This window comes from Coregonus lavaretus, assembly GCF_964263955.1.
Source record: "Coregonus lavaretus genome assembly, chromosome: 1".
Lineage (NCBI taxonomy): Eukaryota > Metazoa > Chordata > Actinopteri > Salmoniformes > Salmonidae > Coregonus > Coregonus lavaretus.
In genome coordinates, this window is record NC_139988.1 from 74,738,124 (window position 1) to 74,810,212 (window position 72,089).

At 45.3% G+C, this 72,089-nt stretch overlaps 1 pseudogene across 1 annotated transcript; it reads left to right on the forward strand.

Moving 5' to 3' along the window:
* Positions 1-28,393: 28,393 nt before the first annotated feature.
* LOC311149281 (NHL repeat-containing protein 3-like) lies at positions 28,394-29,297 on the forward strand (annotated as a pseudogene). Its single transcript has one exon. The product of its transcript is annotated as an NHL repeat-containing protein 3-like (transcript).
* The last annotated feature ends 42,792 nt before the right edge of the window (positions 29,298-72,089 follow it).

Here is a 72,089-nt window from a genome sequence, read left to right on the forward strand (position 1 = left end):
TTTTTTCTCTAGCAGCCCAGGGGGGAACATTTTCTTTTTTTGGGAATTGTCATCTACAAGGGGTGTATATTCTATTTTTATCAGCTAATTTAACTTTCAACATATTTTTTATGAAGTTGAACATGTGCTAATTATGACGGAATGTTAAACTTACGTGAAATCCAAAGTTTGTTTTTACTCACCATCACAATTTAAATTATATAAGTGCCAAAGTTTTGGCTTGGTGACTCCAAAAAATGATCTCCATTGATCAAGATGTAAAGAGTAATTTAAGAGGCCAAATTAGGAACCACTTTGGCCACCCTATAGACTAGAAGCCATAGCCATGCATTTCTGGAATATTGTCATTACATGCATTTGAGCAAAGATGCAAATGTATGTACATGTATTAGAAATACATGTTATGTATGCAAGCAGCTTCCCTTCCTTATTTTTTAAAAACATATTATAATTAGGTCTAGTAATGATTATTTCATGCAAACAACAACACCAGTTGCTGTTCAAAAAATAATAAATATAGTGACAATCTAATTTTAAACAGTAAAGCTTGAGTGTTGGGTTTTTCTCTCATGCCTCTCAATTAGAATGAAATGGAATTGAATCTTTGCATGCTATTTTCTCACTTTAAAAGTCAACTTTAAAAACTCATAACTTGGATTCTGATAAAAATATTGCAGTGATTTAAAGAGATCTGGTTTGGGGACAGTTTGTCGTTTTCAGAACTATGAAAGGTAGAACAATTTGAATCCATGGAAATGTGAATGGTTTTCCTAGGCAACCACACATATTGCTAGCTACCTCACTGGCCAGATGTAACCATGATATAACGTTACCGTTAGCTAGTTGGCTCATTTAGAATGAAGTCGATCTTTTGTACCAGTAGCCAGCTACAGTGGGGAAAAAAAGTATTTAGTCAGCCACCAATTGTGCAAGTTCTCCCACTTAAAAAGATGAGAGAGGCCTGTAATTTTCATCATAGGTACACGTCAACTATGACAGACAAATTGAGAAAAAAAAATCCCAAAATCACATTGTAGGATTTTTTATGAATTTATTTGCAAATTATGGTGGAAAATAAGTATTTGGTCACCTACAAACAAGCAAGATTTCTGGCTCTCACAGACCTGTAACTTCTTCTTTAAGAGGCTCCTCTGTCCTCCACTCGTTACCTGTATTAATGGCACCTGTTTGAACTTGTTATCAGTATAAAAGACACCTGTCCACAACCTCAAACAGTCACACTCCAAACTCCACTATGGCCAAGACCAAAGAGCTGTCAAAGGACACCAGAAACAAAATTGTAGACCTGCACCATTCTGGGAAGACTGAATCTGCAATAGGTAAGCAGCTTGGTTTGAAGAAATCAACTGTGGGAGCAATTATTAGGAAATGGAAGACATACAAGACCACTGATAATCTCCCTCGATCTGGGGCTCCACGCAAGATCTCACCCCGTGGGGTCAAAATGATCACAAGAACGGTGAGCAAAAATCTACCACACGGGGGGACCTAGTGAATGACCTGCAGAGAGCTGGGACCAAAGTCACAAAGCCTACCATCAGTAACACACTACGCCGCCAGGGACTCAAATCCTGCAGTGCCAGACGTGTCCCCCTGCTTAAGCCAGTACATGTCCAGGCCCGTCTGAAGTTTGCTAGAGTGCATTTGGATGATCCAGAAGAGGATTGGGAGAATGTCATATGGTCAGATGAAACCAAAATATAACTTTTTGGTAAAAACTCAACTCGTCGTGTTTGGAGGACAAAGAATGCTGAGTTGCATCCAAAGAACACCATACCTACTGTGAAGCATGGGGGTGGAAACATCATGCTTTGGGGCTGTTTTTCTGCAAAGGGACCAGGACGACTGATCCGTGTAAAGGAAAGAATGAATGGGGCCATGTATCGTGAGATTTTGAGTGAAAACCTCCTTCCATCAGCAAGGGCATTGAAGATGAAACGTGGCTGGGTCTTTCAGCATGACAATGATCCCAAACACACCGCCCGGGCAACGAAGGAGTGGCTTCGTAAGAAGCATTTCAAGGTCCTGGAGTGGCCTAGCCAGTCTCCAGATCTCAACCCCATAGAAAATCTTTGGAGGGAGTTGAAAGTCCGTGTTGCCCAGCGACAGCCCCAAAACATCACTGCTCTAGAGGAGATCTGCATGGAGGAATGGGCCAAAATACCAGCAACAGTGTGTGAAAACCTTGTGAAGACTTACAGAAAACGTTTGACCTGTGTCATTGCCAACAAAGGGTATATAACAAAGTATTGAGAAACTTTTGTTATTGACCAAATACTTATTTTCCACCATAATTTGCAAATAAATTCATAAAAAATCATACAATGTGATTTTCTGGATTTGTCTCTTCTAATTTTGTCTGTCATAGCTGATGTGTACCTATGCTGAAAATTACAGGCCTCTCTCATCTTTTTAAGTGGGAGAACTTTCACAATTGGTGGCTGACTAAATACTTTTTTCCCCCACTATAACTGATATCTGCTGGTATATTTATTAGCCTACGATCAAAGTGAACATCTCAAGCCAGTTGGCATTGACTGAACACATTTGACTGACTGCATAGACCCATACATGGCTCTGTACTAGGCTACACCATAGGTATGAAACAGCGACCACTTACGACTGTTCGGATTAGGTGCGTTGGGAGCATAGCCTAGTCTACAGGTCCAATATTTTCAATTCACCTCTCGTAGGCCTAGATCAGGTCGAACAGGACATAATAAATAGCCTACTCTCCATTCCTGCGCTCCTCTCTCCACTGCATCTTTCTTTCTCGTCCCCACCCTTCTCTCCCCATTTTTTCCGTAGCCTTCGTTCTCCTCTAGATCTTGCATATATGAGCTTACGGTACTATTAATATTATACCTAACCTAAAATCTGTATCAACCTACTCATTTGCTGTTATTAAAGTCTTAGTATGTAGTCTATAATATGTAGGACAGACAAATAGATTGTTGACATACAGTACCAGTCAAAAGATTGGACACACCTTCTCATTCAAGGGTTTTTCTTTATTTTTACTATTATCTACATTGTAGAATAATAGTGAAGACATCAAAACTGTGAAATAACACATATGGAATCATGTAGTAACCAAAAAAGTGTTAAACAAATCAACATATATTTTATATTTGATATTCTTTAAAGTAGCCACCCTTTGCCTTGATGACAGCTTTGCATACTCTTGGCATTCTCTCAACTAGCTTCATGAGGTAGTCACCTGGAATCCATTTCAATTAACAGGTGTGCCTTGTTAAAAGTTGATTTGTGGAATTTCTTTCCTTCTTAATGCGTTTTCTTAATCAGTTGTGTTGTGACAACGTAGGGGTGGTATACAGAAGATAGCCCAATTTGGTAAAAGACCAAAGTCCATATTATGGCAAGAACAGCTCAAATAAGCAAAGAGAAACGACAGTCCATCATTATTTTAAGACATGAAGGTCAGTCAATCCGGAAAATTTCAACAACTTTGAAAGTTTCTTCAAGTGCAGTTGCAAAAATCATCAAGAGCTATGATGAAACTGGCTCTCAAGAGGATCGCCACTGTGATGGGTGATTTGAAGGAGTCAGGCGCAGGAGGGTAAATCACAGAATACAGAGTTTATTTCGGAATACAGAGTTACGCAGGATAGCGTCAAACTGTCCAGTGCGCAAAACAGGCGCACTGGAACAAAAACAGGCACACAAGGAAAATATACCCTGTGTCACGTTCGTTTAGTACAGGATTGGACCAAGGTGCAGCGTGGAATGCATACATATTTATTTAATTAATTAATTAAACACCGACAAAACAACAAAAGCAACGTAACGTGAAGCTCACAATGGCTACACACAAACAAGCCAAACAAGAGACAAGATCCCACAACATAGGTAGGCAAAATGGCTACCTAAGTATGATCCCCAATCAGAGACAACGATCGACAGCTGCCTCTGATTGGGAACCACACCCGGCCAACATAGAAAATACACCACATAGATTTACACATAGCATTTAAAAACAACAGGCCTTTAAAAAGGTCAGGGCGTGACAGTACCCCCCCCCCCCACTCCGGCCACAAAACCTAGCTTAACAGGGGAGGGTCCGGGTGGGCATCTAGCCTCGGTGGCGGCTCCGGCTCCAGGCGTGACGTCCTCTCCCTTACTGCCTCCCCGTTGCACCCCTGGTCTGGTCTGGACCTCGGCGCGATGCTTCCCCTCTCAGTCCTCCCACGATGCACCAAGCCCTGTCTGGACCCTGGTGTGGGAGGCCCCGACCCAGGAGAGGAGCCGACGTCTGGGCCTGGACCGGCAATCCCCCCGCGATGCACCAAGCCCTGTCTGGACCCTGGTGTGGGAGGCCCCGACCCTGGAGAGGGGTTGACGTCTGGTTCTGGAGTGGAGCCACTGACTGGAGATGAACTGGACCCCGGTGGAGCGGACTGCTCTGGCTCTGGACTGGAGCAGCTGACCGGGGCTGGATTAGGCACTGGTAGAGCGGACTGCTCTGGCACTGGAGTGGAGCCGCTGACCGGAGCTGAACTGGACCCCGGTGGAGCGGACTGCTCTGGCACTGGAGTGGAGCAGGCACGGGGCGTACCGGGCTGGCGACACACACCACTGGTTTGGTGTGGGGAGCAGGTACAGGGCGTACCGGACTGGATACATGCACCACTGGTTTGGTGCGGGGAGCAGGTACGGGCCGTACCGGAATGAATACACGCACCACTGGTTTGGTGCGGGAAGCAGGTACGGGCCGTACCAGACTGGATACACGCACCACTGGTTTGGTGCGGGGAGCAGGTACGGGACGTACCGGACTGGCGACACGCACCACTGGTTTGGTGCAGGTACGGGCCATACTGGACTGGATACCCGCACCCCTGGTTTGGTGTGAGGAGCAGGTACGGGCCGTACCGGACTGGATACCACTGGTTTGGTGCGGGGAGCAGGTACGGGCTGTACCAGGCTGGAGACAAGCACCACTGGTTTGGTGCGGGGAGCAGGTACGGCACTGTGGAGGCGTACTGGAGGTCTGGAGTGTAAAGCTGACACAACCCGTCCTGGCTGGATTCCCACTTTCGCACGGCATGTGCGGGGCGCTGGCACAGGACGCACTGGTCTGTGAAGGCGCACTGGCAACACAGTGCATATCTCCGCATAACTTGGTTCCTCAATGACCACACGCTCCTTCTGTTGCCTGGCCAGCTCCTCTCTCCGTGCATCCACTAATTCCTCCTGCAGCGCCTCCTTTTGAAGGGAGCTCTCCTGCTCTATCCTCGCTATCAGCCCCCATAATGTGGTGGCCTCCTCTCTCAAACTGCTGATCCGCAGGTCTTTCGAGGACCTCTAAAATAGCGGCCTCCTCCTCTACAGTCAGCCCTTTCATGGCCTCTTGCTGCTTCGTCGACCACCCCGTGTGCCCCCCCAAAAAATGTTCTTGGGGTTGCCTCTCGGGTCTCCTTCGTCGTTTCACATCCTTCGTCGTCGCCGTCTTTTCTCCCTTCCCACGTCCATGATCATTTTCCTTCCAGTAACTCCTCCCATGTCCAGGCTTTTTGCTTTTCCTGGCCAAGCTGCTTGATCCGTTGGTGGTGGGATCTTCTGTCACGTTCGTTGAGAACAGGATTGGACCAAGGTGCAGCGTGGAATGCATACATATTTATTTAATTAATTAAACACCGACAAAACAACAAAAGCAGCGTAACGTGAAGCTCACAATGGCTACACACAAACAAGCCAAACAAGAGACAAGATCCCACAACATAGGTAGGCAAAATGGCTACCTAAGTATGATCCCCAATCAGAGACAACGATCGACAGTTGCCTCTGATTGGGAACCACACCCGGCCAACATAGAAATACACCACATAGATTTACACATAGAAATTCACACCCTGACCAAACCAACGAGAAACAACAGGCATTTAAAAGGTCAGGGCGTGACACCCTGGCAATACAAAATACACGTAGCTCAACCTCACATTAAACAATCACCCACAAGGACAAGGGGGCAGAAGGAACACTTATACACATACTAATGAGAGTTAACTGCACCTCAGATTGCAGCCCAAATAAAAGCTTCACAGTTGAAGTAACAAACACATCTCAACATCAACTATTCAGAGGAGACTACGTGAATGAGGCCTTCAAGGTCAAATTGCTGCAATAATAATAAGAAGAGACTTGCTTGGGCCAAAAAACACAAGCAATGGACATTAGACCAGTGGAAATATGTCCTTTGGTCTGATGAGTCCAAATTTGAGATTTTTGGTTCCAACCGCCGTGTCTTTGTGAGATGCAGAGTAGGTGAACGGATGATCTCCGCATGTGTGGTTCCCACCGTGAAGCATGGAGGAGGAGGTGTGATGGTGTGGGGGTGCTTTGCTGGTGACACTGTCTGTGATTTATTTAGAATTCAAGGCACACTTAACCAGCATGGCTACCACAGCATTCTGCAGCGATACGCCATCCCATCTGGTTTGCGCTTAGTGGGACTGTCATTTGTTTTTCAACAGGACAAGGACCCAACACACCTCCGATCTGTGTAAGGGCTATTTGACCAAGAAGGAGAGTGATAGAGTGCTGCATCACATGACCTGGCCTCCACAATCATCTGACCTCAACCCAATTGAGATGGTTTGGGATGAGTTGGACCGCAGAGTGAAGGAAAAGCAGCCAACAAGTGCTCAGCATATGTGGGAACTTCTTCAAGACTGTTGGAAAAGCATTCCAGGTGAAGCTGGTTGAGAGAATGCCAAGAGTGTGCAAAGCTGTCATCAAGGCAAACTTAGAAGAATATAAAATACATCTTGATTTTTTAAACACTTTTTTGGTTACTACATGATTCCATATGTGTTATTTCATAGTTTTGATGTCTCCACTATTATTCTACAATGTAGAAAATAGTACAAATAAAGAAAAAACCTTGAATGATTAGGTGTGTCCAAACTTTTGACTGGTACTGTATGTGAATAAGTGTTAATGTCAGGTGCACAAGTGCAGTTAAATTGCAAGCTCTAAACCCAACAACAGAGTAACCAATATCAATGTAGTACTAAAAATAACATAAGGTAGATCAAAAACACACGAGAAATACAAATAGGAAGAACACGAGAAGTAAGCTACATATACAAGGTCCGTTCCAAAACCATATTTACAATGTGCAGGTATAATGGAGTGATAGAGGTAGATATGTATAGTGGTAAGGTGACTAGGCATCAGGATAATTTTCTAATTTATTCTATTTTATTCCATTATTTTGTTGTTACAAAATAGATTTGTGTTGACTGGGATTAGGACATGGGAGTGTAAGAGCATCTGCTAGGCTAAATTAACAAACTAGGCATGCATAGCTCACCGCATGATGTTTCTAAAAGTGAATTCAAAGGCACTGTATAGCCTAATAAGGCATTTTTCATATCATTATTATTTAATTCTAAGTCATATTTTTTTTAATTTCATTTTATAGTCTAAATGCGAAATGTATAGGCATGTTGTTAAAGTGCTGTTGTTGATGTGTTGTTGAAATGCTGAGTGCTCCTGCCAGCCTGTACCATGTCACAAATACTTCACATTTCTTAAATGTCAGGATATATACTTCAAATAATAATAATTTAGCGTAAATAATACATTTTCGTTCCTTCTTAGGCTACCTGGCGAAAGGTGAAATGTTGAACGTCAATTGATAGTGAAGGATCACACATTGCTTCCCAAGCAAAGTAAATGTTTTATCTCCTCAGCTATAGAAGGTTGTAGCGTAGCCTCTGAATGTCATAGAAACAAACAAAATATACCCCATATACAGTTGAAGTTGGAAGTTTACATACACCTTAGCCAAATACATTTAAACTCAGTTTTTCGCAATTGCTGAAATGTAATCCTAGTAAAAATTCCCTGTCTTAGGTCAGTTAGGATCACCACTTTATTTTAAGAATGTGAAATGTCAGAATAATAGTAGAGACAATGATTTATTTCAGCTTTTATTTCTTTCATCACATTGCCAGTGGGTCAGAAGTTTACATACACTCAATTAGTATTTGGTAGCATTGCCTTTAAAATTGTTTAACTTGGGTCAAACGTTTCGGTAGCCTTCCACAAGCTTCCCACAATAAGTTGGGTGAATTTTGGCCCATTCCTCCTGAAAGAGCTGGTGTAACTGAGTCAGGTTTGTAGGTGTCCTTGCTCGCACACACTTTTTCAGTTCTGCCCACAAATATTCTATAGGATTGAGGTCAGGGCTTTGTGATGGCCACTCCAATACCTTGACTTTGTTGTCCTTAAGCTATTTTGCCACAACTTTGGAAGTATGCTTGGGGTCATTGTCCATTTGGAAGACCCACTTGCGACCAAGCTTTAACTTCCTGACTGATGTCTTGAGATGTTGCTTCAATATATCCACATAATTTTCCTTCCTCATGATGCCATCTATTTTGTGAAGTGCACCAGACCCTCCTGCAGCAAAGCACCCCCACAGCATGATGCTGCCACCCCCATGCTTCACGGATGGGATGGTGTTCTTCGGCTTGCAAGCAACCCCCTTTTTCCTCCAAACATAACAATGGTCATTATGGGCAAACAGTTCTATTTTTGTTTCATCAGACCAGAGGACATTTCTCCAAAAAGTACGATCTTTGTCCCCATGTGCAGTTGCAAACCGTAGTCTGGCTTTTTTATGGCGGTTTTGGAGCAGTGGCTTCTTCCTTGCTGAGCGGCTTTTCAGGTTATGTCGATATAGGACTCATTTTACTGTGGATATAGATACTTTTGTACCTGTTTCCTCCAGCATCTTCACAAGGTCCTTTGCTGTTGTTCTGGGATTGATTTGCACTTTTCGCACCAAAGTACGTTCATCTCTAGGAGACAGAACGCAACTCCTTCCTGAGCGGTATGACTGCTGCGTGGTCCTGTGGTGTTTATACTTGCGTACTATTGTTTGTACAGATGAACGTGGTACCTTCAGGCGTTTGGAAATTGCTCCCAAGGATGAACCAGACTTGTGGAGGTCTACCATTTTTTTTCTGAGGTCTTGGCTGATTTCTTTAGATTTTCCCATGATGTCAAGCAAAGGCACTGAGTTTGAAGGTAGGCCTTGAAATACATCCACAGGTACACCTCCAATTGACTCAAATTATGTCAATTAGCCTATCAGAAGCTTCTAAAGCCATGACATCATTTTCTGGAATTTTCCAAGCTGTTTAAAGGCACCGTCAACTTAGTGTATGTAAACTTCTGACCCACTGGAATTGTGATACAGTTAATTATAAGTGAAATAATCTGTCTGTAAACAATTGTTGGAAAAATTACTTGTGTCATGCACAAAGTACATGTCCTAACCGACTTGCCAAAACTTTAGTTTGTTAACAAGAAATTTGTGGAGTGGTTGAAAAACGAGTTTTAATGACTCCAACCTAAGTGTATGTAAACTTCCGACTTCAACTGTACATCTGAGTCAGGTCATTCCTCTGCAGTTTACAGCTTGTTTCTAGCATAAAGAATTGCGGACTAAAGCATTGTTATATTAGGTACATTACATTTTCTCTCAAAATCTTAAGCAACAAGGGGTATGCTTTTAGCCATTTTCTTTAACAAAAGCCACAATACCCTCGCATACCTCCTCAGTTCGAGCCCAGGTTTTAACTTAACACACCTAGCACTTCACTGACACTGAGATATTTAAGGAGTGCATGGTGACTAAAGGAATTGGCTAACAAAATCTATGGATAGTAGACTATAATTTTGTCTGTCAGGTAGGCCTACCTCTTATTTCTTGAATAAGAAGAAATATGCTCCAAAACAAAGCCCTCTTTTTGTTAGTAGCCTAAAGTCCAATTAAAATGAAGACTGTTTAAATGAATTAGGCCTTCTCGAATTAGCCTACTTTCAGCACACATGCACTGTCCATCTCAGCGGCTGCCGCTTCATAGTAATGTAAGTTATGTAAATTACTATTAATATGGCTCATTGTGAGGTCAATAACTCTGATAAATAGCTTCATTATGGGCAACAAAACATATTGTTTTTATTCAAATAAATTATAGCAGTAGCAAGCTTACCTCCGGTCCTCCTTCTCATCTTCGCGCTCTCCCTCTCAAACTGAACAGGACACCAGTAGGCCTAGTCGGCGCACACAGACATAGCATTTCTGGGACAAATAAACAAATATTTTCGGAAGAAGCCTTTGACTCGCCTCCTGAAGTGCCATCTTATGCAGCACAGCCATTGGTTAGGCAGCACAAAAGGGTTTACATCAGCAACGGCAGGGCGGGCCAGGGCTCATGCTTGGGATAACCTATCCATTGCAGTGTGCAATGCAGTGTAGCCTAGTTTTATATACACCATCCCAGCAGAGCAAAAGCTTGGGAAGGAAGCACATTTTCTTAGAAATATACTACCCGTTGCTGACAGGTGTATAAAATCGAGCACACAGCCATCCAATCTCCATAGACAAACACTGGCAGTAGAATGGCCCGTACTTAAGAGCTCAGTGACTTTCAACGTGGAACCGTCATAGGATGCCACCTTTCCAACAAGTCAGTTCGTCAAATTTCTGCCCTGCTAGAGCTGCTCTGGTCAACTGTAAGTGCTGTTATTGTGAAGTGGAAACGTCTAGGAGCAACAAAAGCTCAGCCGCGCAGTGGTAGGCCACACAAGCGCACAGAACAGGACCAGCGAGTGCTGAAGCACGTAGCACGTAAAAATTGTCTGTCCTCGGTTGCAACACTCACTACCGAGTTCCAAACTGCCTCTGGAAGCAATGTCAGCACAATAACTGTTCGTTGGGAGCTTCATGAAATGGGTTTCCATGGCCGAGCAGCTGCACACAAGCCTAAGATCACCATGCACAATGCCAAGTGTCGGCTGGAGTGGTCTAAAGCTGGCCGTCATTGGACTCTGGAGAAGTGGAAACGCGTTCTCTAGAGTGATGAATCATGCTTCACCATCTGGCAGACTTGAATCCCATTGAAAATCTGTGGAAAGACTTGAATATTCCTGGTTACCGCCACTCCCCATCTAATTTAAAAGAGCTTGAGAAAATCTGCAAGGAAGAATGGGAGAAAGTCCCCTATCCAGATGTGCAAAGTTGATACAGACATAGACCAAGACAACTGACTCAGGGGTGTGAATACTTATGTAAATTAGATATTTCTGTATTTAATTTTCAATAAATTAGCAAACATTTCTAAAAACATGTTTTCACTTTGTTATTATGGGGTATTGTGTGTAGATGGGTGGGAAAAATATATATATTTAATAAATGATTAATTCAGATTGTAACAACAAATGTGGAATAAGTCAAGGGTATGAATACTTTCTGAAGGAAATGTACATTTCAGTACATAGACAGAAAAAGTAGGTCACATGGGGAGATGCTTTGTGCCGTGAGGTGTTGATTTATTAGTTTTTTTTAAACCAGGTTTGCTGTTCACTTGCACTATATGAGATGGAAGGGAGTTCCATGCAATCATGGCTCTGTATAATACTGTACGTTTCCTTGAATTTGTTCTGGACCTGGGGACTGTGAAAAGACCCCTGGTGGCATGTCTGGTGGGGTAAGTGTGTGTGTCAGTGCTGTGTGTAAGTTGACTATTTAAACAATTTGGAATTTACATGACATTAAAGGGGAATAATGGCGAATTTAGAAAATGTGTCTATGTTCCTAAACCCCTCTGACTCATTGTTGGACTGTCTGTCAAAGTGCGCACCTCTCTCACTCAGGGAGAGCGAGGTAGAGCTAGAGCGAGAGCTACATTACAGGGTTACACAGCCCCCCACTCACAGCAGCACCATAACTTTTTGGAATAACGCAAATCTACAAAAAATGTAAAAAAGATCAATGTTCTGTCAAAGCGAAAATACTACATTTGGGAAGACCAATAGATTTTGAGATATGGCATATACATTCTATGTGAAAATGTGCGTTTCGGGTTCACAATCTTACCTTTTCTGAGATCTCTTCCAAGCAAGCAGGAAAGGAGCCGACCTAATCCCGCCTCCCACTTTTACCTTGCAACCCCATTGGATATAATTTCACCTGCTAATCAACATTGTCCATCTTCCGTCTCTGATTTGAGGCTACATCCCTCATTGCATGGTGTGATCAGATCATTACGGCAAAATATATCTACTAAAATGAGAGGGAAAGACTAGTGAGTGTGCAACATAACGTCCACTTCATAGGATGACACATATGGGCTAAAAGGCAAATTTATGTAATAAATGTTTCATAAGACTGTAACTTTCCTACAGTAGCCAGCTGACAGCGAACATATCATTGTAAATTAATTTCTGTTGCTGATACAGTATAATAGATAGCCTAGGTACTGATGCATGCATCTATCGAAATGTGATTTATGCTCACTGTACATTTATTATTAGCCTACATTTACATTTTCATATCGGTAGAATAATGACAGTCATTTACACAATGATGCAGGGGATTTCGTTTGCAAGCCAGGGCCAAATTGCCTTCCTCGACTGAGCAAGAAAATGTGATTAATGTAGGCTAATTTTACGAAATGCAAAAGTATTTTTATAGCCTATGTTTGCATCAAATACCCTTGCATCAAATACCCTGCTCCTTGTAAGTCGTATATTGATTATATATAGCATACGTGATGAATGATGATCACTACAATCAACAGTTGCAGTGTTGCTCATTGGATTACCCCACATCATGGAATAGGCAATGTGAACTTTAATAAAGACAAAAGGCGGACACATGGAATTATTCGATTTGGATGGATGGTTGACATGACAGAAAGGTAGGCGAATATTTTCTTATCTAAAATGTGGGTGAAACTTTGCTTCAGTATATACAGTAGGGAGAACAAGTATTTGATACACTGCCGATTTTGCAAGTTTTCCTATTTACAAAGCATGTAGAGGTCTGTCATTTTTTATCATAGGTACACTTGAACTGTGAGAGACGGAATCTAAAACAAAAATCCAGAAAATCACATTGTATGATTTTTAAGTAATTAATTTGCATTTTATTGCATGACATAAGTATTTGATACATCAGAAAAGCAGAACTTAATATTTGGTACAGAAACCTTTGTTTGCAATTACAGATATCATACGTTTCCTGTAGGTCTTGACCAGGTTTGCACACACTGCAGCAGGGATTTCGGCCCACTCCTCCATACAGACCTTCTCCAGATCCTTCGGGTTTCGGGGCTGTCGCTGGGCAATACAGACTTTCAGCTCCCTCCAAAAATGTTCTATTGGGTTCAGGTCTGGAGACTGGCTAGGCCACTCCAGGACCTTGAGATGCTTCTTATGGAGCCACTCCTTAGTTGCCCTGGCTGTGTGTTTCGGGTCGTTGTCATGCTGGAAGACCCAGCCACGACCCATCTTCAATGCTCTTACTGAGGGAAGGAGGTTGTTGGCCAAGATCTCGCGATATATGGCCCCATCCATCCTCCCCTCAATACGGTGCAGTCGTCCTGTCCCCTTTGCAGAAAAGCATCCCCAAAGAATGATGTTTCCACCTCCATGCTTCACGGTTGGGATGGTGTTCTTGGGGTTGCACTCATCCTTCTTCTTCCTCCAAACACGGCGAGTGGAATTTATACCAAAAAGCTCTATTTTTGTCTCATCAGACCACATGACCTTCTCCCATTCCTCCTCTGGATCATCCAGATGGTCATTGGCAAACTTCAGACGGGCCTGGACATGCGCTAGCTTGAGCAGGGGGACATTGCGTGCGCTGCAGGATTTTAATCCATGACGGCGTAGTGTGTTACTAATGGTTTTCTTTGTGGTCCCAGCTCTCTTCAGGTCATTGACCAGGTCCTGCTGTGTAGTTCTGGGCTGATCCCTCACCTTCCTCATGATCATTGATGCCCCACGAGGTGAGATCTTGCATGGAGCCCCAGACCGAGGGTGATTGACCGTCATCTTGAACTTCTTCCATTTTCTAATAATTGCGCCAACAGTTGTTGCCTTCTCACCAAGCTGCTTGCCTATTGTTCTGTAGTCCATCCCAGCCTTGTGCAGGTCTACAATTTTATTCCTGATGTCCTTACACAGCTCTCTGGTCTTGGCCATTGTGGAGAGGTTGGAGTCTGTTTGATTGAGTGTGTGGACAGGTGTCTTTTATACAGGTAACGAGTTCAAACAGGTGCAGTTAATACAGGTAATGAGTGGAGAACAGGAGGGCTTCTTAAAGAAAAACTAACAGGTCTGTGAGAGCCGAAATTCTTACTGGTTGGTAGGTGATCAAATACTTATGTCATGCAATAAAATGCAAATGTATTACTTAAAAATCATACAATGTGATTTTCTGGATTTTTGTTTTAGATTCCGTCTCTCACAGTTGAAGTGTACCTATGATAAAAAAGTACAGACCTCTACATGCTTTGTAAGTAGGAAAACCTGAAAAATCGGCAGTGTATCAAATACTTGTTCTCCCCACTGTATTTCTCGAGCTTGTTATGTGTGTTGTTTCGCGCACGTGACTCGAGCCTGGATGGACTCTCGCCTGGTAAAAATCTTATAGCCTATTGCGCAATATATTCCAGAATTCAAACAAAATACACCAGCAACATCATTTAGGAGATAAAAGTTGTGAGCACAGTGTTTCTGATCAGATTGACAATTATCTTCTAATGTATTTGTGTGGCTACAATGCCATCTTTAGAGCACAGCATTTTCTGCTTGGTTTCCAGGGCATTGACAGAGAGAAATGAAATAGGCTTCTACCGAGGTCTGATGATGCTTCTGACAATATAGTAAAAGGCGTGTTGTGTTGGGTGACATGCTAAAGTCTGATGTAGGCTATTTTGAAAACTGCCAGTGTGTTGTGTTTATGAGGAGCCCCCTCGTGCGTGTTGTTGCATGAGCTGGCTGCTGTTTCCTAAAATGTATATACCATATCTCACAATCGATTGGACAAATGTAGTATTTTCGCTGTGACAGAATGTTTATATTTTTCATAGATTTGCATTATTTCACAAAGTTCTATCTAGCGCTGCAGTGAGTGGGGGGCTGTATAACCCTGTGACGTAGCTATCACTCTAGCTCTACCACGCTCTCCCTGAGTGAGAGAGGTGCACACTGACAGACAGTCCAACAACGTGTCAGAGTAGTTTAGGAACATAGACACATTATTTAAATAGAATGTTTCTCATAAAAACAAGAAGCGATGCAGTCAGTCAGTGTATCAAATATAATACTTTAGAACACAGTTTTACAGCATTAGTGCAAATGTGATCAATACATGTGGATGATATAGTTCCTGTAGTTTTGTAAACACGCTGGTAGGTTGATTAATAACCTGAACCAGATTATAGACACTGGTGAGGGATGGATCGAAATTTACAGAACGGTTGCCGCCCCTCATCTGCAATATTAAGTGTGCCTATAGGCTATTTAGTGTGGTCTCAATCAAATTATCCATAGCCTATAGGCTATAGGCTTCGAAGTGCATGCTCGGAGAAGCACAGACCAAAGTTACATTTCTAAGATAGCTGCTGGGATGGTGTAAATACAACTAGGCTGCATTACATACTGCAATTGATATTCCAGCCCTGAGCCCTGGCCTGCTCTGCTCTTGCTGATCAAAAATGTTTTTGTGTGCTGCGTAACCAATGGCTGTGCTGTGTAGGTCTATGGTGGCAGTTCAGGTGGAGAGTCAGACTTCTTCTGGAAATAATTTTAAACTGAACAAAAATATAAACGCAACATGCAACATTTTAGAAGATTTTACTGAGTTACAGCTCATATAAGGAAATCAGTCAATTGAAATAAATAAATTAGGCCCTAATCTATGGATTTCACATGACTGGGAATACAGATATGCATCTGTTGGTCACAGATACCTTTAAAAAAAAGGTTGGAGCATGGATCAGAAAACCAGTCAGTATCTGTTGTGACCACCATTTGCCTCATGCAGCACGACACATCTCCTTCACATAGAGTTGATCAGGCTGTTGATTGTGGCCTGTGGAATGTTGTCCCACTCCTCTTCAATATTGGCGGGAACTGGAAGACGCTGTCATACACGTCGATCCAGAACATCCAAAACATGCTCAATTGGTGACATGTCTGGTGAGGATGCAGGCCATTGAAAAACTGGGACATTTTCAGCTTCCGGGAATTGTGTACAGATCCTTGCGACATGGGGCCGTGGATTGTCATGCTGAAACATGAGGTGATGGCGGCAGATGAATGGCACGAAAATGGGCCTCAGGATCTCGTCACGGTATCTCTGTGCATTCAAATTGCCATCGATAAAATGAAATTGTGTTCGCAGCATACGCCTGCCCATACCATAACCCCACCGCCACCATGGGGCACTCTGTTCACAATGTTGACATCAGCAAACCGACGCCATACATAATATTAAATTCTCTGCAACAGCTCTGGTAGACATTCCTGCAGTCAGCTTGCCAATTGCACGCTCCCTGAAAACTTGAGTAATCTGTGGCATTGTGTTGTGTGACAAAACTGAACATTTTAGAGATGCCTTTTATTGTCCCCAGCAGAAGGTGGACCTGTGTAATGATTATGCTGTTTAATCAGCTTGTTGATATACCACACATGTCAGTTGGATGAATTATCTTGGCAAAGGAGAAATGCTCACTAACAGGGATGTAAACAAATTTGTGCACAACATTTGAGAGAAATAAGCTTTTTGTGCATATGGAACATTTCTGGGATCTTTTATTTCAGCTCATGAAACATGGGACCAATACTTTACATGTTGCGTTTATATTTGTGTTCAGTGTAGATTAGGCCTAGTCCAAAAAATACACCTGTGAGCGGACTAGCATTTTTTAAATTTTTAGTCATTTAGCAGACGCTCTTATCCAGAGCGACTTACAGTTAGTGAGTGCATACATTTTTTACTTTTTTTCATACTGGCCCCACGTGGGAATCAAACGCCATGCAAACGCCATGCTCTACCAACTGAGCTACATCCCTGCCGGCCATTCCCTCCCCTACCCTGGACGACGCTGGGCCAATTGTGCGCCGCCCCATGGGTCTCCCGGTCGCGGCCGGCTACGACAGAGCCTGGATTCGAATCAGGATCTCCAGTCTCAGCACCACAATGTCTTAGACCACTGCACCACTCAGGAGGTTGCTAGCCTATAGCCTATGTTCTGTTCAGTTTGAGGAGAGTGCGAAGATGAGAAGGAGGACCGGAGGTCAACTTTGATAGCTTGCTACTACAATATATATATATATATATATATATATATATATATATATACACTCAAATCTGAGTTATAAGCCAGATTCGAGTAACTTGCATTGTGGGGCTGAGACTTGAAGCAGCAGTCGCGGCACAATCAATTGGAAATGAACAGCTCATGGTGCTGAAAGTAGGCAAATTCGAGTAGGCATAATTCATTTAAACCATCTTCATTTTAATTACACTTTACTAACAACGAGGGCTTTATGTTGGTGCCTATTTCTTCCCATTTAAGAAATAAGAGGTAGGCCTACCTGTTTGACAGATGAAATAAGGCTATAGGCTGCTATATCCATAGATTTGTCAGTCAATTCCTCCACCCACCATGCACTCTTTAACGCCACTCCAGTTATCACTCCTTTCAGTGCCCGCTCCCTCTGGACGGAAGACACACAAAAAATGATCACGAGTCCACTTCGAGTTACTTTCACCCATTCAACAGTCCCCAACCTCCTCTTCTCCACATCAGACAGAAGGCAAGGATCCATTCTCTCCAAAAATCTTGTCCCCACTGGGCCAGAATCATCATTGTCATCATCGAGACAAGGCCCGAACTCGGCTGTGTCCACCGCACCTGCCTTTCACAGTTTTATTAACTCTTTGACTACAATTTCCGCATAAATTAATTAACATAATAACACAATTCCCATCAAAAGCCGTCTGTTTAAGCTAGAGATATCTGTTTTTTGCATGGCTGCGTCTTAATCCACCACATCCGCCGATATCACTCTTCAGCGTCTATGGTGAAAGGTGGCAGAGCTAGAGCAGTGTACGAACAGTTATAACCACTCTATGGAAAGATTAAACTTTCCCAAACACATTGGTTGTTTTACTCTAGGACGCCCACAAGCCTAAAAAGACTTGTCTGAAGGTCCCCGGTACCAGTAAAAAAAATGAATGGAAGTCTAGATGGAGGTAGTTTAGTGCCTACAATAAGGGGATAAATACATGTAAAAAATATATATATATATATATATATACAGTGGGGGAAAAAAGTATTTAGTCAGCCACCAATTGTGCAAGTTCTCCCACTTAAAAAGATGAGAGAGGCCTTTAATTTTCATCATAGGTACATGTCAACTATGACAGACAAAATGAGGAAAAAAATCCAGAAAATCACATTGGAGAATTTTTAATGAATTTATTTGCAAATTATGGTGGAAAATAAGTATTTGGTCAATAACAAAAGTTTCTCAATACTTTGTTATATACCCTTTGTTGGCAATGACACAGGTCAAACGTTTTCTGTAAGTCTTCACAAGGTTTTCACACACTGTTGCTGGTATTTTGGCCCATTCCTCCATGCAGATCTCCTCTAGAGCAGTGATGTTTTGGGGCTGTCGCTGGGCAACACGGACTTTCAACTCCCTCCAAAGATTTTCTATGGGGTTGAGATCTGGAGACTGGCTAGGCCACTCCAGGACCTTGAAATGCTTCTTACGAAGCCACTCCTTCGTTGCCCGGGCGGTGTGTTTGGGATCATTGTCATGCTGAAAGACCCAGCCACGTTTCATCTTCAATGCCCTTGCTGATGGAAGGAGGTTTTCACTCAAAATCTCACGATACATGGCCCCATTCATTCTTTCCTTTACACGGATCAGTCGTCCTGGTCCCTTTGCAGAAAAACAGCCCCAAAGCATGATGTTTCCACCCCCATGCTTCACAGTAGTTATGGTGTTCTTTGGATGCAACTCAGCATTCTTTGTCCTCCAAACACGACGAGTTGAGTTTTTACCAAAAATTTCTATTTTGGTTTCATCTGACCATATGACATTCTCCCAATCCTCTTCTGGATCATCCAAATGCACTCTAGCAAACTTCAGACGGGCCTGGACATGTACTGGCTTAAGCAGGGGGACACGTCTGGCACTTCAGGATTTGAGTCCCTGGCGGCGTAGTGTGTTACTGATGGTAGGCTTTGTTACTTTGGTCCCAGCTCTCGCAGGTCATTCACTAGGTCCCCCCGTGTGGTTCTGGGATTTTTGCTCACCGTTCTTGTGATCATTTTGACCCCACGGGGTGAGATCTTGCGTGGAGCCCCAGATCGAGGGAGATTATCAGTGGTCTTGTATGTCTTCCATTTCCTAATAATTGCTCCCACAGTTGATTTCTTCAAACCAAGCTGCTTACCTAGTGCAGATTCAGTCTTCCCAGCCTGGTGCAGGTCTACAATTTTGTTTCTGGTGTCCTTTGACAGCTCTTTGGTCTTGGCCATAGTGGAGTTTGGAGTGTGACTGTTTGAGGTTGCGGACAGGTGTCTTTTATACTGATAACAAGTTCAAACAGGTGCCATTAATACAGGTAACGAGTGGAGGACAGAGGAGCCTCTTAAAGAAGAAGTTACAGGTCTGTGAGAGCCAGAAATCTTGCTTGTTTGTAGGTGACCAAATACTTATTTTCCACCATAATTTGCAAATAAATTCATAAAAAATCCTACAATGTGATTTTTTATTTCTCAATTTGTCTGTCATAGTTGACGTGTACCTATGATGAAAATTACAGGCCTCTCTCATCTTTTTAAGTGGGAGAACATGCACAATTGGGGGCTGACTAAATACTTTTTTCCCCCACTGTATAAATATTCCTGATCTTTCTTATATCTCTCAGATACAGGACAGACTCTTCAGAACAAACTTCCTTTAGTTTTTTGGGGACTATCTGTTGTTCCATGTAGTGAATCTGTTATTCAATATGTTTCTATTGGCTAATAGCAGTAATGCCAAATTCAATGTTTCCAGTGGAGAGCATGGTGAAACAGAGAAGACGCTGTCTGTCCTGCTGAGTTTTGATGCGGTCTTTACCCGAGTGAGAGTTTTTTCCCGAACCCATTACGGTGTTTTAGGTGCCAAGCTTATAGTCATGTTGCAGCAGTGTGTAGGAGGGAGATTCCTAGATGTGAGAAGTGTGCAGGAGGGCATGAGACAATGGAATGTGTAATATCGGTGGGGAAAAGCTGTGTGTGTTAACTGTAGGGGTACCCACAGTGCTGGAGATCAGAAGTGTCTGGTGAGAGAAAGGCAGGTCGAGGTTGCCAGGATCAGAGTAGTCCCGAAGGTGTCGTATGCTGAGGCAGTGAAAAAAGTAGTATAGGAAGATGGGTCCAGGGCAAGGGATCCTAAGAGGCTCCCTGTGAGTAGACAGCGGCCAATAGAGAGTGATGGGGATAACATGTTTCAGTAAGGTTGGCTTCTTAGCGTTCATAGCCATGGTTATCAACTGTACCACAGAAATGGAACATAAATCACAGAAAGCAAAAGTAATTTGGTGGCAGCTTCAGAGAAGTACTTAGGTGTACGAGATTTTACTGCAGAGGAGATACAAGGTGTGTTGTACGATAGTGTCCCGTCCTCAGATAGGTAGTGGAATAGTGGTGAAGCTTTAATTGGGGAAGGGTTAGTTGGGAGGGCATTTTTCTTACCTTTTCCCTATCCTTTTTCCCCTCTCTTTTGTGTCACAAAGTGTAATGAATTCACATTCCAGAACAATAGGCAGAAACACAGGGCTAGATAAGATAAACAGATGAATAGCCTCACACTCCAGTACAGTAGGTGGTGGTGTATGGACCTTTCAGTTAGTTGCAAGCCACCAATACAAATATAAAGAAGAAGAAGAAATTATAACCACACTGGCTAGCTAGCACACTAGAGCTAGTAGCACACTAACAACTAAATGTTTAGGGCTATCTTCTCTGTCAAACACAAATGCTGCTGGAGGGGATGGTTGCCATTTCACGGGCTCCTAATCAATTGTGCTATTTTGTGTGTTTTTCACACGTTGCTTTTAACTTATTTTGTTTCTGCTACAATCTCTTATGACCGAAAAGAGCTTCTGGATATCAGAACAGCGATTACTCATGTTGAACTTGACAGGGGATTACTGCTCCCGGGCCAGGCCCAAATCCTAGTCATTCACATGAAGAGGATACGGAGATACAGGGGCCGCAGATCTGGGTGCCTTGTGAGAATTTGTCGGTGAGTGGGTAACCCGCCCTTACCATCTGTCCTACTGGCCAATGTGCAATCACTGGAGAATAAACTGGATGAGCTCAGTCTTACCAACAGGACATTAAAATCTGTAATATCTTATGTTTCACCGAGTCGTGGCTGAACGAAGACATGGATAATATACAGTTGGCTGGGTTTCCGTGCATCGGCAAGTCAGAATAGCTACCTCTGGTAAGACGAGGGGTGGTGGTCTGTGTTATTTGTCAATAACAGCTGGTGCGCAATCTCCAATATTAAGGAAGTCTAGAGGTTTTGCTCACCTGAGGTAGAGTACCTCATGATAAGCTGTAGACCACACTATCTACCAAGATCATTTTCATCTATATTTTTCGTAGCTGTCTATTTACCACCCCAAACCGACGCTGGCACTAAGACCACACTCAACAAGCTGTATAAGGCCATAAGCAAACAAGAAAATGCTCATCCAGAAGCAGCGCTCCTAGTAGCCTGGGCCTTTAATGCATGCAACCTAATTTCTACCAGCCTGTCATATGTGCAACTGTAGGAAAAATAACTCTAGACCACCTTTACTCCACACACAGAGACACGTACAAAGCTCTCCCTCGCCCTCCATTTGGCGAATCTGACCATAATTCTATTCTCCTGATTCCTGCTTACAAGCAAAAACTAAAGCAGGAAGTACCAGTGACTCACTCAATATGGAAGTGGTCAGATGAAGCGGATTACTTTATGCTGGAATAGTATAAAGTAATCCTTCTTCCCCCACCCCCCATAAAAAAAAGAAAAATAAAAAAAGTGGTTGTCCCACTGGCTATCATAAGTTCAATGCACCAATTTGTAAGTCGCTCTGGATAAGAGCGTCTGCTAAATGATGTAAATGTAAATGTAATGCTAAACTACAGGACTGTTTTGCTAGCACAGACTGGAATATGTTCCAGGATTCATCCGATGGCATTGAGGAGTATACTAACCTCAGTCACCGGCTTCATCAATAAGTGCATCGATGACGTCATCCCCACAGTGACCGTACGTACTGTACGTGCATACACCAACCAGAAGCCATGGATTACAGGCAACATCTGCACCGAGCTAAAGGCTAGAGACTTTCAAGGAGTGGGACACTAATCCGGACGCTTGTAAGAAATCCTGCTATGCCCTCAGATGAACCATCAAAAAGGCAAAGTGTCAATACAGGACTAAGATTGAATCCTACTACACCAGCTCTGATGCTCGTCGGATGTGGCAGGGCTTGCAAACTATTACGGACTACAAAGGGAAACTCAGCCGCAAGCTGCCCAGTGACTGGAGCCTACCAGACGGGCTGAATGCCTTTTATGCTCGCTTCGAGGCAAGCAAAACTGAAGCATGCATAAGAGCACCTGCTCTTCCGGACGACTGTGTGATCACACCCTCTGTAGCCGATGTGAGAAAGACCTTTTAAACAGGTCAACATTCATTTACATTTACATTTTAGTCATTTAGCAGACACTCTTATCCAGAGCGACTTACAGTTAGTGAGTGCATACATTTTTATGTTTTATATTATTTCATACTGGCCCCCCGTGGGAATCGAACCCACAACCCTGGCGTTGCAAACGCCATGCTCTACCAACTGAGCTACATCCCTGCTGGCCATTCCCTCCCCTACCCTGGACGATGGGTCTCCCGGTCACGGCCTGCTACGACAGAGCCTGGACCGCGGGGCCAGACGGATTACCAGGACGTGTACTCAGATTATGTGCAGACCAACTGGGAAGTGTCTTCACTGACATTTTCAACCTCTCCCTGACCGAGTCTGTAATACCTATGTTTCAAGCAGACCACCACAGTCCCTGTGCCCAAGAATGCGAAGGTAACCTGCCTCAATGACTACCACCCTGTAGCACTCACGTCGGTAGTAATGAAGTACTTTGAAAGGTTGGTCATAGCTCACATCAACACCATCATCCCGGAAACCCTAGACACACTCCAATTCGCATACCGCCCTAACAGATCCAGAGATGCACTCTACACTGCCCTGTCCCACCTGGACAAAAGGAACACCTATTTGAGAATGCTGTTCATTGACTACAGCTCAGCGTTCAACACCATAGTGCCCACAAAGCTCATCACTAAGCTAAAGACCCTGGGACTAAACACCTCCCTCTGCAACTAGATCCTGGACTTCTTGACGGGCCGCCCCCAGGTGGTAAGGGTAGGCAACAACACATCTGCCACGCTGATCCTCAACACCGGGGCCCCTCAGGGGTGCGTGCTTAGTCACCTTCTGTACTCCCTGTTCACCCACAACTGCGTGGCCAAGCATGACTCCAACACCATCATTAAGTTTGCTGACGACACTACAATGGTAGGCCTGATCACAGACAACGATGAGACAGCCTATAGGGAGGAAGTTAGAGACCTGGCAGTGTGGTGCCAGGACAACAACCTCTCCCTCAATGTGAGCAAGACAAAGGAGATGATCGTGGACTCAAGAAAAGGCGGGCCGAACAGGCCCCCATTAACATCAACGGGGATGTAGTGGAGCGGGTTGAGAGTTTCAAGTTACTTGGTGTCCACATTCCCAACAAACTATCATGGTCCAAACACACCAAGACAGTCGTGAAGAGGGCACAACAACACCTTTTCCCCCTCAGGAGACTGACAAGATTTGGCATGGGTCCCCAGATCCTCAAAAAGTTATACAGCTGCACCATCGAAAAAAAAATGGTCTGTAACAGTGAAACGGGCTTCTTCGATCTGAATTAATGAGGAAGCGGACAAACACCTAAATTCAAACTATTGTTAGAAAATAATTTGAAATTAACAAATTGAAACATAGCCTATAGATAAATAGCAGGCAGCGTGTGTTAACTGTCCTGTTGCGTAACAATCACATTTTGGAACAGTGAGTGCATTCACATGCATAAAACAACTCACGCTGGGGTGACCGTTAGAGATATTTGGAACCCACATGTGAAAAGGTTAAGGGTTTGTAAGTAAGCATTTCACGGTAAGTTCGTTGCAATTTGCCCATGCCCCCCCCCCCCCCCAAAAGTTTTTGAAAGCCAAGTTAACAAACAGATCACCGACCATTTTGAATCCCACCGTACCTTCTCCGCTATGCAATCCGGTTTCCGAGCTGGTCATGGGTGCACTTCAGCCACGCTCAAGGTCCTAAACGATATTATAACCGCGATCGATAATAGACAGTACTGTGCAGCCGTCTTCATCGACCTGGCCAAGGCTTTCGACTCTGTCAACCACCGCATTCTTATTGGCAGACTAAATAGCCTTGGTTTCTCAAATGACTGCCTCGCCTGGTTCACCAACTACTTCTCAGATAGAGTTCAATGTGCCAAATCGAAGGGCCTGTTGTCTGGACCTATGGCAGTCTCTATGGGGGTGCCACAGGGTTCAATTCTTGGGCCGACTCTTTTCTCTGTGGATATCAATGATGTCGCTCTTGCTGCTGGTAACTCTCAGATCCACCATTTTGTATACATCTGGCCCTTCATTGGACACTGTGTTAACAAACCTCCAAACGAGCTTCAATGCCATACAACACTCCTTCCGTAGCCTCCAACTGCTCTTAAACACTAGTAAAACTAAATGCATGCTCTTCAATCGAACGCTGCTGGCACCCGCCCACCCGACTAGAATCACTACTCTCGACGGGTCTGACCTAGAGTATGTGGACAACTACAAATACCTAGGTGTCTGGTTAGACTGTAAATTCTCCTTCCAGACTCACATTAAGAATCTCCAATCCAAAGTTAAATCTAGAATCGGCTTCCTATTTTGCAACAAAGCCTCCTTCACTCATGCTGCCAAACATGCCCTCGTAAAACTGACTATCCTACCGATCCTTGACTTCGGCGATGTCATTTACAAAATAGCCTCCAACACCCTACTCAGCAAATTGGATGTAGTCTATCACAGTGCCATCCGTTTTGTCACCAAAGCCCCATATACTACCCACCACTGTGACCTGTACGCTCTTGTTGGCTGGTCCTCACTACATATTAGTCGCCAAACCCACTGGCTCCAGGCCACCTATAAATCACTGCTAGGCAAATCCCCGCCTTATCTTAGCTCATTGGTCACCATAGCAACACCCACCCGTAGTATGAGCTCCAGCAGGTATATCTCACTGGTCATCCCCAATGCCAACACTTCCTTTCGCCGCCATTCCTTCCAGTTCTCTGCTGCCAATGACTGGAACGAATTGCAAAAATCTCTGAAGCTGGAGACTCTTATCTCCCTCACTAACTTTAAGCATCAGTTGTCAGAGCACCTTACCGATCACTGCACCTGTACACAGCCCATCTGAAATTAGCCCACCCAACTACCTCATCCCTATATTGTAATTTATTTAGCTCATTTGCACCCCAGTATCTCTATTTGCACATCATCTCTTGCACATCTATCATTCCAGTGTTAATACTAATTGTAATTATTTTGCACTATAGCCTATTTATTGCCTTACCTCCATAACTTGCTACATTTGCACACACTGTATATATTTTCTGTTGTATTTTTGAATTTATGTTTTGTTTTACCCCATATGCAACTCTGTGTTGTTGTTTTTATCGCACTGCTTTGCTTTATCTTGGTCAGGTCGCAGTTGTAAATGAGAACTTGTTCTCAACTGGCTTACCTGGTTAAATAAAGGTGAAATAAAATGTTTTAAAAAAAAATAGCATTTCACGGTAAGTTGTATCGGCGCATGCGACAAATACAATTTCATTTTTTATTTAATTAGGGTAAAACTAGGCCCTCAAAATAAGGCATGAAATACATATGGTATTGTGTTAATTTCTTTTTTAAATTACATATTCGATAGGAGTTCACTTGGTGAACTCCATAGGACTGAAAAATGGAGGAAAGCAGCAACCATTTCTTGGTCACTAACAAATACAGTCATGGGTGGTAACTCTACAATATACTCAAAAGGCAAGGCACTATATGGGTCCACAGACTCAATACTTTCAGTGTTGATTTAACACTCAGTGTAAAAAAAACAAACACTGGAGAATTTGCTGTGTAGGCTTTTCTTAATCACTCACAAGATGCATGTAGGTCCTGCATTTACATTTTAGTAATTTAGCAGACGCTCTTATTCAGAGCGACTTACAGTTAGTGAGTGCATACATTTTCATACTGGCCCCCTGTGGGAAACGAACCCACAACCCTGGCGTTGCAAGCGCCATGCTCTACCAACTGAGCTACAGGGGACTGCATGAAGGCAAACTTCTTTAATGTAAACCAAATCGGACAGGAGCCCGCAAATAGGCCTACACATTTTCAGAGAAAGCATAGTAGTCTACTTACCATTAGCCTTGATACAAGTTTTTTTGGGGGGAATGCAATGGTCCCAATGAAGCCCCAGAGCCCGTTGTGAGGCCACCCTCTGTCCTGTGGCCCTGACCAGTGCTGAAGAGCTGCACAAAGAGCCAGCAGCCCGAACCAGCTGTAAAGGCACAACGAATCACTGAAACAGAGCAGAAGCCATTTCAGTGTGGAAATGCTTTTTACACTGGAAAAACATTTTCAATCCTGGCAGGATCATTCCTAGAGTTTTTGTATTACCAATAGGCTACAAACACATGCACACTCTTCAAAGTGCTGTAGCCTGACAGTACATGGTTTAACGTGAGGTAAGAGTTCAGAGAGGGGAGGTAGAACAACATTGTTTTCGGTGTCGGAACACTTGACGTCCTATTGACGATTAACTACATTATTGTCACCATTCTTGAATAATAGTTGTATAGCCTATTGCAAGTTGAAGGGTAGGCTAGCTAGTGGATGGCTGTGAGACAGGATAGCCAAGGAAGACACAACTCCTTGTTCTTTGATGGATTTAAAATATGTGCAAATATTTCCTCTGATGTCTCCATAGCCAAATGTAGGATATGCAACCTTTATAGCCTATCATAATATAGCCTTATGTGCCATGGTGTGTAAATAACAGTGTTGTTATGCTTATCCGTCAACAGTGTGGCTATGCCAGACATCACATAGTAGACAAATACAGTGACTAAACGTGGTACCCTGTTAGCAGCTAACCAGCCATTTTACCTAATTTGACGATAGCAGATGGTGCTGAAATGCTCCTTTGGGTCCTATCATCTGTGAGATTTGACGAATACATGCGCCGGCATAATAACTCCCATCTGAGAAAAATCCACAGCTCTCGCAACGCCTGACTTTAAAGGTTTGAAATTAGAGGAAGCTTGGAGTGGCAAATTCGGTAAATGTAGGCAATACTCAGGCATAGAGAACGGCTGGCCTGGATTTCGGTAGATAAGTTCGATATTTTTGCCATTCCATACTTACAGCAATAAGGATTGCCGGAGAAAGTGTGCAAATGGGTCTTTGGCGAGGCGGAGCGCGTTTGGTATTGCTCCCTGTATTGCTCCCTACTGCAGAGATGGAAATGGTTCCTACTGTCTGCTCTCGAGGTCACATCAGCTCCAGAGCTTTGATGTGAAGAGACATCTTACCAGGTTTCACCCTACCTATATAGCAGAGTCAAGAGAAGCGCATTATGGGTCTCCCCCCTCAATGCAATTGTTTAAAGGCTTCTGTAGGAATGTGAGAATTGACCGTTTATAGATTCTGGAAGACATGGGTCTCTCTCTCTCTCTCTCTCTCTCTCTCTCTCTCTCTCTCTCGCTGTGTGTGTGTGTGTGTATTATAGAATACTATCTGTCCAGACTACCCATCCTACTCACTAATTTCTGTAATCACTAAAAAAAGTCAGGTGTAGCTTTAGCTTTCTCACTGGCCATTTTGCATCATTGTTTTAATTAAGTGGGTTGAGTGGGAAATGCATAAATAAGTAACACAAATTAATGTTAAATTATTTCCCCTCCATGTAGCCATGTGTCATGTCAGTATTTCTCTCTATCTCCTTAGCCATCCAGAGGGACAAGGGTCCAATAAAGGAAAAGTGTGTTGGATCATACCAATGACAGGAATATCTGTCAGATAATGGTTTGGTTGACCCTACACTGGGATTACCTTTTCTGTTCCTTCCAGTATGTAATGCAGGTGCAACGGACACCACACTCATGTAACCCTACCTACCTGAAGAGTTGCATTGGATATCTAAGGCTAGGTTGGGTGGAAGCGCCCAAGATATTTAATTATTAACCTTCAAGGTTTCCCCATGAAAATACAAAATCCTTTGTGTTTGATAGTGACGACCATGGGGACACTTTTTCTGCTTATGGTGGTATTATATGGTACAATGAATTCACAGCAATCGGAAACATCTGGCCTAAAACAAGATTACAGACTTCTAGGACGACCACTGTACAAATTGGATATCAACTGGCCCAAATATCCCGAGCTTTTCAGCTGCGAGGTATTTGGAGTGGCTGTCAACCAGTATGCTGGTGTGGTATATGTTGCACAGAGAGGTGAGACAGTGCCAAAGGTGCTGGTGTTCACCACAGACGGAGAGTTCCTACAGGCCTGGAACATGAGCAGCCTGGAGATGCCCCATGGGGTCTTTTTGGCCGACGCCTCCACCAACCCCACCGTGTGGGTCACGGACGTAGGAAACGGCCCGTATGGTCACTCCATTAAGCAGTACTCTCCCTCGGGCAAGCTGCTCCAGGTGCTGGCTCAATGGGGGAAGCCAGCTCTGGGGTCAACCCTCTCCAGTTTGACCAGCCCGCTGAGGTCTTTGTCCACAGCTCTGGGGAGATCCAAAGACCTGGAGGTGCAATGGATGCACAGAGAGAAGGGCCAGGGCCTTGCACAATTCTACATCCCCCATAGTGTGGGTGTAGATAACTATCAAAGGGTGTGGGTTGCTGACAGAGGAAACAAGCGAATCCAGGTGTTTAATTATGTGACTGGAGACTGGCTTGGAACATGGGGAAGCTGTTTCAATGAGGACGCACCCTACTCTGTCAGGTTGACACCAGACCAGAAGTACTTTGTGGTTGTGCAGCTGAACACCAATCAGATCTCCCTGCTGGAGGATCCACCTGTGGGTGTGATTGGTCAGTGTCATCCAATTGGCTGAAGACGTCAAGCCCCACCTAGTGGACCTGAAGACGGGGGCTCTGTATGTGCCCGAGATTGGTGCCCAGCAGGCTCAGAATTTTACCCCATTCAGCCTGGGTACTGGCTTCCTGTAGGATGGTTGATGCACTATATTATAGGCCGTGTTCCAGGCGGACTACATTGCAGACACATGCCAGATCTCAGAACACCTGGATTGGTGTTTAACATATCGGTTAACCAAATCATATGATAGAGCAATCTGATGCCTGACTGTTCAGTCAATGACATGGGCACAGAACCATTGGCTGATGCAATACAACGTCTGCAATGTAGTTGGCCAGAAACACATTTACATTACATTTTAGTCATTTAGCAGACACTCTTATCCAGAGCGACTTACAGTTAGTGAATACATTTTTTTTTTTATACTGGCCCCCCGTGGGAATCAAACCCACAACCCTGGTGTTGCAAACGCCATGCTCTATCAACTGAGCTACATCCCTGCCGGCCATTCCCTCCCCTACCCTGGACGACGCTGGGCCAATTGTGCGCCGCCCATGAGTCTCCCGGTCGCGGCCGGCTGCGACAGAGCCTGGATTCGAACCAGGATCTCTAGTGGCACAGTTAGCACTGCGATGCAGTGCCTTAGACCACTGCGCCACTCAGGAGTACACTCAGGAGTACAACGACCATAATCATTCGGTAAGAGGTTAACGTGTATATTTAAGTAGATTCAAATGAGCCAGGCAAAGCACTTATTGGACAAATCAAAGATGCCATTTTCTACCTATACTGCTCATTTGAATAATTATTTACCCCAGGCTCACTAAGGCATAAAGTCCTGTGTATGAAACGTGCTACGCCAATCAGGAACTCTTAACCAGCTCTGTATTTACTGTTTAGTTCTTATGGACGTATAGAAAAGTATTGCATGTCCAACTAACCAATCTCACTGGTCATTTACTTTAGTGGCTTGATGTTAAACCTCATGATACTAACTGTAAGTCGCTCTGGATAAGAGCGTCTGCTAAATTACTAAAATGTAAATGAATATGTAATCTAAGCCAATGTTAGGCTTTGGCTTAAGGCGTCTGCATACATAGATTTGGTTTGCTCCTAGCAGAACTCGGCTAGGCGAAGCGAACGCCTGCGCTCACATACACCCCAAAGACCTTCGCTTGAAAAAAGCAGCAATATTCCTGTTGTTTGTCCCTCTTGAGCCACCTTAGCAACAACAGAGCCAGAAACACTTCCTCAAAATAGTCCGAATTAATCTAAGATATATCAGGAAATCTGTCATCATTTTTAAAGTTTTTGCCGAGGTCTTAGTGGCGCAATTTTACATCTAGCTAAGATGTTTGGTGCAGTATTTCTCAAGTTAAAAAACAATGACCACGAGCCCAACACAAGGTCAAGGAGAACATCCCCATACAAATAGATACGGTATCTTATTTTTATTTTTTTATTAATGTTTTCATCATTTTATTACTTTGAGACATGGTATCTATGTATGCCGACTGTACTGTAAGTTGCTTTGGATGAAAGCGTCTGCTAAGTGACATTATTATTATATTTTGTTATAAATATATTGCATATTATATTATATTGCTTTATGATTTAGTAATATCCTGTTATAGTACAGCAGAATAACATACTTTTTTTCAAAAGGGCCTACCATAGGGTTGTCCTATCATTTCCATTTCCAAGTACTACTACTCAGGAGAACGCAGAGAGTTCCCTGATCCAATTGTAGCTGCGTTAAAAGCATAACTAACTAAGCAGTATTAAAGCCTGCTACTTGGTTTCCATGCCAACTGAGCTGCCACCCCAGACTAGTTCGGTTTAAAGGGGAAATCCGGGATTGTAAAAAAGAAAACTGTCCGCCCACCAACTTGTTTTTGTACACAACTGAGGGATAGGGTCGAGCTATGGATGCAAGGGTTGAACATCTGTGAAAGTCAAAAAATGACTGTACTAATCACAGACTGCAGCTTTAAGGGTAGATGAGTAGATTTCAGTCAGGAGATATTCTATAAAATGGACTTGGATGCATTTTATTAATGACCTCAAATCCGAAGCTCAGTCCATAATGAAGAAACATGCTGATATCACTGAAAGCATGACTAATCATTTGGATCAGGAAACTGTTCATCATCCATTGGTGTAGTGATGCTATAATTGCAATGCATTGATTGGGGTGATTTATTTTAGTAAATTAATTCATTGTTTTCATGCCTCTTCGTGGCATACATGTTCTGGGGAAAAGTTTAATCTTTGCTTTATTTTAAACTTGGTTAGGGTTTGAAAGGGAAAACATAATTTGATATTGTGCCTGCTATTATTGTAAGAACCAGTGGCTGTGTCCATATTCTCATACTTTGTCCTTTTTTATAGGTGTTTTATGTATACAAGTTGTGTAGTAAAAATGGATCACAATTGAGTTTGCCATGATGTCATTTAAATCATTTATAGTGCCTTCATAACCATGAAAGCTAAAATAATTTATGCTGGTTTAATGTACAGTACACTAAACAATGTGTGTGCAGATGTGTGTTTGTGCAGTATTTCAAACTCTTTTGAGTAGAGTTGCTCTATGAAATGCTAGGCTAGTTTTTTGTAAGATCTATATACACTATTGAAAATGAATACTTATATACAGTATGTGGAAATAGGTCGCAAACCCAGAAACCACTTTTCGTATTGAGTATGGATAATCTTTGAAATATCTCTTCTCCTATGCTTGAATGAGCAGAGAGGCTCTGGGCTCCCATTTGCTGATGGCACATGATGCCGTCGGCAGTGGCCAGGCTCTGCTCCCGATAAGGGTAGTGACACTAAATAGCTTTCCACATTGCCGTGAAAGGAATCCATAAAATTGAATTAGGTCACTAGGTGTATACCTTTTTGTCACAGCTGCAACTTGATTTGAAAGTGGCCATTTTAAATAAGATCTGTTCTGTGGTATAGCCCCGACCTGCCTTGTCTCATTCAATATTTACTGGGTTCAGCTCGCCCCTAACATTGTAAACACTAACAGAATCTACTCTCACCAGCCAAACGGAGGCCCTGGTTAAGTAAGTGTACAGCTGGGGGGAATAGAAGCAAAGATCTCTGTCACCATTCCGACAGCCCTTTGAGAAGTCCCTTTATCCCAAAATAGGGTAAGTGACGGCATTGTTAGAGACAGCCAGTGCATGGCAGCTGTCAGATGAGATTGAGGGCCTTGTAAAAAATGTTGTCAGCAATTTTCTGAGCTGGCTGTCAAAACCAATCACTGTTGGGCGGGAATGTGTGTTGTGCTCATGTTACAATACGGAAGAGTAGCTGTTGGAGCGCCTGCGGTCGAGATCAGCTGCTTCTCCACTAGCCTGAGAGTGGCAGATCCAAGGCTACAGCCAACTATAGTCCCAGCCTGGTCCCAGATCTGTTTGTGCTGTCTTGCCAACTCCTATGGTCAGTTGGCAAAACACCACAAACAGATCTGGAACCAGGTTAGTCCGAGTCCAGTGCCATAAAAAAATATCTGTTGTTTAAAAATTTAACATTTCTTATTGGTAATTATAGACACCATAAACTACAGGAAAAAAGAGGCAATCTTCAAACTTTAAACAAATTAAATAAATCTAGACGCTTTTTTACATTGTGAGTGCATACATTTTTGAGTACACTCAGAAAAAAATGTTCTTCAAGGGTTCTTTGTCAGGGGTGAGGGTGAAATGTGTAACCACATTGCATGACAGAAAGGGTTCTTTACTGCTGTGATGGTTGTGAAGAACTATTCTGTTCTTCCCCGCTCCACCATGTTTTCCTTTTATGCCATGAAATGCTACACTGTTAAAAAGTAATTGTAATATTACGGGACACTACCATTTACAGGTTGCAATGAAAGTACAGTAAACAACAACAAGTTACTGTATTTTTACAGTTGAGTTAAGTTGGTATTGCTGTAAAAGGACAGAAAGCTGATTACATGGGACTAAACCTGACTTTGGATTTGAACTCAAAACCTGTTGGTAGCTAATGACCTGAATTTCCTGCTACGCCACCAGGTCTGTGGGTATGACAGAGACTGGCCACAGATTTATTGCCAAGAATGCATTTCTGCACTTTGCTAAAAGTTGCAGTAAAAATCAAGTAAATATTCGACAACTTGAAGGTGTTATTGCTGTAAAATGACAGTGTTAGTACATAATTTTACAAGATTTGACTGTATCATTTATCCTGTAAAATTACAATAACTTACTTGTATTTTTGCCATTAAATCTGTGGCCAATCTCTGTCATGCCCACAGCTTTGGTGGCGTAGCAGGAACATTTCAGAGATTGGCCATAGATTTAATGGCAAAAATAAATTTCTGCACTTTGCTAAAAGTTGCCCAGAATCAAGTCAATAATCGTCAGACTATCTGACAAGACCAACGTAAAAATACCAGTGCTCAGGGACACTTGTTGTTAAGTGTGCATAAATGCAGAAGTGGATACATTTTTCAGCAGTGCCACCAGGTACATCCTGTATTTATTACCAAGAACATATATCCACACACTCTAAAAAATAAGGGTACGGTTAGGGTACAGTGTTGTTCCCTGGGGTACAAAAAGTCAAAGGTACACAAGATACCTTCAGCGGTACACATATGTCACGACTTCCTCCGAAGCTGCCTCCTCTCCATGTTCGGGCAGGCTTCGGCGTTTGCGTCACCGGCCTTCTAGCCACTGCCGCTCCTCATCTCATCATTCCATTTGTTTTGTCTTGTTTATTACACACACCTGGTTCATATCCCCTCATCAGTACCTGTATAAGTGTTCCCTCTGCCCCCTCGTCTTTGTGTGTGATTGTTTATTGTGGAGGTTAGTTTAGCTTGGTGGAGCTCTTGTATTTTGTATCGGTGGGATATTCACCAGTGAGCCTTGTTGTTTCCAGTGCGCCGTTTATTTCCGAACTGGAGTGTTTGACGCATTGCTGCGTACCGCTGTGTCAACGGAATAAACCTGTTATTCTATGATTTACCCTCCTGCGCCTGACTCCTTCAAATCACATGACCACAGAATCACACACCAGACATGGAGTCAGCAGGAGAAGAGCACATGCCTGGAGTCGTGGTACGGATCCAGGAGAATTCTACGATGTTAGCCAGCTTGGCGGGTTCTCCAGATCGTCCAAAGCCTGGAGAGGAGAAGACCCGACCCGTCGGTACCAGCTGAGCGACCAAATCCAGCCATCCACACCTCAGCACCCAGAGGGATTCATCTCTCCCGACCGAAGGATTATGACGGGACAGCTGGCCGCTGCCAGGGATTCCTCCTGCAGCTGGAGATCTACTTCTCATCCATCAGCCCGGCTCCATCGGAGCGGGAGAAGGTGTCACCCTCATCTCCTGCCTCTCGGGGAATGCCCTGGAGTGGGACAACGCGGTCTGGAGTGAAGGAGGAGCCACGTTGGACAACTATGGGGAGTTCGCTCGCCTCTTCCGGGCAGTTTTTGATCACCCACCCGAAGGAAGAGAGGCGGGCGAACGGCTGGTCCATCTGAGTCAGGGGATGAGGACCGCACAGGACTTAGCCCTGGAGTTTCGTACTCTAGCGGCTGGGTCGACCGTTTCCGATGCAGCCTGTGAGAGGATGTCCGAAGGGAGCTAGCCTGCCAGGATACCATGTTGACTTTCGACCAGCTGGTGGACATGGCCATCCGGTTGGACAACCTGCTAACTGCAAGAGGACGTCCTGCAGGGGGCCTGCCCGTTTCACCCCCACTCAACCTGTATTCACTTCTGATGGAGCTGGGTGGTGCAGCGATCGGGGAGAACGGAGGACGACAGCTCCAGTGTCACTCTTGTGGCAGGAGAGGAAATTCGGCTACATGCCTTCCCTGATCACGATGGTTACGCATGAGACCCATAGAGAGCAAGTTACCTTTTTTATTATTTTGTCCCGATTTCCCTGTTGTGTTGGGTCTTCCCTGGTTAGCACTACACAACCACACCTTTTCATGGCCGCAGAGGGTTCTCACGGGGAAGTCATGAGAGTGTCAGGGGAGGTGTCTAGCTGTTTCCGTTGGTGCTACCATAGTGGAAAGTCCAGAAACTCCCTCCACTGTGCGCATTCCCCCCGAATACCTCGATTTGGCGCACGCATTTTCCAAAACGCAGGCAACCAAATTACCACCTCATCGGGAGGGGGATTGCGTGATAAACCTCCGGGTAGACGCTGTGCCTCCCAAGAGTCATGTATATCCCCTGTCGTAGGCTGAAACGGAGGTGAAGGAGACATACAGTACGTCTCCGAGTCCCTGCGGCAGGGGTTCATACGTCCCTCCACTTCGCCCATCAAAGCACTTGAGTCGACCATTAGTGTGATGGGTGATTTGAAGGTGTCAGGCGCAGGAGGGTAAATCACAGAATACAGAGTTTATTCTGGAATACTGAGGATAGCGTCAAACAGTCCAGTGCGCCTGAACAAAACAGACACACAGGGAAAATATACCCCGGCAATACAAAATACACGTAGCTCAACCAAGCTACTCTCTCCTCACATTAAACAATCACCCACAAGGACAAGGGGGCAGAGGGAACACTTATACACGCACTAATGAGGGGATATGAACCAGGTGTGTGTAATAGACAAGACAAAACAAATGGAATGATGAGATGTGATGCGGCAGTGGCTAGAAGGCCGGTGATGACAAACGCCGAAGCCTGCCCGAACAAGGAGAGGAGGCAGCTTCGGAGGAAGTCGTGACAGTACCCCCCACCTTGACGCGCAGCTCCAGCAGCGCACTGACACTGACCTCTGGGACGGCCAGGAGGACGTGGAGCAGGGTGAGCCGGATGGCGACGGTGGAAAACCCGCAACAGGGAGGGATCGAGGATATCCCTCACCGGGACCCAGCACCGTTCCTCCGGACCATACCCCTCCCACTCCCCGAGGTACTGAAGGCCCCCCACCCGACGCCTCGAATCCAGGATGGAACGGACGGAGTATGCCGGGTTCTCCTCAATGTCCGGAGGAGGTGGAGGGACTTCCCGCACCTCAGACTCCTGGAGCGGACCAGCCACCACCGGCCTGAGGAGAGACACATGAAACGAGGGGTTAATACGATAATCATGGGGAAGTAATAACCTATAAGTAACCTCGTTGACCCTCCTCAGGACTTTGAATGGCCCCACAAACCGCGGGCTCAGCTTCCGGCAGTGCAGGCTGAGGGGCAGATTCCGGGTCGAGAGCCAGACCCGATCACCCGGTACGAAGACCGGGGCCTCACTGCGGTGGCAGACAGCGTTGGCCTTCTAACGACACACGTGGAGGTGGATGTGAGGAAAGGGTGTTTCGCCCCTTCGAGCCAGTGCCTCCACACGGTCAGGGCTCGGACAACAGCTCCCGATCACCAACGTCGTAGTTCTGCTTCGCCGGGCTGAGCTTTTTGGAGAAGAAGGCACAGGGGCGGAGCTTGGGTGGCGTGCCTGAGCGTTGAGATAGGACAGCACCTATCCCTACCTCGGACGCATCCACCTCCACTACGAACGGTCGTGATGGATCGGGGTGGGCCAGTACCGGAGCTGAGGTGAACAGACCCCTCAGGTTACTGAAGGTCCTGTCAGCCTCAGCAGACCAGCGGAGCCGAGACGGCCCACCCTTCAACAGAGATGTGATGAGAGCTGCGACCTTGCCAAAGCCCCGGATAAACCTCCAATAGTAGTTGGAAAAGCTAATAAAGCGCTGCACCTCCTTTATTGTGGTTGGAGTCGACCAATTATGCATGGCTGAAATGCGATCTCCCTCCATCTCCACACCTGAGGTGATAATGCGGTATCTGAGGAAGGAGACAGACTGTTGGAAAAATATACACTTTTCTGCCTTGGCATAAAGGTAATTTTCCAACAGTCAGGCCAGCACTTTGCGAACCTGGGACACATGCTCGGCGCACGTAGCGGAATACACCAGAATGTAATTGATGTAGACCACTACACCGCGACCAAGCATGTCCCGAAACACCTCGTTCACAAAGGACTGGAAGACGGATGGAGCATTCATCAAACCGTAAGGCATCACCAGGTATTCAGAATGCCCTGTGGTTGCGCTGAATGCTGTCTACCACTTGTCCCCCTCTCGGACACGCACCAGGTTGTACGCACTCTGGTGATCTAATTTGGTAAAGAAGCACGCCCCATGCATTGACTCGATCACCGAAGGAATAAGGGGGAGAGGATAACTAAATCGTATCGTCTCCTTTGTTCAGTGATCGATAATCAATGCAAGGGCGCAGACCGCCGTCTTTCTTCTTCACAAAAAAGAAACTTGAGGAGGCGGGCGAAGTGGAGGGACATATAAACCCTTGGCGCAGGGACTTGGTGACGTATGTCTCCATAGCCTCCGTTTCAGCCTGTGACAGGGGATACACATGACTCCTGGGAGGCACAGCGTATACCCGGAGGTTTATCGCGCAATCCCCCGCCCGATGAGGTGGTAACTTGGTCGCCTGCGTTTTGGAAAACGCGTGCGCAAAATCGAGGTATTCGGGGGGAATGCGCATGGTGGAGGTACTGTCTGGACTTTCCACCGTGGTTGCACCAATGGAAACACTGAGACACCTAGCCTGACACTCTTGCGACCACCCCGTGAGAACCCTCTGCGGCCATGAGAATGTGGGGTTGTGGAGTGCTAACCAAGGAATACCTAATACAACAGGGAAAGCAGGTGACTCAATAATAAAAAAAAGTGACTTGCTCGCGATGAGTCTTGTGGGTAACCATATTGACTGGTGCTGTAACTTCCCTAACAAACCCGGACCCTAATGGTCGACTGTCAAGTGCTCTGAGTAGAATGCCTAGACTGTGTGAGAATGACCTGTCCATAAAGTTCCCAGCTGCACCTGAATCGACTAGCGCCTTACACTGGGGAACTACAATGTGATCAGGAAAGTGGATGGGTAGGGTACAGTGCACAGCAGAGGGCTCTGAACGAGTGTTGGTGTTCGATACCTGGGGTGACGCGAGAGTGCCCTGCCTGCCGCCTCCAGACCCAAAAGAACGCTGACAACATTGTGCTGTGAAATGTCCTCTCGTGACACCAGAGTGACACTGGTGCTGTCGTCCTCCGCTCTCTTGGATCGCCGCTCCACCCAGCTCCATCAGCAAGTCACCTTTTTTATTATTTTGTCCCCTGATTTCCCTGTTGTGTTGGGTCTTCCCTGGTTAGCACTACACAACCCCACCTTTTCATGGCCGCTGAGGGTTCTCACAGGGTGGTCGCAAGAGTGTCAGGGGAGGTGTCTAGCTGTTTCCATTGGTGCAACCACAGTGAAAAGTCCAGACACTACCTCCACCGTGCGCATTCCCCCGAATACCTCTGTTTGGTGCACATGTTTTCCAAAACGCAGGCGACCACCTCATCGGGCGGGGGATTGCACAATAAACCTCTGGGTAGACTCTGTGCCTCCCAGGAGTCATGTATATCCCCTGTCGCAGGCTGAAACGGAGGCGATGGAGACATACATCTCCGAGCATTATGAATACCTGCTGATGCCGTACGGTTTGATGAACGCTCCATCCATCTTCTAGTTCTTTGCGAACGAGGTGTGCCTGGTTCTCAAAGTGCTGGGCCGACTGTTGGAACATGACCTTTATGCCAAGGCAGAAAAGTGTCTGTTTTTCCAAAAGTCCGTCTCCTTCCTCGGATAACGCATTACCACCTCAGGTGTGGAGATGGAGGGAGATCACATTTCAGCCATGCGTAATTTGGCAGACTCCAACCACGATAAAGGAGGTGCAGCGCTTTATTGGCTACTATCTGAGGTTTATCTGGGGCATTGGCAAGGTCGCAGCTCCCATCACCTCTCTGTTGAAGGGTGGGCCATCCCGTCTCCGCTGGGCTGCTGAGGCTGACAGGGCCTTCAGTAACCTGAGGGTTCTGTTCACCTCAGCCCCAGTACTGGCCCATCCCGATCCATCGCTACCGTTCGTAGTGAAGGTGGATGCGTCCGAGGTAGGGATAGGCGCTGTCCTATATCAATGCTCGGGCACGCCATTCAAGCTCCGGCCCTGTGCCTTATTCTCCAAGAAGCTCAGCCCGGCGGAGCAGAACTACGTTGTTGGTGATCGGGAGCTGTTGGTTGTTGTCCGAGCTCTGACCATGTGGAGGCACTGGCTCGAGGTGGCGAAAAACCCTTTCCCCGTCTGGACGGACCACCGTAACCTGGCGGGCAGCGAGGAGGCTGAACCCTCGCCAGGCCAGGTGGGCCCTATTCTTCACCCAGTTTGATTTTACACTATCTTACATCGCAGGTACGAAGAACGTGAACGCAGACGCACTGTCACGGCTGTACGACACAGAGAAGAGGCCCATAGACAACACCCCCATACTCCCGGCCTCCTGCATTGTGGCACCAGAAGTGTGGGCGATGGACGCGGTCATAGAGCGGGCATTACGCACAGAGCCATCTCCACCTCAGTGCCCAGCTGGGCTGCAGTACGTGCCGTCTCTTGTCCGTGACCGTCTGATCAATTGGGCACACACGTCCCCCACCTCTGGTCACCCAGGTATCGGCCGTACAGTACGCTGCCTGATCGGAAAGTACTTTTGGCCTACCTTGGCTGAGGGTGTATGTCTCCTCCTGCTCGGTGTGCGCCCAGAGTAAGGCCCCTAGGCACCTCCCAGCAGGTAAGTTACAACCCTTACCAGTTCCAAAACGGCCATGGTCCCACTTGTGTATTGACTTTCTTACTGATCTTCCCCTCTCTCAGGGTAACACCACCATCCTGGTCGTTGTGCACCGCTTTTCAAAAGCCCGGTCTCCCCACGGCCCTGCAGACTGCGGAGGCCCTGTTTCAAATCAAATCAGACCTCACGTCTTCCGTCACTACGGGGTGCCAGAGGACATAGTGTCTGACCGGGGTCCCCCGTTTACATCCAGGGTCTGGAAGGCGTTCATGGAACGTCTGGGGGTCTCGGTCAGCCTGACCTCTGGTTTCACCCCGAGTCTAATGGGCAGGTGGAACGGGTGAATCAAGATGTGGGTAGGTTCCTGCGGTCCTACTGCCAGGACTGGCCCGGGGAGTGGTCGGTGTTCTTACCATGGGCCGAATATGCCCAGAACTCTCTCCGCCACTCCGTACTGTCACTACTTCCTCCGAAGCTGTCTCCTCTCCTTGTTCGGGCAGGCTTTGGCGGTCGTCATCACCGGCTTTCTAGCCACTGCCGCTCCTCATCTCATCATTCCATTTGTTTTGTCTTGTTTATTACACACACCTGGTTCATATTCCCTCATTAGTACCTGTATAAGTGTTCCCTCTGCCCCATTGTCTTTGTATGTGATTGTTTATTGTGGAGGTTAGTTTAACTCGGTGGAGCTCTTGTATTTTGTATCGCCGGGATATTCACCCATGTGCGTTGTTGTTTCCAGTGCGCCGTTTATTTCCGCACTGGAGCGTTTGACACTTTGCTACGTACCGCTGTGTCAACGGAATAAACCTGTTATTCTGTGATTTACCCTCCTGCGCCTGACTCCTTCAAATCACATCACCACAACATAGGAACTCACATGGTACTGGTCTGTAACTTTTATGATACATGTGTGGATAATCTAGTATAATGGTACATTTTCCAACCCAATATTTTGAATATAAGGTACGATCAGAACTGTGCTTTGAAATGTAGTTGGGGGCAATGTACTGGTGGGGATCATTAGCATATTTTGGGGCGTGTTCTAATACATGTGTATTTCTGCCAAACGTCAGTGGAAGTGAGGTTGACTCCAAAATAAACTGAATACAGCAGCATACTGTCACTTATAGCAATAATACCTTAATCCAGCTCTAAAAATACAGTACCTTTTTGTATATTTATCATATATCCAATGCAAACAGTAGCTGGGGCATTTTTTACAGTGTAATGAAGAACCCTCTGGTGGAGGGGGAGAGGGGGACTTGGAGATGAGTGATGGGCAATGAGTCAGTCATCTGTTTATATTCTCTCTAGTGAGTTGTTGTTCCACTGAGGTCGGCCCTGCGCTTGCATCTGCTGAATGACCACATGGGTCAGAGGTAGTAAAAAAACTCCAGTGCAGTCAAAGGTTAGAAGCTACAATGACACACTATAAGAGGATGGCAAAGAAGGTAATCATGAGTTGAAATTTAGATTTCGGTTGTTTTGGATACTATCAAACTAGGGGTGTGCCGACATAGCCATACTCATATTCGGAATCGTATCCGTAAATTGACAGTTGATAGTCGGATCGGATGATACTCGTGATCGAAAAAAACCTGTTTTAATAAAATGACCTATCTCCCTGTACGTTTATAGACCAAACAAGCTGCAGATTAGGAGCCATGGAGCGGTGTGTGTGTTTGTGAGAGTCTGACCTGTGTCTGTAGCTGTGTTCGAATACCCATACTAACATACCGTATACTACATACTTAATGAGTATATACTACATACTATATACTATTAGTTCATTTTAGTATACTGTAAATGAACGGTATCCTTTCAGTTGAGCGTACTAGAGCCTTGCCTGTCTACCGGAAGTTGATGCTGTTGCTATGCAATCTCTTGCTAGCTTGCTAGACATCATACGACTTTGGGTGTGTTCGTAAATTTAATCTGGAGTGCCAGAGTGCCATCTGGGCGTTCGTAAATTCAGAGCGTTGTCAGATTGTCAGTTCGTAAATTTAGAGCGTTTCGCTCTCGGAACGTTCAGAGTAGGGTTGATCCGAGCGTTCTGACCTCACAACGGCAGTCAAGCACCCAAGCTAATTGGCTAACGTTGGCTAGCTTGCTAGCTACTTCCAGACACAAATGAGAGAACACCTCACTCTGACCATTTTACTCGCCCTAGCAGAGCTGGTTAGGCTGTTTTTCATGTTATCCAGAGCGTTGGTGACTGTAACTGTGCTACTGGCAACAATTTAATGACGCTTTTTTTTACCGACGTTTACTGACACCGATTATATTCAACGGGTGTTAAGCGTTTGTAAATTCATCAGTTATTCTGCGCTCTGGCACACAGATGATAGTGCTCTGAAATCGGAGTAGATACTGTAGCCACAACAAAATAACAATGTCCATTGAGAATGCACAAGGACGATACCACTTAGCTTAGCTAAGAATGACGTAAATAATCAAGTCAATAAATTATGGGTAGTTAGTTAGATAGCATATAGTTAATATACTGGCAAGTCCGATATATTAGTAGCCAACTAACATTACATTAGGTAGCTAGCTAGCTAACATACCGGTACATACTGTCATGAACCCTGCATCCTGAGTCGGTTCCTGCCTGTGTTGCCATTTTTCTGCTCGGAATCTCCAGTTTCCTGAGGGTTCGTGAACGCTCCCGGCCCGGTTGCCGGGCGACGTTGCTAGGCGGGAGATCTCCCGATTAACCGCACCTGCATCTCATCAGCGGTCTGCACCCCTGGTCCTGATCATCACCCTTCTTAAGCCCTGACCTGACATCCATTCCCTGCCGGATCGTTAGCCATGAACAGTATGTTTGTCAGTGTATCAGCCTTGGAGTTTCTAGCGTTAGTTTTGTTGTTTTGCACCTTGTTGGCTTGCCGTGTATTTACCTCCGTTTTGTTTCTATCTGCAGTCAATCTCCCGGAACCTTCACCCAACCCCTGCCTGGTTGTCGGCGGCTGCCGAGCCATTCTTGGATCTACCACTGCACCTCCACCAACTCATCTCCGCCGTCCGCTCAGTCCCCTGGATTATTCTACATCGTTTTTTGAATCTGTTAAATAAATACTCACCTTCGTTTCAACTCACCTTGTCCTGGTCTGCTTCTGGGTTCTGGCTTAGTAAACCGTGACACATACTGCTGTAATGATATGTGTTGTGACGTGACTTTCGTTATTGTGATGACTATTATTTATCGAATAATTACCTACTATGTTTAAATGTTACTAGATTAAATCAATCATGTAACAATTAACTCATTAGGAATTTGGGGCACCACGGGAAAAGTTGTTTAACGAGTTACCATTTCCTGAATTAAGTCTAAAGATATCTAGATATCTATTCACATTTAACAGTCATTTATTAATCATTTACCTCATATCAGTCTTTTTCTGAAAGTTGTATACTCTTTAAGTCTGCACGGACACAGGTGTTACTGATCATTCCGTACCACACAAATTGATTTAATTACTAACTAATTAAAATGATAACAAGATACAAACACGTTCACGGTATAGGTAGGGATTAGAAACTTAATACAATGAAAACTGGTCCCTAGCGGACTTACAAAAGATGGGGGGAGAGAGAGAGGGAGAGAGAGAGAGAGAGAGCGAGAGAGACCTATGTTCACAGTAATCCTAATATCTTGCCCCGAACTGCCGCCCATTTGGTAAGAAGTGGCCTCCAAAATTACTGCCACCCCTGACTGGCAATGCACAAACAATACTTTAAAAAATATAAACTATATAATTATAGCGATAAACTCAAAATACCAACATGTGAGAAATACTGTAATTTATTAATGTTTCAATGGAACCAACCAAAATCATACAATTATTTAATACAAAATAAATGTCACCAAAATCAAGGTTTCATAATTATTGGCACCCCTCATTTAGTACTTTGTGCAACCACCTCTGGCAAGGATAACAACATGGAGTCTTTTCCTGTAATGTTTGACAGGGTTAAGGAACACATTTGGAGGGATTGGCACCCCTCATTTAGTACTTTGTGCAACCACCTCTGGCAAGGATAACAACACAGAGTCTTTTCCTGTAATGTTTGACAGGGTTAAGGAACACATTTGGAGGGATTTTGGACCATTCCTCTATGCAGATCCTTTCAAGATCCTTCACATTCTTGGGTTTGCACTTATCAACGGCCCTCTTCAACTCTGCCCACAGAATTTCGATTGGATTGAGGTCCGGCGACTGAGATGGCCATGGCCGAACATTGATTTTGTTGTCACAGAACCATTTCTGTGTGGATCTTGAGGTATGTTTTGTGTCATTGTCTTGTTGGAAAGTCCACCTACGGCCAAGTCCCAGCCTTCTGGCAGAGGCAACCAGATTGTCAGCCAAAATTGCCTGATACTTGGTGGAATTCATTATGCCATCAATATTAACCAGTGCCCCTGGACCTCTGGAATTAAAACAGCCTCAAAACATCACTGACCCACCACCATATTTCACCGTGGGTATGAGGTGCCTCTCCTTGTTTGCATCTCTGTTTCGACGCCAAATATGCCAATGCTTTATCTGACCAAAACGTTCAATTTTGGTCTCATCTGACCAGAGCACCTTCTTCCAGTCATAATTAAAATTACGTTTGGCAAACTCCAAGCACTTGCGTCTGTGTCTTGGGGTCAGAAAGGGCTTTCTTCTGGCAACCCTTCCAAAGAGCCTGTGGTTGTGGAGGTGGCGTCTGATGGTTCTTTTTGAAACCTGGTGAACCCAAGATGCCACCAAGGCCTGCAATTCTTTCACAGTGATTCTTGGGGGTTTTGTTGCTTCTCTCACCATCCTCCTCCCTATCCTGGGGGGCAAAATGCATTTGCATCCTCTACCCGTGAGCTTTTCAACTGTTCCATAGCTTTTTAATAATTGCTCTGACAGTGCTCAGTGGTATATTCAATCATTTGTGGATCTTCTTGAAGCCATTATCAGATTTATGAAGGTCTACGACCATCTGTCTCTTTTGAAATGCCAGTTCTTTTGTTTTCTTCATGGTGTTGGATTGGATGGCAAAGGGATATTGCATGCGTGTTACCTCATTTTTATACCCTAGTGAAACAGGAAGTGATGTAGTGGCTCAATATAGTTCCTTAAGACTTAGATAAACTTAAATAAGTGGAATTTAATTCCTGGTTTAATTTTGGTATATGTTATTTACAATCATCTTTAAGGGTGCCATTAATTGTGAAACCTTGATTTGGAGGACATTGATTTTTTATTAAATCAATAAATTATTTTGGTGGGTTCCATTGGAACATTAATATAGTACAGTATTTCTCACATGTTGGTATTTTGAGTTTATCTCTGATTATATTGTTTATATTTTTTACAGTATTGTTTGTGCATTGCCAGTCAGGGGTGCCCATAATTTTGGAGCCCACTGTATTTACGTGTTGGAGGTCTTCGTTGTGTATCTCTGTTGGACCCAGGCCTTCGTGGGAATGGGTCGATTGGGCTTTCTCTTTCGGATGGCCTTTTAGATGTAAGGCTCAGATTGTCCACAAGAGGTCACAATGTCCTTCTTCTTAGTTGTCAGTTTACTTTCATTCGTTCTGGAAGTGATCTTCTGAGGACGGCTAATCAGCCATGTCGATGATCCCCTGTGGGGTGATGAGAGCAGTGTAGAAGACGATGGTTTGAAGAGAGTAACAGGATGGTCCCTCTTAAATTCACCTTCTTAGATACAGTACCTAGAACAGCTACTCAGCCGTAACATTGAGTGTTAGTGGAGGCAACTTTGTCGTCTTCGCCTCATGTTGATTTTCAGGGTCGGGACCAATATGGACCTCGCTGCAGCTTGAGGTCCGTCTAGTCTGATCTGATCATTCTTAACTCAATCTATTATGCACTCTGGTAAAGAGGGGTGTTTCCATCATACTGACACACTCTCTGAGCTCCCTCGGGCGTGGCTAGTTATGAGGCAAAAGTATTATCATCACTTTGATCTTGTTAGAAAGCTAAAATCACATTCCTATCTTCACGCAAACATTGTCTTCCTCCTTGATATTTTCTACAGAACATAAAGGATGTAAACCTGATATACACAGTGTAAAAGCTCTTCAAGTCATTATTATTTCGTTATAACGCCTTTATACCATTTTTAATGACATCACAAAATAGACATACATTTTCCAAATTCCATTTCTCATCATTCCCAACATTTGAATGTTGAAATATATTGTCCCAATGTTCATTGTTGGATGTTGAAGTTTTTGGGCAGCAAAAAGTCTCTGAAACAAAGGCGTTCCTTTCACCATACTAGAGGGCCAGAGATATATTCTCCTCCTCTCTCCGGGTAAGAGGGTCTGGTTGTTGTCGGCCATTTGCCAAGCTGATGTGAGATCTTTGATCCTCACCCAGGGAGAGTCATGACAGTCCCCCTCTGGTGGTTCAACCTTGGAAGGATTCTGCAAGTTTGCAACCCACCATAAAAATTATCACGGGATGTCCTGGTTGTGGATCATCGTCACTGGCCGTCGTCCAGTTGTCCAGGCTGGTAGATCTAGGCAGTAACTTACACAGACGTTAACAACGCACAACACTCAGTCAATACATCATTACATTTCTTCCCCAAATGGGTGGCGTTGTGGCACAAACTTGTGGTCATATGGGGAACTTGTTTGTGGCAATATCACTTCCTTAGTGTCAAAGGAAATAAAAAACAAAAGATATACAAAATATAGTTCCCCACCTTAATCATCAACTTGGACTGTATTCTATGTACGTCCATGGTCTTGGCTAAATTACTCTATCATGACATTTGTCTACTGTCATATCTAGGGCAATCCCACTTGAAGGTGGGTAGTTAAGGCACTCTCTAAAATGGCACCCTGAATGACAAAGCTTCCATTGGTAGCACTACAGGGCTGACCTAGTGAACTATGGGGAAGAAACTGGGGATGCTGTGGATGGGTCATCTGATGGGGTTTTGGAATCTACAGTGTTGCAAAAGTATTTATTCCCCTTAGCGTTTTTCCTATTTTGTTGCATTACAACCTGTAATTTAAATTGATTTTTATTTGGATTTCATGTAATGGACATACACAAAATAGTCCAAATTGGTCAAGTGAAATGAATAAATAAAGTTTCAAAAACTTCGGAAAAGTGGTGCGTGCATATGTATTCAGCCCTTTGCTATGAAGCCCCTAAATAAGATCTGGTACAACCAATTACCTTTAGAAGTCACATAATTAGTTAAATAAAGTCCATCTGTGTGCAATCTAAGTGTCACATGATCTGCCACATGATCTCAGTATATATACACCTGTTTTGAAAGGCCCAAAGTCTGCAACACAACTAAGCAAGGGGAACCACCAAGCAAGCTGCACAATGAAGACCAATGAGCTCTCCAAATAGGTCAGGGACAAAGTTGTGGAGAAGTACAGATCAGGGTTGGGTTCTAAAAAATATTTGAAACTTTGTAAATCCCACAGAGCACCATTAAATCCATTATTTAAAATTTTTAAAGAATATGGCACCACAACAAACTACACCCATAAATTTCACAAATGTAGCAAATATGCAATGCTGGGCTTCAGTGGTAACACAATCCGGTGTGTGGCACTCCTAAAAATGCATATCAAAACAGATGAAAGTCATACTCCTTAAGGACATTTTTGCATATTTGAAACATTCATAAAACTTGTTTGTAGTGCAAATATTTTGTAAACCTCACTGAACAAACCCTTAAAGTTAATTTTTTATTCCAACAGTTTGTTGCGCAAACATTCTGTAAATGTAACTGAAAACCATTAAAAGGTGTTCAACTAGCTAGTAAAATATGCCAATCAAGTAGTCCCAGTCTTGACCAGACCCAAAGTATTTTTGCAGAAGAACAGGAAGATCTCAACTGTACAAATGGTTTTCTTGAGTTTCAAAGACGGCTTCTCATGCTGTGATCACAAATCACCCGCTTACATGCTGACCACACCTTTCGCATTACGTGTACAAGCGTTGCAAAATAAAATGTACACATACATGTTATTCAATCATTTCATCCAAACTGCTCGCGCGCATCAACGAGCGTCTGCATAGCCAGGCGCTAAAATAGAACTTGGTTAAATTTTTTTACGCTTGACTCGCTGCAATTCCCGCCTCTCCCATCTCCTCATTGGTTTTTAGGAGCATATACCCCATGTGGGTGATTGAAAGCTGAACTGAGCTCCACACTCCAGTCCAGTTGGTGGTGGTAATGCACCTTAAAGTTGGTTGCCAACTGCCATATAAAGTCAAAAGAAGACGAAGGAGGAGAGATTACTAGAAACTAACTAGGTTTACCCTTTTATTTGTCAGAGTAGAGGACCTTGTGCATTTCAGGTAAAATAACAACGCAATGTTTATATCCCAGGACAAATTAGCTAGCAACAGCAAGCTAGCTAGCCAAATGGCCATTAATGTTTCATGCGTTTCGACCTGTCCCCAAATTAATATAGGTGGTTCAGAGTTCGCTTTGATATTTCAACCTGGATGTCCTGATCGCGTCTGGTGTGGATGGACAAAATCAATATGCGGACACACGCGCGTGCCTGGTCTAGTCAGCATATTAGAGTCACCGGAAGAACTTGGTTTTGAGGGACCTCAACCTTGCAGAGCACTGAGTGACCAGGTCCATGAGGACCTTCTCATTTACCTCAAACGTGTACTTAAGTTATTTTGGGTACTATCTCCAAAGCGAAGAGATGGCCAAACAGGTAAGCAAATGCAGAGGGCAGGTCTGGAGACAACAGCCTCTTCCAGCGCAACAGCAATATTCGTGACCGTCGGCAGCAAGAAGGAAATAGAGACATCATCTTCGACAACCGTGAGGATGCCAACTTTGACGCCTCTGGTCTGGCTCATCTCTGGAGCAGTGTCCTGGTTAAAACAAGGACAAAGGGTGCAAACATACAACAGTGTAAAATCTATACTTCCCAAGTAATGAACTCTACTTTATAATGAAGTTCTGTTTCAAACATGCAGAGGTGCTTGTAATGAAAGGCTCACCACACGTCTTAACTTTGCTGGATTTCCGCGAAGAAAAAAAGGGGAGGCCTTCCAGGACTGTTTTCTTCTGCTGTGCCACAATGTTGGCGGTCTGAAAAACAATACCCAAAAGAAAACAATATGATTTACTTGACATATTTGTGAGTACTTTGTGCGATTTATGATACCTTAAATGATTAAGCATTTGGAGGTGCTCCCTTGAGCTACCATAGGTCACCATCACATTTAAAAAGTCAAGACTGAGTCCAGAACAAGACAGAGGTAATGAATCCTGGCGCCGACGAAGATGGCGGCCTCGCGACTAGCTCTTAGGAAACTTTGCGGGATGCCATCACTAGCACATTAGATTCTACTGTATCTTAGTCCATGCCGCTCTGTCATCGCTTGTCCATATGTATTCTTAAATTCCATTCCTTATTAGATTTGTGTGTATTAGGTATATGTTGTGAAATTGTTAGCTATTCCTTGTTAGATATTACTGCACTGTCGGGGCTAGAAGCACAAGCATTTTGCTACACCCACAATAACATCTGCTAAACACGTGTATGTGACAAATAAAATGTGATTTGATTTGAGGTATGTAGCTTGCGTCAATGCCGAGAGGGAAGTGAAATGGATCAGCTAGCCAGCCTCTTAGTATAATGTACAACGGCCTATAGCTAGCTAGTGACTACACTCATAACCTGTTGGCCTACTTTGTCGCCATTGGTTACGTTATAGAAAATGTCTAAGAGGCTTAACGTAGTTAGTTAGCACTTGATGTTCAGCCGCTAGCTAGCTAACGTTAGCTACCAAAATAGTTGCACATATATGTCCATGGTTGCTAGCTAGCTACGTAGCTAACGTTAGGTACCGACACAGTTGCACCTATACGGCCAAGGTTAGACTGGACACATGACATTTTAAACTATTTTTCGGATTAAAATTTGTTCATTGCATCCGCCATAGGAGCCCAGCTTCATAATACTACTGTGTGTCCCCGCTGCTTGCTGTATTTTTGAAGTATGACTACTATAATTTTGATATTATGGATGGTCAGTCCATGCATCATTGGCCCTGTCTATGAATTTCAGAGTGCTTACATTACCCCCAGGCCCATGCTTCAGATTTTTACCAAAACACAGGTGGCGTGCCTGCTTTGTTATTGTTTCAATTAAATATTCTTTAAGGGGGGTGTTAGCTTGGCAGATAATGTTACCCTTCTAAATAAAGTATTTTTGGTTTACCCGTATGGCCAGTATGGTTAGTTTAATTGTTTATTGTTATGCTATAAATTGTTATTTTGTTGTAAATGATATATTTAATTACTACTTCAGTAAGGACTACTATACACTTATTCAGGGACCTTAGGTATAGAAACTTTTTGACGGTCTAATCAACACATTGTTGAAAAAACAACCATGAAGCATCAGTTATAGTCTACAAGCAGCAATATGATTGACATAACATAGCATGCAACCTAAGACTATAGCTGTGTTCAAATACTCATACTAACAGCACTATTTGTTATGTAAATTGAGTATGTTGTATGCTTATTGGTCATAGTATGGATATAGTTAGTATGCCAAAAGTTCCCGGATGTCGTACTATATTCGCCAAAATACGAAGTAAACAAGCAGTGGACACTATTTCCCATGCTTTTAGAGCCCGTATTGCAATTCTTCAGAAAATGGGCGTGGTTTCACAACGTTTTCAGATTTGAAGAAAATGGCGGAAAAAATGCAGCCGAAGTCCGACAAGAGTGGATACAAATTCATTGATTTAACTAATTATGACAAATCTTAAGAAAATGTTGAGCAATGTAATAAAGTAATGACTTTTCAAATAAAGTTACAAGGACAATTTGTTAGCTACGCTATCCTTACGAACCGCATAGCATTACAGTATGTATCGGTGTGTTAGCTAGTTACCGTCTTAACGTTAGTTGGCTACTAACACATCGAACTTGCCAGGCAGTACATATACAGTGAAGGAAAAAAGTATTTGATCCCCTGCTGATTTTGTACATTTCCCCAATGACAAAGACATGATCAGTCTATAATTATAATAATAAGTATTTGACCCCCTCTCAATCAGAAAGATTTCTGGCTCCCAGGTATCTTTTATACAGGTGACGAGCTGAGATTAGGAGCACACTCTTAAAGGGAGTGCTCCTAATCTCAGCTTGTTACTTGTATAAAAGACACCTGTCCACAGAAGCAATCAATCAATCAGATTCCAAACTCTCCACCATGGCCAAGACCAAAGAGCTCTCCAAGGGTGTCAGGGACAAGATTGTAGACCTACACAAGGCTGGAATGGGCTACAAGACCATCGCCAAGCAGCTTGGTGAGAAGGTGACAACAGTTGGTGCGATTATTCGCAAATGGAAGAAACACAAAAGACTGTCAATCTCCCTCGGCCTGGGGCTCCATCCAAGATCTCACCTCGTGGAGTTGTAATGATCATGAGAACGGTGAGGAATCAGCCCAGAACTACATGGGAGGATCTTGTCAATGATCTCAAGGTAGCTGGGACCATAGTCACCAAGAAAACAATTGGTAACACACTACGCCGTGAAGGACTGAAATCCTGCAGCTCCCGCAAGGTCCCCCTGCTCAAGAAAGCACATATACAGGCCCGTCTGACGTTTGTCAATGAACATCTGAATGATTCAGAGGAGAACTGGATGAAAGTGTTGTGGTCAGATGAGACCAAAATTGAGCTCTTAGCCATCGCCGTGTTTGGAGGAGGAGGAATGCTGCCTATGACCCCAAGAACACCATCCCCACCATCAAACATGGAGGTGGAAACATTATGCTTTGGGGGTGTTTTTCTGCTAAGGGGACAGGACAACTTCACCGCATCAAAGGGACGATGGACGGGGCCATGTACCGTCAAATCTTGGGTGAGAACCTCCTTCCCTCAGCCAGGGCATTGAAAATGGGTCGTGGATGGGTATTCCAGCATGACAATGACCCAAAACACACGGCCAAGGCAACAAAGGAGTGGCTCAAGAAGAAGCACATTAAGGTCCTGGAGTGGCCTAGCCAGTCTCCAGACCTTAATCCCATAGAAAATCTGTGGAGGGAGCTGAAGGTTCGAGTTGCCAAACGTCAGCCTGGAAACCTTAATGACTTGGAGAAGATCTGCAATGAGGAGTGGGACAAAATCCCTCCTGAGATGTGTGCAAACCTGGTGGCCAACTACAAGAAACGTTTGACCTCTGTGATTGCCAACAAGGGTTTTGCCACCAAGTACTAAGTAATGTTATGCAGAGGGGTCAAAAACGTATTTCCCTCATTAAAATGCAAATCAATTTATAACATTTTTGACATGCATTGTTCTGGATTTTGTTGTTGTTATTCTGTCTCTCACTGTTCAAATAAACCTACCATTAAAATTATAGACTGATCATGTCTTTGTCAGTGGGCAAATGTACAAAATCAGCAGGGGATCAAATACTTTTTTCCCTCACTGTATATGCTATCTAACTAACTACCCAACGTTTATTCATTTGATTATTTACGTAATTCTTAGCTAAGTGGTATACTCGTCGTGAGTTCTCAATGGACATTGTTAATTCTGCCTATTTTCTCAGATTTCAGCGCACTCTCATCTGAGTGCCAGAGTGCAGAATAACTGATGGATTTACAAATGCTCAACACCCGTTGAATATGGCCGGTGTCAGTAAACGTCGGCAAAAACAAGCGTAATTAAATTGCTACCAGCAGCACAGTTACAGTCACCAATGCTCTGTATAACATGAAAACAGCCTCACCAGCTCTGCTAGGGTGAGTAAAATGGTCAGATTGAGGTGTTCTCTCATTTGAGTCTGGAAGTAGCTAGCAAGCTAGCCAATTAGCTTGGGTTCTTGGACTGCCATTGTGAGGTCAGAATGCTCGGATCAACCCTACTCCTCGGCCAGAGCGTCCAGTGTACGCTTCGAGAGCGAAACGCTCTGAATTTATGAATGGACAATCTGACACCGCTCTGGATCTGCGCACTCTGGCACTCCAGATTGAATTTAAGTACACACCCGAAATCGTAAAATGTCTAGCTAGTCATTTGTTATGCTAACAAGCTAGCAAGAGGTTGCATTGCAACAGCATCAACTTCCGGTAGACAGGAGAAGCGCTAGTATGCTCAACTGAAAGGATACCGTTTGTTTACAGTATACTCAAATTAACTAATAGAATATAGTATGTAGTATACAGTATGTTAGTATGTGTCACGACTCTCTCCGAAGCTGCCTCATCTCCTTGTTCAGGTAGGCTTCGGCGTTCGTCGTCACCGGCCTTCTAGCCACTGCCGCTCCTCTTTTCATCATTCCATTTGTTTTGTCTTGTTTTTCCACACACGCCTGGTACATACATACATCAGTCTCTGTATAATTATTCCCTCTGCTCCCCCATGTCTTTGTGTGTTATTGTTCCATGTGGAGATGTCGCTAGCTCGTGTAGAGCATTATGTTACTTTTATTGCCGGGATATTCACCCGTGTATTTTGTATTCCCAGTACGCATTTAAGTCGCACTGTATTTGGTTGACGCATTGCTGCGGACTGCTGTATTGGCAAAATAAACCCTATTCTTTGATTCACTCCTCCTGCGCCTGGCTCCGTCCTACTCCCCATTTTTCTTTTCTTTTTCAAGGGGTAGATCAGCTTTAATATTGCAGATAAATTGTAACTTCCATCAATGTAATTGTCTGCATCACTTCCAATCCCCCATATGTTGTTTTTTTCTCGCAAAATAAAATAAAATATATATACAGTGGGGGAAAAAAGTATTTAGTCAGCCACCAATTGTGCAAGTTCTCCCACTTAAAAAGATGAGAGAGCCTGTAATTTTCATCATAGGTACACGTCAACTATGACAGACAAATTGAGGAAAAAAAATCCAGAAAATCACATTGTAGGATTTTTAATGAATTTATTTGCAAATTATGGTGGAAAATAAGTATTTGGTCACCTACAAACAAGCAAGATTTCTGGCTCTCACAGACCTGTAACTTCTTCTTTAAGAGGCTCCTCTGTCCTCCACTCGTTACCTGTATTAATGGCACCTGTTTGAACTTGTTATCAGTATAAAAGACACCTGTCCACAACCTAAAACAGTCACACTCCAAACTCCACTATGGCCAAGACCAAAGAGCTGTCAAAGGACACCAGAAACAAAATTGTAGACCTGCACCAGGCTGGGAAGACTGAATCTGCAATAGGTAAGCAGCTTGGTTTGAAGAAATCAAATGTGGAAGCAATTATTAGGAAATGGAAGACATACAAGACCACTGACAATCTCCCTCGATCTGGGGCTCCACGCAAGATCTCACCCCGTGGGGTCAAAATGATCACAAGAACGGTGAGCAAAAATCCCAGAACCACACGGGGGGACCTAGTGAATGACCTGCAGAGAGCTGGGACCAAAGTAACAAAGCCTACCATCAGTAACACACTACGCCGCCAGGGACTCAAATCCTGCAGTGCAAGACGTGTCCCCCTGCTTAAGCCAGTACATGTCCAGGCCCGACTGAAGTTTGCTAGAGTGCATTTGGATGATCTAGAAGAGGATTGAGAGAATGTCATATGGTCAGATGAAACCAAAATAGAACTATTTGGTAAAAAGTCAACTCGTCGTGTTTGGAGGACAAAGAATGCTGAGTTGCATCCAAAGAACACCATACTTACTGTGAAGCATGGGGGTGGAAACATCATGCTTTGGGGCTGTTTGTCACGGTTGAGTGTAGATGTGGTGTGGAATCAAGCGCAGGACACACAGAGGCTTCGTACTGACGTCTTTAGTGAAGACAAAAAGAACAAGCCAAACACGGCTACATACAACCTGGCAGGCAAGCGAACTTTACGCACACCGGTAATGTACATACAAAAGGCACACAAAGTGCGGAACTCTCTACTACACAGAACAGAGAGAAAAAACGAACTAGCATCCCACAGTGACAACGAACAATTACACACAACACATGACAAAACCCAAGAGAACTTATAGGACGCATAATTAACACTAACAAGGAACAGGTGTAACAAAACAGACAAAACCAAACAAACATCGAAACATAGAACGGTGGCAGCTAGTACTCCGGAGACGACGACCGCCGAAGCCTGCCCGAACAAGGAGAAGGAGCAGCCTCGGCCGAAACCGTGACAGTACCTCGAGGACGACCAGGAAGACGCGGAGCAGGGCGCGTGGGATGACCAACATGGAACTCGGTCAGAAGAGACGGGTCTAGGATGTCCCTCCTCGGCACCCAGCACCTCTCCTCCGGGCCGTACCCCTCCCACTCCACGAGATATTGGAGACCCCCCATCCGGCGTCTCGAATCTAGGATGGACCGAACAGTGTACGCCGGAGCCCCCTCGATGTCCAGCGGGGGCGGAGGAGTCTCTTCTATCTCATAGTCCTGGAGTGGACCAGCTACCACCGGCCTGAGGAGAGACACATGGAACGAGGGGTTAATATTCTTGTAATCAATTGGCAGTTGTAACCTGTAACACACCTCGTTCAATCTCCTCAGGACTTTAAAAGGCCCCACAAACCGCAGACCCAGCTTCCGGCAGGGCAGGCGGAGGGGCAGGTTTCTGGTCGAGAGCCAGACTCGATCTCCAGGTGCGTACACCGGCCCCTCACTGCGGTGGAGATCGGCGCTCGTCTTATGTCGACGGATGGCCCGCTGCAGATGGACGTGTGCAGCGTTCCACGTCTCCTCCGAGCGCCGCACCCACTCATCCACCGCAGGGGCCTCGATCTGGCTCTGATGCCAAGGTGCCAGAGCCGGCTGGTACCCTAACACACACTGGAAAGGAGTTAGTTTAGTGGAGGAGTGGCGGAGAGAGTTCTGTGCCATCTCGGCCCAGGGAACATACCTCGCCCACTCCTCCGGCCGGCCCTGGCAATACGACCTCAGAAACCTACCCACATCCTGGTTTACACGTTCGACCTGCCCATTGCTCTCCGGGTGGTAACCCGAGGTAAGGCTCACCGAAACCCCCAAACGCTCCATGAACGCTCTCCAGACTCTGGAGGTAAACTGGGGGCCTCGATCAGACACTATATCCTCGGGTACCCCGTAATGCCGGAAGACGTGGGTGAATAGAGCCTCAGCGGTCTGTAGGGCAGTAGGAAGACCCGGCATGGGAAGGAGACGACAGGCCTTCGAGAACCGATCCACAACGACCAGGATGGTGGTATTCCCCTGTGAGGGGGGAAGGTCTGTAACAAAATCCACCGAGAGGTGAGACCAGGGTCGTTGTGGAACGGGCAGGGGTTGTAACTTACCCCTGGGCAAGTGTCTGGGCGCCTTACACTGGGCACACACCGAGCAGGAGGAGACATAAACCCTCACATCTCTGGCTAACGTTGGCCACCAGTACTTTGTGCTAAGGCAGTGCACTGTCCGGCCAATACCTGGATGCCCAGAGGAGGGTGACGTGTGAGCCCAATAAATGAGTCGATCCCGGACCTCGAGCGGAACGTACGTCCGACCCACCGTACACTGTGGAGGGCTAGGGTCGGTGCGTAACGCCCGCTCGATCTCCGTATCGACCTCCCACACCACCGGTGCCACCAGACAAGACTTAGGTAGTATGGGAGTGGGCTCAACGGACCTCTCCTCTGTGTCATACCGCCGAGACAGGGCGTCTGCCTTTCCGTTCTGGGACCCAGGGATGTAAGTGATCTTAAACACGAACCGGGCTAGAAACATAGTCCACCGAGCCTGGCGAGGATTTAGTCTCCTAGCTGCCCGAATGTATTCCAGGTTACGGTGGTCAGTCAAAATGAGAAAAGGGTGTTGAGCCCCCTCAAGCCAATGCCTCCACACCTTTAGGGCCTGTACCACGGCTAACAGCTCCATGTCCCCTACGTCATAATTTCGCTCCGCCGGACTGAGCTTTTTCAAGTAAAAAGCACAGGGGCGGAGTTTAGGTGGTGTGCCGGACCGTTGCGAGAGAACGGCCCCGATACCGGCTTCTGACGCGTCCACCTCCACTTGGAATGGTAAAGCGGGATCCGGATGCGCCAGCACCGGAGCCGAAATAAACAGGTCCTTTGTCTCCCAAAAGCCCTGTTCGCCTCAGCTGACCACCGCAAGCGCACCGGACCCCCTTCAGAAGGGACGTTATGGGAGCTGCCACCTGTCCAAAACCCCGGATAAACCTCCGGTAGTAATTCGCAAAGCCCAAGAACTGCTGCACCTCTTTAACCGTGGTTGGGGTTTGCCAATTACGCACGGCTGACACACGGTCAACCTCCATCTTCACCCCTGACGCGGACAACTGATAACCCAAAAAGGAGACCGACTCCTGGAAGAACAGACATTTCTCTGCCTTGACATACAGGTCATGCTCCAACAGCCTCCTCAACACTCGGCGCACCAGGGCTACATGCTCGGCTCGGGTAGAACTGTACACCAGATTATCGTCTATGTACACGACCACTCCCTGCCCCTGCATGTCCCGGAAATTCTCATCCACAAAGGATTGGAAGACTGATGGAGCATTCATTAACGAGGGACTCGTAATGACCCGAGGTAGTACTAAATGCTGTCTTCCATTCATCGCCCTCTCTAATGCGCACCAAGTTGTATGCGCTCCTGAGGTCCAATTTTGTGAAGAACCGTGCCCCGTGTAATGACTCCGTCATAGTCGCAATCAGAGGGAGTGGATAACTATATTTCACAGTAATCTGATTGAGACCGCGGTAATCAATAGACGGGCGCAAACCTCCATCTTTTTTCTTCACAAAAAAGAAGCTTGAGGACGCAGGGGAAGTGGAGGGCCGTATGTATCCCTGTCTCAGAGACTCGGCAATGTATGTCTCCATCGCCCTCTTCTCCTCTTGTGACAAAGGATACACATGGCTCCGCGGGAGCGCAGCTCCTGCCTGGAGGTCTATCGCACAATCCCCCTGTCTATGAGGTGGCAATCGCGCCGCCCTCGCCTTGCTAAACATGAGTGCTAAATCCTCATACTCGGGGGGAACATGCATTGCGGGCATTTGGTTTGGACTCTCCACCGAGGTCACCCCTACGGAAACACCCAGACATAGCCCCACACACTGGGCAGACCACCCCTTAAGAGCCTTCTCTCGCCACGAAATGGTAGGATCATGAGTAATCAATCAGGGAAGCCCCAGCACCACCGGATACGCAGGAGAGTCGATCAGGTATAGCTGAATCGTCTCCTCATGACCCCCCTGCGTCTCCATCCTAAGTGGCACTTTGACCTCCCTAATCAACCCGGATCCTAACGGACGGCTATCTAGGGCATGTACAGGGAAGGGATTATTAACCGGAAGGAGAGGGATCCCTAACTCTATACAAAATTTACGATCTACAAAATTCCCAGCTGCGCCTGAATCTACTAGCGCCTTATGCTGGGAACGATGTGCAACCTGTGGAAAACAAACAGGTATGGTTATGTGCACGACAGAAAGCTCTGGGTAAGTGGGGCGCCTACTCACCTGGGAGGACTCCCCAATGTGTGGCCTGCCGTCTCGTCCTCCAGGAGACCCTCCCCAGCACCTAGCCGCGGTGTGCCCTCCACGGCCACAGTTGGTGCAGGGGACGGCCCCCCTCGGGCTCCTTCTCCTCCGTTCTCTAGCGCCAGCACCCCCGAGCTCCATAGGACTCGGCTCGGAGGTGCTGGAGGGTGGAATGGGCGACCCCCACCCAGGACGTCCGCCGGTGGCGAGCAGGGTGTCTAACCGAATGGCCATGTCAACCAATTGGTCAAACGTAAGAGTGGTGTCCCTGCACGCCAACTCTCTACGGACGTCCTCCCGGAGGCTGCAGCGGAAGTGATCTATGAGGGCCCGCTCATTCCACCCTGCATCTGCCGCTAGAGTCCGGAACTCCAGTGCAAACTCTTGAGCGCTCCTCATCCCCTGCCGGAGGTAGAATAGACGCTCCCCCGCCGCCTTCCCCTCAGGTGGATGGTCGAACACTGCCTGGAAGCGGCGGGAGAACTCTGCATAGGTGATCGTTGCGGCGTCTATCCTCCTCCATTCGGCGTTGGCCCACTCCAACGCCTTGCCGGTGAGACAGGAGATGAGGGCGGAAACGCTCTCGTGTCCCGAGGGCGCCGGGTGTACGGTGGCGAGGTAGAGTTCGACTTGCAACAGGAAACCCTGACACCCGGCAGCGGTGCCGTCATACGCCCTCGGGAGCGAGAGCCGAATCCCACTGGGTTCCGGAAGTTGGACAGGATGTACTGACCGATGGTGATGGTGTGGTAGGTGGGGGCGTGGGTACCCCACTGGTCTCCCATCGATGGAGGGTGTTCATCACCCTATCCAGAGCGTGCCCGATCTGGTTGATCCTGTCCTCCTGTCCACGAAGGCGCTCCTCAATAATCTCGGTAGGTGCGGCTGCTCCTGCTGATTCCATAGTCAATGGTGTGTAATTCTGTCACGGTTGAGTGTAGATGTGGTGTGGAATCAAGCGCAGGACACACAGAGGCTTCGTACTGACGTCTTTAGTGAAGACAAAAAGAACAAGCCAAATACAGCTACATACAACCTGGCAGGCAAGCGAACTTTACGCACACCGGTAATGTACATACAAAAGGCACACAAAGTGCGGAACTCTCTACTACACAGAACAGAGAGAAAAAACGAACTAGCATCCCACAGTGACAACGAACAATTACACACAACACATGACAAAACCCAAGAGAACTTATAGGACGCATAATTAACACTAACAAGGAACAGGTGTAACAAAACAGACAAAACCAAACAAACATCGAAACATAGAACGGTGGCAGCTAGTACTCCGGAGACGACGACCGCCGAAGCCTGCCCGAACAAGGAGAAGGAGCAGCCTCGGCCGAAACCGTGACACTGTTTTTCTGCAAAGGGACCAGGACGACTGATCCGTGTAAAGGAAAGAATGAATGGGGCCATGTATCGTGAGATTTTGAGTGAAAACCTCCTTCCATCAGCAAGGGCATTGAAGATGAAACGTGGCTGGGTCTTTCAGCATGACAATGATCCCAAACACACCGCCCGGGCAACGAAGGAGTGGCTTCGTAAGAAGCATTTCAAGGTCCTGGAGTGGCCTAGCCAGTCTCCAGATCTCAACCCCATAGAAAATCTTTGGAGGGAGTTGAAAGTCTGTGTTGCCCAGCGACAGCCCCAAAACATCACTGCTCTAGAGGAGATCTGCATGGAGGAATGGGCCAAAATACCAGCAACAGTGTGTGAAACCTTGTGAAGACTTACAGAAAACGTTTGACCTGTGTCATTGCCAACAAAGGGTATATAACAAAGTATTGAGAAACTTTTGTTATTGACCAAATACTTATTTTCCACCATAATTTGCAAATAAATTCATAAAAAATCCTACAATGTGATTTTCTGGATTTTTTTCTTCTAATTTTGTCTGTCATAGTTGACGTGTACCTATGATGAAAATTACAGGCCTCTCTCATCTTTTTAAGTGGGAGAACTTGCACAATTGGTGGCTGACTAAATACTTTTTTCCCCACTGTAATTCAGTAGAATGAGGTGTGCCTGTTTTGGAATTCAACAGACACTGGAATGGAATGGCTGTCATACATGTAGAGATGCTGATTTTAAGAAAAATGTGCAGTGGTCTCTTAATTTTTTTCCAGAGCTGTATATACACATACATACATATATACATACAGTCGTGGTCAAAAGTTTTGAGAATGTCACGATTCTCTAAAGCGGAACCCAGAAGCAGACCAGGACAAGGTGAGTTGAATGAAGGTGAGTATTTATTTAAAGACTTGAATCTGGAAGCAGGAGAATCCAGGTGACGGAGCTGGCAGTGGAGGTGAGTTGGTGGGAGGGAATGGACAGATCCAATGATGTTTCTGAAGCCACAGACGACCAGGCAGAGGGCGAGTGAATATTCCGGGAGAGTAATGTTCATGGCTAACGATCCGGCAGGGAATGGATGTCAGGTCAGAGCTTATGAAGTGGAGAGGTGATGATCAGAACCAGGTATGCAGATAGCTGATGAGATGCAGGTGCGGGTAATAGAGAGATCTCCCGCCTTGCTTCGTTGCCGGCAACCAGACTGGGTTTGTTCAGGAAACTCAGGAAAAAAGACTCCAGGACAGAAAACAGGCAACTCAGGCAGAAACCGACTCAGGAAGCGGGATTCCTGACAGTACCCCCCCTCCGACGAACACCACCGGGCGGACTACCCGGAGCGCCAGGATGGAGGCGGTAGAAGTCACGAAGGAGGTCAGCATCAAGGATCTGACGCCGAGGAATCCAACTCCTCTCCTCAGGACCATAACCCTCCCAGTCCACGAGATACTGGAAACCCTGACCCCGCCGTCTGGAATCCATGATGCGGCACACCGTGTAGACAGGACCACCTCCGATCATCCGAGGAGGAGGACGAGGACGAGGACGAGGGGGGGCAACAGAGGACTGAGGAGAACAGGCTTGAGGCAGGAGACATGAAAGGCGGGATGGACTCTGAGCGTTTTAGGCAATTTGAGTCGAACCACAGCAGGATTAATGACCTTCTCCACCACAAACGGACCAATGAACTTAGGTGACAGTTTCCTCGACTCTGTCCGCAGAGGAAGATCCCGTGTAGCCAACCAGACCTTATCTCCGACGGCATAAGCGGGGCTGGAATACGGCGACGATTAGGCTGGAGCTGATACCGATCAGAAACTCTAAGGAGGGCCTTTCTGGCCTGATGCCAGGTCCGGTGGCAACGGCGAATGTGGCCTTGGACAGAGGGGACCGAGAGATCCTTCTCCTGAGAAGGGAACAAGGGAGGTTGGTAGCCGTAAAGGCACTGGAAGGGAGACATCCCAGTGGCAGATGTAGGGAGAGTATTATGGGCATACTCGACCCATGGCAACTGAGAGACCCAAGAGGTGGGGTTGGAGGAGACAAGGCAGCGAAGCGTGGACTCCATCTTCTGGTTGGCTCTCTCAGCCTGCCCATTAGATTGGGGGTGAAATCCAGATGTGAGACTGACTGTAGCTCCAATGGCCAAACAGAAGGATTTCCAGACAGCAGAGGTAAACTGAGGACCACGGTCGGAAACTATGTCACTGGGCAGCCCGTGGACCCTGAAAACCTCCCTAACAAGGATTTCGGACGTCTCAAAGGCAGAGGGAAGTTTGGAGATGGGCACAAAGTGGGCGAACTTGCTGAATCTGTCCACAATAGTCAGAATGACAGTGTTCCCATCAGAAGAGGGCAACCCAGTGACAAAGTCCAGGGCCAGATGCGACCATGGTCGCCGGGGAACAGGTAGGGTGTGAAGAAGTCCAGAGCTGGGCCGATTGGTACTTTTATTCTGCGCACAAACTGGACAGGCAGCAACAAAACTCCGGGTATCTTCTCCCATGGCAGGCCACCAAAATCGTCTGCGTAGGAACGCCATAGCCTGAGCCACGCCAGGGTGACAAGCCATCTTGCTGGCGTGGGACCACTGGAGAACAGCAGAACGGACAGACTCTGGCACAAACAACCAACCGGGAGGACCGTTACCGGGACCGGGCTGCGTCCGAAGGGCCGCCATAACCTCCTCCTCAATCTTCCAAGTAACTGCTCCAATGACAAAGTTCTGGGGAAGAATTGTCTCAGTCTTGGCCCCACTCTCCTCCGTTTTGGAGAACATCCGGGACAAGGCGTCCACCTTGCCATTCTTAGAACCAGGTCGGAAAGTCAGGGAAAAATGAAAACGTCAAAAAAACAAAGCCCACCTGGCCTGATGGGAGTTGAGACGTCTAGCCGATTGCACGTGAGCAAGATTCTTGTGGTCAGTCCAGACAATAAACGGTTGCTCTGCCCCCTCCAACCAGTGGCGCCACTCCTCCAAGGCGAGTTTAACAGCGAGAAGCTCCCGGTTACCCACATCGTAATTTCTCTCCGCAGGCGAAAGACGACGAGAGTAGAAGGTGCAGGGATGGAGTTTACTGTCAGTGGAGCTTCGCTGGGAGAAGATGGCGCCAACCCCCACATCAGACGCGTCCACTTCCATGACAAACTGACGGGAAGTGTCAGGTTGAGAGAGAATAGGGGCGTTGGTGAATCGGCTCTTCAAGTCCAGGAATGCTCGGTCTGCCTCAGGAATCCAACAGAAGGTTCTGGTGCTAGAAGTCAGGGCAGGTAATGGAGCGGCCACACGGCTGTAATCACGGATAAATCTTCAATAGAAATTCGCAAACCCCAGAAACCTCTGGAGCTGCAATCTCGTACCGGGCTGGGGCCAATCAAGAACCACCCTAACCTTCTCTTGGTCCATCTTAATCTCTCCCTTGGAGATGATGTATCTGAGGAAGGATGTAGTGTGGGCGTGACAATCACACTTCTCTGCCTTCACAAACAGGCGGTTCTCCAATAATCGCTTCAGGACCTGCTTGACATGCTGGATGTGGCTGGAAAGCTCCTTAGAGAAAATGAGAATGTCATCCAGGTAAACGAACACAAAAAGACCGATCATATCTCTCAGAACGTCATTCACCATACTCTGGAACACTGCTGGAGCATTGGTCAGTCCAAACGGCATCACTTGATACTCGAAATGTCCCATAGGTGTATTGAACCCAGTCAACCACTCGTCCCCCTCTCTGATCCAGACCAGATGATACGCATTGCGTAAATCAAGCTTAGTGAACACAGTAGCTGTCACAATCATTTTTAGACGGGACGGACCAACGTGCAGCGTGATATGCATACATGTTTATTAACGAATAAACACAACGACAAAACAATAAACAAACGATACGTGAAGTCCAAGGCAGCACAACACAACATACCTTAACACGGAACAAGATCCCACAACCCACTAGTGCCAATAGGCTGCCTAAGTATGGTCCCCAATCAGAGACAACGAGCGACAGCTACCTCTGATTGAGAACCACACCGGCCAACATAGATCTAGACATACTAGATTCTACAACAATGAACAAACACAACACGGAATATACAAACCCTGACTCAACAAATAAACGTCCCCTGAGTCAGGGCGTGACAGTAGCACCCTGTAAGGAGTCGAAAGCAGAGTTCATCAAGGGCAGGGGATACTTGTTCTTGACAGTGATATCATTCAAACCCCGATAATCAATACAAGGTCGAAGAGAGCCATCTTTCTTGCTCACAAAAAATAATCCTGCTCCCAGGGGTGATGACAAGGGACGAATGAGACCGGCAGCTAGAGACTCCTTTATGTACAGTGGGGAAAAAAAGTATTTAGTCAGCCACCAATTGTGCAAGTTCTCCCACTTAAAAAGATGAGAGAGGCCTGTAATTTTCATCATAGGTACACGTCAACTATGACAGACAAAATGAGAAAAAAAAATCCAGAAAATCACATTGTAGGATTTTTAATGAATTTATTGGCATATGATGGTGGAAAATAAGTATTTGGTCAATAACAAAAGTTTCTCAATACTTTGTTATATACCCTTTGTTGACAATGACACAGGTCAAACGTTTTCTGTAAGTCTTCACAAGGTTTTCACACACTGTTGCTGGTATTTTGGCCCATTCCTCCATGCAGATCTCCTCTAGAGCAGTGATGTTTTGGGGCTGTCGCTGGGCAACACAGACTTTCAACTCCCTCCAAAGATTTTCTATGGGGTTGAGATCTGGAGACTGGCTAGGCCACTCCAGGACCGTGAAATGCTTCTTACGAAGCCACTCCTTCGTTGCCCGGGCGGTGTGTTTGGGATCATTGTCATGCTGAAAGACCCAGCCACGTTTCATCTTCAATGCCCTTGCTGATGGAAGGAGGGTTTCACTAAAAATCTCACGATACATGGCCCCATTCATTCTTTCCTTTACACGGATCAGTCGTCCTGGTCCCTTTGCAGAAAAACAGCCCCAAAGCATGATGTTTCCAACCCCATGCTTCACAGTAGGTATGGTGTTCTTTGGATGCAACTCAGCATTCTTTGTCCTCCAAACATGACGAGTTGAGTTTTTACCAAAAAGTTATATTTTGGTTTCATCTGACCATATGACATTCTCCCATTCCTCTTCTGGATCATCCAAATGCACTTCAGACGGGCCTGGACATGTACTGGCTTAAGCAGGGGGACACGTCTCGCACTGCAGGATTTGAGTCCCTGGCGGCGTAGTGTGTTACTGATGGTTGGCTTTGTTACTTTGGTCCCAGCTCTCTGCAGGTCATTCACTAGGTCCCCCCGTGTGGTTCTGGGATTTTTGCTCACCGTTCTTGTGATCATTTTGACCCCATGGGGTGAGATCTTGCGTGGAGCCCCAGATCGAGGGAGATTATCAGGGGTCTTGTATGTCTTCCATTTCCTAATAATTGCTCCCACAGTTGATTTCTTCAAACCAAGCTGCTTACCTATTGCAGATTCAGTCTTCCCAGCCTGGTGCAGGTCTACAATTTTGTTTTTGGTGTCCTTTGACAGCTCTTTGGTCTTGGCCATTGTGAAGTTTGGAGTGTGACTGTTTGAGGTTGTGGACAGGTGTATTTTATACTGATAACAATTTCAAACAGGTGCCATTAATACAGGTAACGAGTGGAGGACAGAGGAGCCTCTTAAAGAAGAAGTTACAGGTCTGTGAGAGCCAGAAATCTTGCTTGTTTATAGGTGACCAAATACTTATTTTCCACCATAATTTGCAAATAAATTCATTAAAAATCCTACAATGGGATTTTCTGGATTTTTTTTCCTCAATTTGTCTGTCATAGTTGACGTGTACCTATGATGAAAATTACAGGCCTCTCTCATCTTTTTAAGTGGGAGAACTTGCACAATTGGTGGCTGACTAAATACTTTTTTTCCCCACTGTAGGTCTCCATGGCTTCACGTTCAGGTCGAGAGATACTGTATAAACGTCCCTTGGGATAGGCAGCTCCAGGGATCAGATTTATAGCACAGTCATATGGTCGGTGGGGAGGAAGTGACAGAGCCTTCTGCTTGCTGAACACTTCACCCAAATCGTGATATGTTTCAGGAACTAGGGACAAATCTGGGGGGGGCAGAATCAATGACCTGACTGGGAACAGAATGAGAACAGGCAGTCTTAAGGCAGTTAGCATGACATTCAATACTCCAACTAGTTACCTTGCCAGTCACCCAATCGAACGTGGGATTGTGTTCTCTCAACCAGGGGTATCCAAGAACCAGGGGGGCACGGGGAGATGGCAGAATGAAGAAGGAGATGAACTCTGAATGATTACCTGACAGCAGCATTTTAACCGGTTCAGTCCTCATAGTGATTTGTGCCAGAAGTCTGCCGTTCAGAGTGGTAGCTTCAATGGCTTCCGGTAATTGCTCCTTGGAAAGCCCCAGCTGTTCCACCAAGTCGGCATCCATAAAGCTGCCATCGGCACCTGAATCAATAAAATCTCCAAAATCTGATTCTTGTTCATGAGGGTTGCAGGAAAACGGGATCTGACAGGGTTATTGAGAGACTGAAACTGGCTCGCTAAAAGTCCTCCCAAACTTAGCGAGCCGGGCAGTTTAACGGACGCTGGGGACAAGCGGAGACGTATTGCTCGTTCTGGTCCATTTCCTGACTTGAATGGTAACCGAGTAGATGAGTGATTGGAAGACCCCCATCGCTTCTCCCTCCTTCTCTCTCGGATTCTGTTATCCACCCGAATAGATAACGTTACCAAACTGTCCAGGTCATTAGGCTCAGGATAAGAGATCAGTTCATCTTTGAGTTGCTCCGACAACCCCTGATAAAAAGCCGCTTGTAGTGACTCCTCATTCCACCCACTCTCCACAGCCAATGTCCTGAATTCAATTACAAAGTCTGCTACACTGCGAGCTCCTTGGCGAAGAGAAAACAGACGATTAGCTGCATCCTTGCCTCGGACTGGATGGTCAAAAAGCTTCCTCATCTCTGCCGTGAACTCCTGGTATGACGCCATGCAGGTGTCCTGTCGTTCCCATAAGGCTGAAGCCCACTCCAGAGCTCTTCCACGCAGCAGTTCAATTGCAAAGGCTATCCTGGCCTTGTCTGTGGCGTAAGAGTTGGGCTGCAGGTCAAAAACTAATCAACACTGCATGAGAAATGAACGGCATCTTCCCAAATCCCCTTCGTACTTCTCTGGTGTCGGAAGGAAACAGCTCCAGAAGCGGCAGGCGAGGGGGGTGAAACAGGTGGTGGATTCTCCGCCGGCAAACTGAGCTGAGCCTGGATACTTGTCAGACTGGCAGAAAAGTTCCGAACCGAAGACGCTATCTCCTGTAGCGCTGTGCTGTGTTGTCCCAACATCTTCTCTTGATGGGTAATGGCATGGCGAACGGAGTCCAGGTCCGCTGGGTTCATCCTTGGCCGGATCGTTCTGTAACTATTCTCTAAAGCGGAACCCAGAAGCAGACCAGGACAAGGTGAGTTGAATGAAGGTGAGTATTTATTTAAAGACTTGAATGTGGAAGCAGGAGAATCCAGGTGACGGAGCTGGCAGTGGAGGTGAGTTGGTGGGAGTGAATGGGCAGATCCAATGATGTTTCTGAAGCCGCAGACGACCAGGCAGAGGTGGAGTAAATATTCCGGGAGAGTAATGTTCATGGCTAACGATCCGGCAGGGAATGGATGTCAGGTCAGAGCTTATGAAGTGGAGAGGTGATGATCAGAACCAGGTGTGCAGATAGCTGATGAGATGCAGGTGCGGGTAATAGAGAGATCTCCCGCCTTGCTTCGTCGCCCGGCAACCAGACAGGGTGCGTTCAGGAAACTCAGGAAAAAAGACTCCAGGACAGAAAACAGGCAACGCAGGCAGAAACCGACTCAGGAAGCGGGATTCCTGACAGAGAATGACACAAGTATTGGTCTTCACAAAGTTTGCTGCTTCAGTGTTTTTAGATATTTTTGTCAGATGTTACTATGGTATCCTGAATTATAATTACAAGCATTCCATAAGTGTCAAAGGCTTTTATTGACAATGACATTAAGTTTATGCAAAGAGTCAATATTTGCAGTGTTTACCCTTCTTTTTCAAGACCTCTGCCCTATCATGCTGTCAATTAACTTCTGGGCCACATCCTGACTGATGGCAGCCCATTCTTGCATAATCAATGCTTGAAGTTTGTCAGAATTTGTGGGTTTTTTTTGTCCACCCGCCTCTTGAGGATTAACCACAAGTTCTCAATGGGATTAAGGTCTGTGGAGTTTCCTGGCCATGGACCCAAAATGTCGATGTTTTGTTCCCCTAGCCACTTAGTTATCACTTTTGCCTAATGGCAAGGTGCTCCATCATGCTGGAAAAGGCATTGTTCGTCACCAAACTGTTCTTGGATTGTTGGGTACCATTCTTTATTCATGGCTGTGTTCTTAGGCAAATTTGTGAGTGAGCCCACTCCCTTGGCTGAGAAGCAACCCCACACATGAATGGTCTCAGGATGCTGTACTGTTGGCATGACATAGAACTGATGGTAGAGCTCACCTTGTCTTCTCCGGACAAGCTTTTTTCCGGATGCCCCAAACAATCGGAAAGGGGATTCATCAGAGAAAATGACTTTACCCCTGTCCACAGCAGTCCAATCCCTGTACCTTTTGCAGAATATGTTTTTCCTGGAGAGAAGTGGCTTCATCTCTGCCCTTCTTGACACTAGGCCATCCTCCAAAAGTCTTCGCCTCACTGTGCATGCAGATGCACTCACACCTGTCTGCTGCCATTCCTGAGCAAGTTCTGCGCTGGTGGTGCCCCGATCCTGCAGCTGAATCAACTTTAGGAGACGGTCCTTGCACTTGCTGGACTTTCTTGGGCACCCTGAAGCCTTCTTCACAACAATTGAACCTCTCTCCTTGAAGTTATTGATGATCCGATAAATGGTTGATTTAGGTGCGATCTTACTAGCTGCAATATCCTTGCCTGTGAAGCCCTTTTTGTGCAAAGCAATAATGACGGCACGTGTTTCCTTGCAGGTAACCATGGTTAACAGAGGAAGAACAATGTTATTCTAACTCGAGCAGCATGACAGAGTGATCTCCAGCCTTGTCCTCATCAACACTCTCACCTGCGTTAACGAGAGAATCACTGACATGATGTCAGCTGGTCCTTTTGTGGCAGGGCTGAAATGCAGTGGAAATGTTTTTTGGGGATTAAGCTCATTTTCATGGCAAAGAGGGACTTTGCAATTAATTGAAATTCAACTGATCACTCTTCATAACATTCTGGAGTATATGCAAATTGCCATCATAAAAACTGAGGCAGCAGACTTTGTGAAAATTAATATTTGTGTCATTCTCAAAACTTTTGACCATACATACATATCCTTTAAATAATAATATTAATAATATATTTTTCCCTTTATGACTTTCCAACCCCACCACCCCTTCCCTAATTGGAGTAAACTAGTGAACAACAATGCTTAGGCCTCTACTTCCAGCTTAAACATACTATATACATTTTATGGACACAGTCAATTTTACAATAATTCTATTTTGTTTGTTTTTACTCCTGAACTTCCTCTACCCTCAACCTCTCCGATTATTTTAATGATGTCCATCCAGTTTGCTTCTATATGCCATATCTTTCTACCTGTGCTCTTTCACAAAAGCTCTCAACCTATAACCTATATTCCTATTATGGACACAGTATGCTTACATTATTAGTTATCTTGTTGTCATTAGTTGTTGTTAGTTGTTATTAGTCCCATCCTTCAACTCCATTCAACACCTCCCATCTATCTCTTAACACCATCCATATTGGATTTCTATTTGCCATATATAGTTTTTAACTGTACTGTGATGTTTTACAAAAGTTCTGAACCTTTCTATTCTCATTGTTTCTACAGATTGTAAATTGAAAATAAACATTTTTGCTAAAAGTATTATTATATTATTGATCGATTTACTATGACTTTTCAGATCACCCAGTAATGCTATCTGCAGGGTTAGCTCCAGGTAAATATTGCAATCCTTTAGTCATTCATGGACCTGTGTCCAAAACAAGCTACAAATGGACAGTACCAAAACAAATGATCTAATGATTATGTCTCTTCGCAGCAAAATATGCAGAGCTGGGAAGATTGTATCCCCCATGTAATTAACATTGTATTGGTAGCAAGAATTTTATATAATAATTAAAATTGAAAAATTCTAAGTTTTGAATCCGCCGCTGTTTTGCGTATCAGTTCATAAACACTATGCCACGGAATCGGTACGTCAAAAACGTTTTTTGCAGTTACTGTATATGGGACGGCTGGCAATCTTTTGGTCCTTAAATGAAACTGGTATACTTTTCTATTTATCACAGTTTTCTTTAACCAATTATGTTCTTTAATGCAAGGCCGACTTTTCCCCCTTCCACTTTCCTCTTCCATTTCTGCGTTAATGCTGCAATTATTTGGTTGTAATTTTGGGTAGAGCAGACATTTCCATATGTTTTTGTTAGCTGCATGTGCTACATAATTCCACCAGTCCTACCTATGATATCATTTACGAAGATTATACCTTTTTTTTAATCAATTAGTATATTTGAGTTTAACCACAATATTTGTTGCATTATTTGTTCTGTCATTTCTGGAGGATTAAATTGAAATTGCAACGAACTTTCTATGGCTTGTTTTAGAAATAGTGATATTTGTGAGATGATTTCCTTTTCAAATAACTGAAAGTGAGAGGTTGTAATCTGAATAAAGGGAAAAAAGGCCATTCTTGAACATTGGGTGAGACAATCTTACTAATTTGCTAGACAACCAGTTCGGATTTAAGTCTAACTTTTGTATGACTGAAGCTTTTAGTGATAGGTCTAATGCTTTAATATTTAATAATTTCTGTCCTCCGAATTCATATTCATTTTATAAATAGGCCCGTTTAACTTTGTCTGGCTTGCCGTTCCATATAAAATGGGATATTTCTTAAATCATATAATTTAAAACTGTTTGCTAGGCGTAGGCAAGACCATAAGCAAATAGGTAAACTGGGATAATACTAAAGAGTTAATCAGGGTGATTTTTCCACAAATTGACAGGTATTTACCTTTCCATGGTTGCAAGATCTTATCTATTTTTGCTAACTTTCTATTCAAACGTACTGGAGTGAGATCATTTATTTCATTTGGGATATGTACAGTGAGGGAAAAAAGTATTTGATCCCCTGCTGATTTTGTAGGTTTGCCCACTGACAAAGACATGATCAGTCTATAATTTTAATGGTAGGGTTATTTGAACAGTGAGAGATAGAATAACAACAAAAAAATCCAGAAAAACACATGTCAAAAATGTTATAAATTGATTTGCATTTTAATGAGGGAAAAAAGTGTTTGACCCCCTCTCAATCAGAAAGATTTCTGGCTCCCAGGTGTCTTTTATACAGGTAACGAGCTGAGATTAGGAGCACACTCTTAAAGGGAGTGCTCCCAATCTCAGCTTGTTACCTGTATAAAAGACACCTGTCCACAGAAGCAATCAATCAATCAGATTCCAAACTCTCCACCATGTCCAAGACCAAAGAGCTCTCCAAGGATGTCAGGGACAAGATTGTAGACCTACACAAGGCTGGAATGGGCTACAAGACCATCGCCAAGCAGCTTGGTGAGAAGGTGACAACAGTTGGTGCGATTATTCGCAAATGGAAGAAACACAAAGAACTGTCAATCTCCCTCGGCCTGGGGCTCCATGCAAGATCTCACCTCGTGGAGTTGCAATGATCATGAGAACAGTGAGGAATCAGCCCAGAACTACACAGGAGGATCTTGTCAATGATCTCAAGGCAGCTGGGACCATAGTCACCAAGAAAACAATTGGTAACACACTACGCCGTGAAGGACTGAAATCCTGCAACGCCCGCAAGGTCCCCCTGCTCAAGAAAGCACATATACAGGCCCATCTGAAGTTTGCCAGTGAACATCTGAATGATTCAAAGGAGAACTGGGTGAAAGTGTTGTGGTCAGATGAGACCAAAATTGAGCTCTTTGGCATCAACTCAACTCGCCGTGTTTGGAGGAGGAGGAATGCTGCCTATGACCCCAAGAACACCATCCCAACCGTCAAACATGGAGGTGGAAACATTATGCTTTGGGGGTGTTTTTCTGCTAAGGGGACAGGACAACTTCACTGCATCAAAGGGATGATGTACGGGGCCATATACCATCAAATCTTGGGTGAGAACATCCTTCCCTCAGCCAGGGCATTGAAAATGGGTTGTGGATGGGTATTCCAGCATGACAATGACCCAAAACACACGGCCAAGGCAACAAAGGAGTGGCTCAAGAAGAGGCACATTAAGGTCCTGGAGTGGCCTAGCCAGTCTCCAGACCTTAATCCCATAGAAAATCTGTGGAGGGAGCTGAAGGTTTGAGTTGCCAAACAATGACTTGGAGAAGATCTG